Consider the following 67,905-nt stretch of genomic DNA (forward strand, 5'->3'; position numbering starts at 1 on the left):
TTTTAGAGAGTACAGCCCTACATGAAACGAGTATTTAGTATATTGTAACCTAAACCACAAACTCATGCGAATGGTACCATTTAAGCAAGCAATAATTGCTTTTTATTGACTTCGTCTTTCTTTCGTACTTTTTATCAACCATATTGGATCAGTTCGCAATTTCCCGAATTAAAATGTCGCTGTTGGCTAGCGCATTACACCAATTGTTTGCACAACGGATGAACATCAACTCTGCTAGGTGCTATGGGTCCGTATTCACCGACGTTATGGTGAAAGTCTAAATTATAAACACAAACTTAAGAAAATAAATCAATCGAAATAACATTTAACCCATAATAATGGTCACAAAACGATCACATCAACATTAGAAAACTTTACTTCATCAATGAAAATAGCATGTTAAAATGAATACATCTACATTGAACATTGAAACAAGTCTAACACGTCAAATGAAAAATATGCTACCATATTAATTGGTTCTTGTCCCAACGCTGTGTATCCCCAATGACAAAGTACTTTGGCAATTATAATTATAAATATCAACAATGTCATGCACAAATGTTACTACCTGCCAGTAAACAGTGAAATAAGCACTACTAGTACTATTCAGTGTAAGTGTTAATTATGGACATACATTTACTAGAAAAAATCAATCGAAATAATGCTAAACCCATGATAATGGTCACAAAACAATCAACATAAAGAGAACTTCATAATAGTTTGTCCGGACACGCTCCAAAACATGTACAGCTTCGTGAGCATCTGTTACAACAAATACACAACTGGCAAACACACACTTCACATGTGTCATCTTGACAACCATCGCCTTGGGCAGGAATAGGATTCATGTCTTTAGTTCTTAGCTCCTTCAGAACGGTACGTCTGACGCATTCCGTCCCATTCACCATGGTCTTCATAGCGTCATGGCAATCCGTTATGGACCGAGGGTACGCGAAAACTAGAGCAAGAGCGGGATCTCCATCGCTACCGGCTCTGCCAGTAAGACAGGATAGAGCGCGGTGCGCCCCAGTGGACCACGAGCCACACGTCCGGAATGTCGATCTACCATCACAGAAAATAAATGTCATTGTTGAGTATCAAGATTTACCTTTTTTTTAAATAAAAATACATACTCATGTTTTAACTTCGTACGATATACAAGTTTAATTTATATGGTATGAACGTGATTGAGCAAAATTGAATAAGAGAAACTTTATTAACTAAGTAAATAATAGTTTTATTGAGAAAAAAATGTCGAAGTGAGTTATAATCATTGTGAAAGTAACTTACTCCAAGCCCAAAGGCGACTGTTGCCACAACAACGCTTACTCTTCCGGCCCGGAAATCATTTAGAAATCCTCTCCTTCGTGGCGTCCGTTGTTGAAGATGTAAACATTTCAACAACGCGGTTGTAGCTACGGTGCTCCCCGTCGTAAGACGTGTCACCAAGTTGAATAACCAACCATGACCACACATGATATACACACCTGTACGACCTGAAATCGCAAAAGGAAGATCTTTTTGACATACATGTAATATAAGATTTTTTTTTATAGGAACACAGACATAGAAAAGCATAGTACAGTGTAGTTTACCCAATTACAAAGATCTTCACACTATTGTACATCATACATAAATTTTAAACAAACAAGCCAACATTCTGATTAAAACAGAATTGAATTGAATTAAAATTACACACTTGCAGAATATTATAGTCTTGACCAGTGTGGGTGTTGTCTGAAACTGTTGCAGCAACCACACCAGCTCTTCCTCAGCGTGATCAGTCGATTTTCTAACTGCCAGTCGAATATTCGGTCTGAAGATTTTATCATACAAATAGTATCATAATTTTAATAGTTATAGCGTTGTATTTAATTATCTGGGTACACTTTAACTAATTTAACTACTAACGCAAATATCTGACGTACACAGGGAGTTTAATTAAATTGTATGTTATTTATTTTTCAAAGATTACTACCAATTATTATCAAACTATTAGTTAATTAAGAAGCATGCGTTGTATTATAAATATGCGCACACGATCAGAAAACGTAAGTAGCTTCTTTAAATAGTTCCCAGATAATTTTAGGAATTGCCTTTCCACTAACATAGTGACTTACACCACCTGGGGATTAGGATGGAGTGACGAAGAATATACAGAAAACCAATCTTAGGACTTGTATTGCAAAATGTCGTTAACTTGAACACAAAATCTTAATTAGTCTTAATTAATAATGACAATGTTAAAGGCATGAGTTAAAAGCACACATGGAAGGCGACATGAAAAAAAATGCCGGGGGTGAAATGGAAGTGTTTTTTTTAAGCAACTTTCTTTTAAAAGCGTTCTCTTAGTCGCGAGAAGGGCACGCTAGGCGCGGGAAATGTTAACTGTCAAGTGAACATGACTCAGATCACAGCGCACGATTGGCTGACCCGTTACACAAAATTGGGCAACCTATTGGCACAATTCCCCCGATTGGCTGACCCGTTATGCAAAATGAGTCAACCAAAGGGCACAATTCCTATCCGCATTGCGTTTTTACATAACTTAGAACCAATTGCGATTCATAAAACCGTTTATTAGTGGATACAGTTTTATTTATACGACGTTTGCTGTTAATTGTAATTATATAAAACTTACTGCTAAGCATTTAATATTTGCTACGAGGATTGTGGTATTTTGTCTCATTTACCTGTCGGGTAATACGCCGACGGATAACGCATCGTCGGACAACAGCAGACCTTGGTGTATATTCTGCTGTACCTTCTCTGTTGCTGTAACAGTAACTGCAAGCAAGGGTACATCAGTTCTGTCAGGCTGCGCAGTTCCCCAATTTGTCGGAACTCTGGTCGGAAATCTTCGCCCCTAATAATGTTATACTGTAAATAAGTACAATTTATTTTTGTTTTGTAAAGTAGAATTCATGGAGTAATGGTACGGTAAACAAAGTTGACTTTTTTTCAACAGATGTTGACCGAATATCCGAATATTCGTTCGGAAGGATGACCAAATATTCGAATACCGAAATCGGTATTCGTTGCCATCCCTAATAAAAATATAAACAAACAAGCACATTTGTTAAATTGATACCACACGCCACATGCTTGCAACGCCAAATTCTGTAAACAACTACTGCTTTAGATTCATACATAATACACTTAAATAAAGGTTCAATCAAATCCAAAAAGCAGTTAAAATACCAATATTATAAACATGTATTTTTATGTAAAAAGTGGCCATAACTCCATTATTGACCAATTGTTTGAGTGACAATTTGACCTTTACCATCCTCTTATCAATATGTACACTCATTCCAAGTTTAAATGAAATCTGCACAAGCAGTTCCAAGATTTCGCTCCAGACACAATAGTGTGATTATTTTCAAGCAAAAAAGGCCATTACTCTGTTATTTGCAAATGAATTGCAACATCATTTTACACACATCATTCTATAATGATATATACACTTATATCAATTTCCATGAAATTGGTTCAAGCAATTCTGAGATATTGTTCCGGACAGACAATGCTAAAACTATATCCGTCCACCTATGGCGAGGGTAATAACATAAAGAAAAGAGAAACTATTTCTTAAACTTTTATTGATTATTATATCTTACAACAAAACATTACTGCAAGAATGTTAAGGGAACAAACTATAATAATAACATATTAGATCAACACCATGTATAAGAGAATATGCATAATTTAAAACCCAAACATAATAAAATATAACATTTAACTTCATCATGATTCAAGATGTGAAGATATTGATACTTTATTGCATTATTATGTAAATCATAACAAAATAATCATTAATCCTACAGCTAAATTATTTTATAGAACAAATACGACTCATAAAGAAAAGATAAGGTTTTCTCCACGGTTATTTTTAGATGAGGTTTATTCCACATTTATTTTTATAACATAGGGACTACTTTTTTTGGCCTTTCATCCCTGATTGCGTCATTCAGGTCATTGGGTACGCAGTTGTTTAACGAGTTAACAAGTGTGTGTGTTTACGATGGATTATTTAGAGGATAATACACGGCTGAGATGGGCCGAGCAGTGATAATCGGCCCGCAGGGGGCATAACCCTAGTTTGCAACATGGGGCCGATTATCATTGCCTGGCCCGGCTCAGCCGTGTATTAACGTCTAAAATATATATCTCACTTTTATACTAAATTATAGATTGGCTCAGGTTTTGAGTCATACTATAATACTATTTTGGTTCTTCACTAAAATTTATGAAGAACCAGCTTTCCGTACTTTTGTTTTCATTCAATTGATTACGCAATTTATGACGTATCTCGTGTGACGTAATTTAAATGACGAAAGTAGCTAGACGCGTTTGATTTAAGGACAACATAAATTCGGAATTGGAGGGTTTTTATTTCACAATTAAATATTTTTTAAGCATCCAAGGGTTATTGTGTGTGTTTACGTTGGATATAATATTATGAATGTGAATAACAGTGTTGGGATATAAAACTGGAATGAAACTGGTGAGATTGCATTTTTGATTTAGTTAAAATGTCGAATGTACTCGAATAACGCGATGTTTTGTTGAACAATTGATGGATTAAATTTAAAAAAAGTATCAGTGAATTTTTCTTTAACTGTTCGAAGGAAATCGATGTTGAGTTAAAAGGGTAATTTCTTTGATTAATAAGTCTTTACTTTGTCAGTCAATCAAAGAATGTCTATTCACAAAGAATTGTCTCAGCAGCTTGCATCCAGTGCGTTAAAATGGAAAAGATGGATGGCGATGAAGAAATGTGTCCAGAATTTTAACTCGTCATGGAAGCAAATTAAACTTTACGAAAATAAACATGGTTAGAAGATCTACACAACTTCACGTAGATTTCTACACATTTTGTAAATTTAAAAATGGCAGCCATTTTGTTTTCGGTATTTTACAGTGATGAAACCAGAATTGTAGTTTGAACACAAACGGCTGTGTTCTACTTGAATGTGTAACATTTGGAACGCTGATTAAATTTGAATCGAGGAGTAAAGCGATATTTTGTCTCCTTTCTCTTCTTTTGCGTGTAATTCTTAAGGACTATTTCGAGTTCCGTAAACGGGAAAGATCACAAATAATATTACTATGCAATGTTAGATTCAGCTATTTTAATGTGTTTTTACTTTTATTTTATAAATTAAAGTCTGCTATTTTTATTGCATCAGAAATAAATTAAATACAAAAAATATTGTAGGATAAATAGAATACTATGTTAGTGTGATTTTGTACTTAAATTTATCCCACTCGTCTCAGAAAGGCTTACAAGCCTCGGCAAGCCTCGCCATGTAAACCTTTCTTCACTCGTGGGATAAATTTAAGTACACAATAACACTAACATTATTAGTATTTATTTATATACAAAATGAAATCCAAATGTACTGTTTTATTAATCATTATTAAATTATAAATCTTATTGAAACTTCATCTTGTCATTATAAAGGCTACAGTGTATGTCTGAATTAGAGTCAATTGTGGTCAAAAACTAGAAAACCTAGTAATGTCTTCAACAATTGGTAACCAATTTTTAGCTCGACTATTATATATGAAATATATATAGTGGAGCTATCCTACTCGCCCCGGCGTCAGCGTGAGTTTCTGCGTTAGCGTTAGCGTCTGCGTTAGCGTGCAAATGTTAAAGTTTTCGCACTACCCCAAATATTTTCTTTGTCCCTTGACATATTGCTTTTATATTTTGCATACTTGTTTAACAACATCACCCCAACCTATAAACAAGAGCAGACAACTCTATCAAGCATTTTGTCATATTTATTGCCCCTTTTATACTTAGAATGCATATTATTGATAAAACTATGTTAAAGTTTGCGTACTACCCCAAATATTTCCTATATCCTTTGACATATTGCTTTTATATGTTACATACTTGTTTACCAACGTGACCCCAACCTATAAACAAGAGCAGACTACTGTATCAAGCATTTTGACATAATTATGGCCCCTTTAACACTTAGATAATTGAACATTTTGCTTAAATTGCCATAAGTTCTTTATTTATGATCACATTTTATTATTACTTTGACAAAACAACACTTACTTGAATACCACAATGGATTCCACCCAAACAATAAAGATTGTCTAATAAATGACCACACCCCACATTATACCCCCTCTCAACCCTCCCCCCCCCCCCCCAAAAAAAAATAAAATGATTTTTTCCTTTTTTATTTTTGAAAGATCGTCTAATAAATTATTGAATATGAACAATTTCCCCATGATGGCTTACGTTATACTGTCAAGCACTTGAATAGTTGAGCGCGCTGTCCTCTGACAGCTCTTGTTCAAATCTTATTTAATCGAGCTATACAAACATTTGAAAAAAACAACACTCAACTCAATAAAAGTTGGAACATTGTTTATCCTATGATTCATGATTTCAAAGTAGCGTTTGGTATTTAATAAAGAATATAAATACAATGTAGATACAGGTATAATTTTTGCAAAAACCTGCTTATCTTTTAGGTGCACTTTTTGCCTTAACAGGTGGTCTACTTAGTACATGTATGTAGTGAACAAAATGGATTTGTTTACAAACAATTTTACTTACAAAAATCAGATTCATTATCTCATTCATTTTTGTTTTTGTATATTCACAGTTGATGTTCTGGAGACAGATTGGTCAGTCAGTGAAAGATGTTCTGTGGGTATTGAGAATAAATGGAATTCTAGCCAGACACTGGACATCTACTTACCTGTTTCCTGTCCATGTGGAAGTGAGTGTAGTTGTTATAGTTTCTGTTGAGCAGCAGAATTAATAATTGAACTTAAATCAGATCCTGGAAATCTACTGACAAGATCCAGTGTCTAGGTGACATTGACTGGTTGGAATAGTAGTCTAGTGAGTAGTGGTACCAGAACTAAATCAAGATACTAGACATGTACGGACCTCCATCATGTCTTGGTGGAAGTGACTTAAGTTGGAATAGTAGTCTAGTGAGTAGTGGTACCAGGACTAAATCAAGACACTAGACATGTACGGACCTCCAGCATGTCTTGGTGGAAGTGACTTAAGTTGGAATAGTTGTCTAGTGAGCAGCAGGAATTGAACTTAAGTCAGCCACTGGACCTGTACTGACCTCCAACTTGTTGAGGTGGAAGTGACTGCGGCAGGGATAATTGTCAAGTCAAGAATAACAAGCCAAGTCTTGTCAGGTAAGATAACCTTGATATCAATAACAGTAACAGCCTCAATGGCATGCAGCCCAATCAAAGATTATGAACTGTGGTTTAAGTTCTAAGGTATGGGATATTGTGATCAGTCATTGTCTGCTGTCAAATGTGTGTTGCCTGTCCTTTCAAGTACCACTTTTGGCTTTTGACATCTTTCTTTAAACCACATGAAAATTTGGACATGTCTTTGCAGTCCTTACCCAATTGAGAAGAAATCCATATTTGATACTGTGTGTTGAAAATTTGTGTTGAACATTGAAGTTTAAGACAATTATTTTTTAATTCCAGATAATAGCAAGTTGTTCTAAGCAATTCATTATCAAGCCTGTTATTTATCACCAGTATTAATGTGGTCAAATTATTTTGAATGAGTATTTCATAAATTCCATATATTTACCTCAAACATCATGTTTATGACTTTAGTTCATTTCTAAAAGTATATTCAGTATGTATTTCAGTTTAATAAAGACATTAAGAACTTCTACAATTCCATGAAGTGAAATTAAGTAATAATTCCTGGACCAACAGAGAAGTTTGGTAAAAAAATTAATTTTGAGTTATCTCCCTTGGACTGGCATTACTCGTATATGTCAATCCATTTCCAAATGTAGCATGATCCAACAAGGGAGGTCACATTTGGGTTGTTTACCAAAAGTGGTTCTTTATTACTTCACTTTACATGAGTCTAACTAACTTTAAGAGCTCTTTTCTAGTTGGATTAAACAGTCTGAAATCACCCACTCCAGAAAGTCAAAACACTTATCTGACAGAACATTCAATTTCATGCTGCATGCAAGCTATTTACATCACAAAAATTGTAAACCAAAAAGATTGGAATATTTGTTTTCACTGTTATAGACAGTGTTCCTGATTGAAATCAACGTGCTATTGCTTGAAAATCATTTATTTATTGGTATACACAAGAAATGTCATTATGTGGTAGAATATTTGCAGAAATAAGAATTTTAAAAACATTTTGTGCCTGTCTACATTTTCTGATTGGTTTAGGAAGTTGCCGATCATATTTATATACACTGCATTGATAGACATAGGCCAAAGGACAGAATATCCTTCATAGTTCAAGTGTGTCGGCCTTGATATTGTCACTTTACTAAATGAGAAGCAAAATCATACATGTATCAACCCGTTATAGTCAGTAACATTAAATTATTTGGGTGCAGTCATTTGTTTTTTGTAAACCGCGACATGCTGTTTTTCAGAAAAATGACGATCGGTAATTTTCGTAACCATTGGACATTTCACATCACATAAATCTTTTCAACAGATCTTCGTAAGCAAAAAAAATAAATTATTCTTTATCAATCAAACAAAATTCAAAGGTTATTTTTTAACCTAGCTGTTTATTGACAAATTGGATATCTTAAAACGTAATGAAACACACAAGAGCTTTAACCCTTTGCATGCTGGGAAATTTGTCGTCTGCTAAAATGTCGTCTGCTGAATTTCTAAAATAAGCATTTTCTTCGATTTTTTTCAAAGAATACTATCATAATAGCAAACAGTTTGGATCCTGATGAGACGCCACACTCTGTGGTGTCTCATCTGGATCCAAACTGTTTGCAAAGGCCTTTAAAATTCGGTTCCCGCACTGAAAGGGTTAACACCTTACTGGTCAGGCCTGTAATGATTCAGTCTTTCTCTTTCAAGCTCGCATAAAGGCTTTAGAGCAATTTATGCCTCAGACACTTATTGTTATGGCCCCATAATTTTTTGTTTAATATTTACATATTTTCCACATTTTTACATCAAAAGCAACATGCCTCTTTGGTAAGCTCTCGATTCATTAATATCATCCTTTTAATCAGTGACATTTTAATATCTTAGCAACCGTTATGAAATTTGTCACCTGTTTATTGTTAATGGCCGTACCATGTTGTCGACACCAAGGGTTTCAAATAACCAGTGCTCAATGTCATTAAAATGCACTTTTGTGTCATACGGAATACATAAGTAGCGCTTGCTGGTGATATATTTGTCAATATTACACCTCAGAGATATTGGTCCTTCTATATCTATATGACCGGTTTCAGTCTGTAAAATGCGATCGAAAAACCTTAGAGTATATGGACCGGTCACTATTTTTTTGTATATGGACCTTCGGGGTTACACACCGCTATATGTGCACTGTGTTGACGCGTCATTGAACAGCATTGACACTATTTCAGCTTTAACAAGAGTACAAAAAAAAACTTAATTTAGAATAAACGACACGCTAACCTCAATGCCAACGTTAACGTTAATACAATGTTTAAAACAATAAAGTCGAAACGATATTCACTTCCATTTTCTATTCTTCCATCCCTTTATCGAAACTCATTTTAAATCACACTATTTTATTGTATTCCTATCGAAGTTTACATAATGTATGATAAACACACAATCCAAAATACGTTTTGCATTCGTTTGATGCCTTAAACAAATAACTAACTGTTAACAAAATAGCACGTCCGACATGTCCTAAACATCCAGAGCATTTAGCTCCAACTGGAATGTTTCGTCAAAGAAACTACGTCACACAATTTACGTCATCGTTTGCGCATTCAGTTGCATGAAAAATAAAACTACGGAAAGCCGGTTTAACACTGTACAGTGATACAGGGGATACTCTTCGGTGTAATATAAGAAATAGTAAACTCCACTTCAGTCCCAATGGCATTATAGTGACCAGCCAGACAGCCAAAACTGTATATGGACCTCAGCCTACGGCTTCGGTCCATATAGGGTTTGTGGCTGCCTGGCTGGTCACTATAATGCCATAGGGACCTCAGTGGGATTTACTATTTCTTAAATATCACACCTTCTGAATTCTTATTCAGTCCCATTATCAATCGTCCTATTAGAGCACGTTTCCGATAGTTTCTTGTGGTGAAAAATGATAAATCAAAATATCAAATTAAGCAGGATAAATTAGTTACATTCAAAAGGTCTTCATCTCTCTACAAAGTTTTATATTACTGAACCATAATTCAAACTTTTGAAGAACTTCAAGCTGACAAGGATGCTCAGCTTACAACTATCAATTAAAAACCTATTGCATCAAAAGCCAAAAGCTTAATTAAAAAAAGAAAAGAAATGTATATAGTTCTGTTATAAAAGTAGTTGATAAGAACAATAATTTGTCACCAGAAGTAGTCTTGGAATTGAAGCATGTAAGAAATTTGTTGATTTGTGTTCATACAAAAATGATGACACTTCAATAGAATTTTTGTTTTCTGTTAACCGTTTCCCCCATAAGAAGCAAAGTGAAAATGGATTTTGCAAACAGCATTAAACCAGAACAGCCTGCGAGGAACTCGCAGTCTGTTCAGGTTTTATGCTGTTTGCTGTTCATTAACTAAGGGTTGGAAATGTAGCCTTTAAGAAACTTGAATCTAGTAAGAAAGGTCTTCAATTAAATTTAACTTTCTATGGGACTACAAATGCGTCAAAATACGTATCTAAATGGTAAAGGGGCACTTTTTCAACTCATCTATAATTCAAAGTTGTGTCCACACAAAGTATTTTTCAGCATAGCTGTCTAATCCAGCTTTACATCTTAGCTGTCCTTTGTAAGCTAGGTAACAATCAACTTGAATATAAAATTCCAGAGTACTTTTAACCCTTTGCATGCTGGGAAATTTGTCGTCTGCTAAAATGTCGTCTGCTGAATTTCTCAAAATAGCATTTTTTTATATTTTTTTCAAAGAATACTATCAGAATAGCAAACAGTTTGGATCCTGATGAGACGCCACGTTCTGTGGCGTCTCATCTTGATCCAACCTGTTTGCAAAGGCCTTCAAAATTCGGTTCCAGCACTGAAAGAGTTAAGTAGTACCTGAGCCAACAAGGACCAATCAAGGGCAAGTTCTCTGTCCACGGAGCAAATCTTTTTCTACTTTTTGTTTTGTGAAATTATTCATACTGTTGATGTCTTTTTGGATTTTCAAATTATTTTAAGGGAGGAATACCAAAACCAACAACAACAAAAAAATAATTAGGTCGTACTATGTATAAGTACCAACTTCCCATGTAGTACTTACAGCAATACCAAGAAGTAACATCTTGTATCTAAATCAGTTTCCTGAAAATAAGATAGCTGTGATCTATAGATAGCTTGTGAATGGGAGAGATGGGGAAATGAACAGTTATTATCTCATGAAGCCAATTAACAATAGCTTGTTATGAGCTAACAGGAGGATAAATTGGGTAATCACTTGGCAGAAATGGAATGGGGAGAATACCTCCAATTTGGAGAAATAGGCAAATTATCATTCTGGTAGAAATGGCTTATTATCATTCTGTTAATAAATGGGAGCTTCTCTGTTTGCTGTGTAACCTAATTAGACAACCCTGTTAGAGACCGGTTGGAATGGTAATAATGCTATTAGTCACGTGTAACTTGCATTTTTTCCTCAGAATCATTCATCATTCTCATCAAAGGCACAGTTACCCAATTGTCACTGGTAATGGGTGTTGGTTGGGTATGATATGGTTTGCAAAAAAAACAACATATAACTAACTAAAAATGGTCTATATTGTTTCAACTTGATTTCCCTTTTAAAAGTATAATTTAAGTTGCTAGAACTATTAACCCATTTATGCCTAGCGTTTAGCAAAAAAGACCTTGGCAAACAGCGTAGACCCAGATGAGACGCCACATGATGGCATCATCATGCGGCGTCTCATCAGGGTCTGCCCTGTTTGCTTAAAGGAATTTCTCTAAGAAATATTTTAAATCTAGAAATAAATATACTAGACATCCCTAATTTTGGAAATAAATTGATCCAATTTAGAAGGATGGGAGAGTCCACTAGGCATAAATGGGTTAAACAAGCTTAATAACAGGCTTCCTGAAAAGTCCCAAAAGGTGCCTGTCAACAGGACAGGCTGCTGGAAAAGTTTGCCTGTCCGGACAAAAATTCACCTGTCCGAACAGCGTGAGTTTATTACTGAAGAATTTAGTAAAGTTTAACTCATATTTATTACAAACATTGCGCAGCCTGTGTCTCAGTACACTTGATAGAGTAAAACCAAAAACACTTTCTAATTAGACTCGGAACAAAATGACATAACAAGATTGGTGTTGCATTCTTTGTTTTGAAAGTCAACACAATCATCCGAATCACAATCTGTGTCGTCTTCATTAAGGCATTGCCTGCTTGGGATTTGTTTTTTTCTGGTGGTGACATCTCCTTTGCCTTCTTGGCTGTTATGGCGTGGCTGTGTGGGATTGATTTTTCATGGTCAATTATCGCTGATATCCTAAAATTACAACATCCGACAACGAATGGATTTGTTGACTTGCATCGCATTTGATCGTGTTTACATATGTCACAAAACATTTTGTTACTTGACTCTTCATAATGAAGCCAACTTCGGTCGGTCATCCACTTAGTTTGAAAAGTTCTGTTAACTCGCTTGGCTTCATAATCTTTCAATTTTTTTATTTTTTTTCTTCATCGGTAAGTTTTCTTTTATGGCCAGGTTGAGCACCATCGAAGTACGTTGGCAACGACATTTTGTTCATGTGTAGTTTTTTGTTACAACCTTTGTAAATGGATAGATAATAATAATCGGACCAATCAAATTGACGTTCTCAAAAAAACAAAACAAAGGGAGAGCACTCCTAAGAACTATAGTGACGCGATAGTGTTCTTAATTACAAAAAGGCTCGACACTAACGAAAAGAGTTATTCTAATTGGGTGTTATCATTCTTTTGGCTAGTATGACTTTTCGGTATTCAGTCATTTTTTTGCCTGTCACAAGGACCGGCGATAATAGAAACTTCGCCGGACCGTAAAGAATTTTGCCGGACAAGACCGGAGGACCGGCCTTTTCAGGAAGACTGTAATAATATCATGGTTGATACTGTGTCTGCTCAACAATCTGAAGGTTTCCACACATTGGAAAGATCTTCTCTATGTAAACCACCCTCGAAGAAAAAGGAAATTAAGGCATTTGCATAAGGTGTCATCCCAGATCAGCCTGTGCAGTCTGCAAAGGCAAATCAGGGACAACACTTTCCGCCATAACTGGCTTATTGCAAAGAAGATACTTAATTCAAACGTAAATAATATAAAGGTAAAGCTAGTGTCGTCCCTGATTAGCCTTTGTGGACTGTGCAATGAGGCTAATCTGGAACGACACTTTACAAACATGTGTTAAGCCCAGATTTCGTAGAATGTGTCTCATTTATACCACTTACTTATCCTCTTATCCTACCAAGGATTAAGCATTTTTGAAAAATAAAGCAAACAATTAATCTCAAGAAACTCAGGAGAGAAATTTGTGTTCTTATCCAATTCTTTAATAACATAACACCAAATATAAATATTTTTTATTTCGTTTATGAGCTTTTGGCTTTCGATGCATTAGAGTTTAAATAAATAGTTATAAGCTAAGCTTCTTTATCAAGTTTCCTAATAGTTAAAAAAACAACTGCTGAAACGCTGATCTTACACTAGGATTAGATTGAAGAAAAGTGCACCGAGAATGAACATTTAGATAGCACATGTTTAAGGGACTTCCTAATATACATAAGACAAATGTATTTAAAGTACAACTAGTGTATTATTTGAGTAACCCCATGTTCTTCGCTTCTCCTTCTGCTCCTATGTTTGTCACATAATCATTATACAATATAATTGACTAACATCAGCCCCATATACATCTCACATACACAAATGTAGTTTTTTCAAGGGCGTTTTGTTAGTAGGCATTTTCTTAAATGACTTTATGTTCAGGTACACAAAGTCAAGAACAATTAGAATTATATACTAACATACAAATGCATCAAATCATGCTTATGACATAATGCTTATGTCAACATAATAACAAGCTTTCTTTTTTAGCTCATCTATTTTTTGAAAAAAAATTATGAGCTATTGTCATCACCTTGGCGTCGGCGTCGGCGTCGGCGTCGGCGTTGGCGTCGGCGTCCGGTTAAGTTTTGCGTTTAGGTCCACTTTTCTCAGAAAGTATCAATGCTATTGCATTCAAACTTGGTACACTTACTTACTATCATGAGGGGACTAGGCAGGCAAAGTTAGATAACTCTGGCGTGCATTTTGACAGAATTATGTGCCCTTTTTATACTTAAAAAATGGAAAATTTTGGTTAAGTTTTGCGTTTAGTTCCACTTTTCTCAGTAAGTATCAATGCTATTGCATTCAAACTTGGTACACTTACTTACTATCATGAGGGGACTGGGCAGGCAAAGTTAGATAACTCTGGCATGCATTTTGACAGAATTATGTGCCCTTTTTATACTTAGAAAATTGACAATTTTGGTTAAGTTTTGTGTTTAGGTCCATTTTATTCCTTAAGCATCAAAGCTATTTCTTTCATACTTGCAACACTTACTAACTATCATAAGGGGACTGTGCAGGCAAAGTAATGTAACTCTGACTGGCATTTTGACAGAATTATGTGCCCTTTTTATACTTAGAAAATCGAAAATATGATTAAGTTTTGTGTTTAGGTCCACTTTATTCCTACAGTATCAAAGCTATTGCTTTCATACTTGCAAGATTTATGAACTATCATAAGGGGACGGTGCAGGCAAAGTTATGTAACTCTGACTGGCATTTGGACGGAATTATGGGCCCTTTATACTTAGAAAATTGAAAATTTGGTTAAGATTTATGTTTTGGTCACTTTACCCCTAAAGTATCATAGATACTGCTTTCATACTTGGAACACTCACAAACTATCATAAGGGTACAGTAAAAGGACAAGTTGCATAACTCTGGTTGTCATTGTTACGGAATTATGGCCCTTTTTTGACTTAGTAACTTTTAATATATGGTTAAATTTTGTGTTTCGATCCACTCGAAGTATCAAGGCTATTGCTTTCAAACTTCAAATACTTACATGCTATCATGAGGTTACTGTACCTGGCAACTTGAATTTTACTTTGACCTTTGAATGACCTTGACTCTCAAGGCCAAATTATTAAATTTTGCTAAAATTGCCATAACTTCTTTATTTATGATTAGATTTGATTGATACTTTGATGAAACTACTCTTACCTGACATACCACTATAGACTTCACCCAAACCATCCCCCGTGCCCTCCCCCCCCTCCCCCCCCTCCCCCCCCCCCCAATTTTTTTTAATTTTTTTTTTTTTTTTTTTTTTTTTTTTAAGATCATGTCACAAATGACCACCACAACCCTCACACTATAACCCCCACCCCACCCCCCCCCACCCCACCCCACCCCCCAAATTTTTTTTTTTAATTTTTTTTTTTTTTTTTTTTTAAGATCATCTCACAAATTATCACCACACCCTCACACTATACCCCCCCCCCCCCCCCCCCCCCCCCCCCCGATTTTTTTTTTTTTTTTTTTTTTTTTCGCTTTTTTGGAAGATAATGTAATAAATGTCCACAACCCCACACTATACACCCCTCTTCACTCCACTCCTCCCTCCTTTGTGATTGAAAATGAGAGTCCCTTCACCTTTAAAAAGAAAATAGATGAGCGGTCTGCACCCGCAAGGCGGTGCTCTTGTTTCAATACGCTATTATAACCAATTAGATTGGGGTTACAAAGACTAAAAGCCAATTTTATGACTTGGTATGCATTTAATTGATAAATGTAAAGGTCTCTAGGGAAAACCTGACTTCATGCATGTGGGTAAAATAATTGTCATAGATCAGACTGTTAAGTTTACACAGGTTAATTTGGAACAACACTTTCCACCTATACTAAATTTTCATTTAGAAACAAGATGTGTTAGTGAAACACTATGTCCCCCCATATATTTGACCTTTGACCTTGAAGGATGACCTTGACCTGTCACCACTCAAAATGTGCAGCTCCATGAGATACACATGTATGCTAAATATCAAGTTGCTATATTCAATATTGCAAAAGTTATGGCCAATGTTAAAGTTTGATGCAAACAAACCAACAGACAGACATGGAAAAAACAATATGTTTCCATGATAGACTGGGAAACATGAAAACATCAATTTGATGAAAAAAATCCATAAAAGCCGAAAGTGTCATCCTTGATTAAGATAAGCAGACAGGACCGGCTAACCTGGAACTTAAATTGAGTCGTGTTCTGAGAAAACTTGGCATAATGCATGTGCGCAAAGTGTCGTCCCAGATTAGCCTGTGCAGTCCGCAGGGACGACACTTTCCGCTTTTATTGTATTTTTAGTTTCAAGGAAGTCCCTCCTTACTGAAAAACAAGATTAGGTGGAAAGTGTTGTCCCTGATTAGCCTGTGCGGTCTGCACAGTCTTAGATCTGGGGCGACACTTTACTCACATGCATTATGCCCAGATTTCTCAGAACACGACTCAATTTATCACATGCATTTAGTCTGCTTATCAATTTAGTAACATTTGTTTCACATGTAATACAATACTCTTACTAAAGGCAGAAGGGTCAACCATAGACCCCTAACCCCTTAAATCCCTTGAAATTCCTTTGGTGCCCACTTTGGTATCTATCTGTTCAATGACTGTTAATGCATTAATTACATCCATTTGTGATCAAGTAATCCTATACCACAATAATCTACAGAACTGTCAATACTACTAATACCTCTGTCAACAAAATAATCAGGCCCTGATTAGATTCCAGATACTGATGGTTTGAACCATGATAAGAAAATCATAAAATTATTTACAAATACATGGGCGAAGATATGATTCAGTGCATCCTTTCAGATTGCAGGTAAGATTCTGCATTGCACTCACTAAATTTTCACATCTTTCAATATTCATTTGAGCCTTGAAATGGGAAAATGGGGCTTAATGCACTTTTGTAAAGTAAAACTGTCGTCCCAGATTAGCCTGTGCATTCAATCAGGGACGACACTTTCTGCCTTGAGTGGATTATCCATAAGAAGCAACTTCCTTTAAACAAATAATACCATAAAAGCTGCATGTTTTGTCCCTGATTAGCCTGTGCGGACTCATTAACAGGCTATAAATCTGAGGCAATGCGTTACACATGTACATTAAGCCCTATTTTCCCAAAGCACAGCTTATTTATTTCTGATTTTTTTTTTATATAGTTTTTCATATATGTGCAAAATGACATTGAGCATGGGATACTAATTTCAGTCTCCACACATGCAAGCCACATGATTTCTTATACAACAAGAACTGCAACTCCATATCTTCAAGAACATTTTCATACTGGAAAAGGGCTACGGGCAAAGGGCATTAACTCCATAAAACAATGCTTCTATTGCACAGAACTGTTCCTTAAAACTAGTTGAACCATGTATGAAGTTTGAAGTTGGTAACTTAACCCATTTATGCCTAGCGTCTACAAAAAAGGACTTGGCAAACATTGTAGACCCAGATGAGACGCTGCATGATGCGGCATCTCATCTGGGTCTGCGCTGTTTGCTTAAAGACAATTCTGTAAGATTTATTCGAAATAAAAAAAAAAATGCTAGACATCCCTAATTTTGAAAATAAATTGATCCAATGTTGAAGGATGGGAGAGTCCACTAGGCATAAATAGGTTAAATACATTCAAAATTATGCCCCAGACTAAAGTAAACAAGACACACTTGTGGTCAGACAAAGAGACCAGTTGATTAACCCATTTATGCCTAGGCGCCACTGGACTCTCCCATCCTTCTAAATTGGATCAATTTATTGCCAAAATTAGGGATGTCTAGTATATTTATTTCTATATTTAAAATATTTCTCACAGAAATTCCTTTAAGCAAACAGCGCAGACCCAGATGAGACGCCGCATCATGCGGCGTCTCGTCTGGGTTTACCCTGTTTGCCAAGGCCTTTTTTCTAGACGCTAGGCATTATGGGTTAAAGAATATCCATGATATGTGTGGTAAATGTTATTAACATCCCCTTGCATATTACATAAAACCATCCATGGCTTTAAATAAAGGTCGTCTATAAACAATATGGCAAATTAACAGTTTTTTGTTACAAAGGAAATTGTTATTCACTGGCTAGATCGTTAATAGATTTTAAAATAGTATTCAATACTGGTAAAATGTATGCCGAAAAAATATGCTTGCACTTAAAAAATAAATTTTGGCTTGATGTTTTGAAAAAGTATATATTGTATATTGAAAAGCTGCTAATATTGAATTGTGATGATATTCTGGATATGCCTCTTTTTTATAATCATAATTTTAAAATTAGCAATAGCTATATCTATATCAAATGTCTATATGAAAGAGGTATTCCCTTCGTGAGAGACATAATGGTAGAAAGAAACTGCTTTATTTCCAAAGAATCTTTGGATACACAAGTTGGATCAAACGTAAACTTTTTTATTGTACAAAGGATTAATAAACATAATAAAGAAATACATTGACAATTTTGAAGACCTGCCAAATTTTGACAAAAACACTCAAGGACCTATATTACCAACTTACATAAAAAAATAGTAGCCAGCCCTAAAGAAGAGAAACATATTTATAAAACATTTAGATTAAAAACAATGACATTCCAGCTTGTGATACTAACTGGAATTCAACATTTTTAAATATTGAATGGAAAAAAGTACATGCACTTGTATTCAATATAACTAAAGAAACTTATATCAGATGGCTCCAGTTCAGAATAGTCCACAGAATATTGGGGACAAAATCCCTTATGTTCAAAATGACAATTGTGGCTAATAATGTATGTACATTCTGTCATTTGAAAGTTGAAAATATAATGCTATCGTTCTGGTACTATCCACATACCCAGGAAATTATTGAATTTGTTGTTGATATTGCTCGTAGAAGTAGACCAAGCATACATATTCACATTACATGTCAGGATCAAGTACTTGGAATTATTAATCCAAAAATGAATGATTTAAATATAGTATGCCTAGAGCTTAAATGGTATATCTTTTATTGTCAAAGAAAAAAACCAGAATTCCTTCAAACTACGGACTTGTTATCAGTATGAAACAAACTTTTGAAATTTACAGAAATACAATTAGATCAGAAGAAGAATTAAAAATATGGTCTCTGGTTAAAATATTTACATGACATCTCATATAATGACATAACCAATCATAACTCATAATATAAATAATGCTTATAACATATATATTTGTTGTCATTGTTGTAAACTCTGAATTATCAGTTTTCCGTATACAATTCAATTCAGCACTTTCTGTTTTATTCTCATATGTGCAATATTTTATGTTAATTGATATACATACTTATATTCAACATTAATTTAGTTTGTATTGTATAATGTGATATGAATGTATGTTGAATGTACTACAATTATATTTATTATATTACATTTATGTACCCATCAAAATGCTGTACATGAAATACTTTGTGTTATGTTTTTTGTATGCCCCCCTTCGAAGAGAAGGGGGTATATTGTTTTGTACATGTCGGTAGGTCGGTAGGTCCGTCCACCAAATGGTTTCCGGATGATAACTCAAGAACGCTTATGCCTAGGATCATGAAACTTCAAAGGTACATTGCTCATGACTGGCAGATGACCCCTATTGATTTTGAGGTCACTAGGTCAAAGGTCAAGGTCACAGTGACTCCAAATAGTAAAACGGTTTCCGGATGATAACTCAAGAACGCTTACACCTAGGATCATGAAACTTCATAGGTACATTGAACATGACTCGCAGATTACCCCTATTGATTTTCAGGTCACTAGGTCAAAGGTCAAGGTTACAGTGACTCGAAACAGAAAAATGGTTTCTGGATGATAACTCAAGAACGCTTATGCCTAGGATCATGAAACTTCATAGGTACATTGATCATGACTGGCAAATGACCCCTATTGATGTTCAGTTCACTAGGTCAAAGGTCAAGGTCACAGTGACAAAAAACATATTCACACAATGGCTGCCACTACAACTGACAGCCCATATGAGGGGCATGCATGTTTTACAAACAGCCCTTGTTTTTGTTGTAAAATACTTGAAATATAACACAATTATAAAAAAAAAAAAGTTTTTTGTTACATATTATAACATAAATTTAAAATGCAAACCTAATATGCTGTCATAGCACTTAGGCCAAATTTACAAGCAAACACATTTTCTTTTGAAATTGTTTTGGAAAAGATCAAAATAGCAACTACTGTTCACAAGGTGCAAATTAACACAACAGGTATATCATTTTGATTAGACAGAACTGCAACAGTTTACTAATAGATTCATGTTGCAGAGTTCAATTGGCCATGTATTTACTAAACCTATTAACCCATTTATGCCTCAAGCGTCTAGAAAAAAGGCCTTGGCAAACAGTGTAGACCCAGATGAGATGCTGCATGATGTGGCGTCTCATCAGGGTCTGCGCTGTTTGCTTATAGGAATTTCTGTAAGGAATATTCTAAATATAGAAATAAATATACTAGACATCCCTAATTTTGAAAATAAATTGATCCAATTTAGAAGGATGGGAGAGTCCACTAGGCATAAATGGGTTAAGTTTCCTGTAAGGATCTTCAGACAATGTGCGGTCTGACCCTCTGCTCTCTGGAGTGCTTTATTTAAGCTTTCCTAATACAATGATTGAAACACTGATTAACACTATTACATAAAATGCAACTATCAAAAAGAACAAAAAATGAAGAAACAAACAAACATAATGCCTTTGATTCAACAGTAAACCTAAAAAAACAATATTATTTCAGTCAGTCTCAAAACAGTTACAAAAAACATCCATCATACTTATGCATAACAGCAGACCAACCATTCTAATAAAATTTGTTTTCTAATCTGAAGCCCAAGAATATTAGCGTCGCCATCTGTTGTTAATAATTCCTGTTCCATCATCAGTAACAGTGCAGGGGCCATACAAGTCCTCATTTTAATTTGCTCCAAGCTGATTATCAGTGAATTTAATTGATAAATTAATCGAGACTTGATGAAGATTGATTAAAATTCTATCAAACCAGTGTTCTTAGGGTTTACACGAGAGAACAGAGTGTGAAGGTCAAGGTCATTCTTTAGAGAAATAATAATGACTGATCAGTGCTGGGTGGGAACGAGCATGGTTAAGTAACCTAATAGCTCGGGTGGGCGTGTAAACCCTAAGAACACTGGTTTGATAGAATTTTAATCAATCTTCATCAAGTCTCGATTAATTTATCAATTCTATCAAACCAAGTGTTACTTAGGTTTTCCACGAGATTTTAGAGCTGCACTCAGTCATTATTAAAAAGGAGTATTAACCCCGCAATCAATTACGATTATAATCTGAATAAATATCACCATTATTTCATTATATGATAGCTATCATATATATAATAATGGTTATGTGTACAATACCTGTCCAACTAGTTACCACCTGTGGGTTGCAATATAGCCCTATTGTATGAGGACTCTGGAATAACTCTTTTGTAATATTGCTTGAAAGTCTTTGCAGAACTCCAGCCTGCCGCTTTTATGATGGTTCCTAACTGTAAACCACTTGCTCCTGCTGCCGATGTTGAAGCTGCTCTGCAGCTATGCGATTGAAACACAGCAGTGTCAATCCCGGATTTTTTCATTATAGCCTTTATCCATCGTGCAATTGTACTTTTTGTTACCCCTTTAAAAGGAGGCGTAGTTGATATGAATAACTTTTCATCACTTTCAGTTCGAAAAGTTTTTGTTCTTGAAATGTAGTCATTTATTGTTTTTACAACACATAACTTTTCGTTAACGGAATATTTATCTAAGACTAATGGCTCTAAATGTTTATTTGGTTTTGAATGTTTTAATGGACTTGAGAAGTAAAGGACAACTGTATCACCCTCAGTTTTTACATCTTGTAATTTTAATAGATGAATAGTTTGTCCTCTTTGTCCACTCAACAGCATAAGAAGAATAGCCAGTTTTTCAGACAATATCAGTAATGGCAATGTTTCATTAGATGACAATGACAGTATATAATTGAAAACTTTATTTACATCCCAAATAGTCCCATATTTTGGTAAATTTGGTCGTTTAGTGAACACTCCCCTCATAAATCGCTTAATTAAGGTTTCACTACCAATATCTCTATTGTGTAAGAGAGCACTAACTGAAGATATAGCTGACTTAGCAGTATTAATTGCGCTATAGCCTTTTCCATCTTCAAACATATTTGATAAAAATTTCAACACTATATGGGTAGGTGGATTAAACGGATCAATTTGTTCCTCACTAGAAAAAAAACAACCATCTTTTGAGATACGACCCATACTGCTGGCAAGTTGATTTTCTCCACGACTGCAAAATGATGTCTGTTGTAATTTCTGAAATTCCTCTATCTCTGAGACTCTGCCCGATAAGATGAAAGCTGCTAAACGCAGATTCCTGATTGGATGTTTCTTGTCTGTTTGTGCTGGAAGATGCAGACAGTTCATTGGGAGAATATAGGATTGGCCCGATATGTGATGCAGAAGAGTCGAAAACCATACTTGCGTTGACCAAATGGGTGCTATTAACACCACCCTGTATACTTGCTCTTTCACCACCTTTTGTATAGTTCTGCTTATGACACTGAAAGGAGGAAACATATACATATTTGCATAAATGTTCCAACTCATAGTGAAAGCATCTATCGCAATGGCACATTTATCTGGTTGGAAAGACACACATTTTGACTTTTGATTATTGAGTTTAGACGCAAACATGTCAATTTCAATAAATCCGAGTGTTTCTTCCAATTTATGAAATATTTCAGTCTTTAACATCCATTCCATATCATCGTTCAAATTTCTGGACAATCTGTCTGCTTCAAAGTTGTCCCCTCCCGGTACATGAGCAGCACTTATCCAAATGTGTTTATCTATAGCCCACAACCATAATTGTTTAGCAAGATTGTGTAATTTCTCTACTTTGCCCCCATAATTATTTATGTAAGCCACCGCAACGGAATTATCCATATATATCTTTGCATGCACTTTTCTCTCATTACAAAGTAACTTTTTCATAACCATTAACGCGCCTTTAAGTTCTAAGTAATTAATGTGTTCTTCTTTGTCAACCTCAGACCAGACTCCTTCAATAGTTGATCCATTAATATTATTTACTCCCCCCCCATCCTTTTTTACTAGCATCACTATGAATGATAACAAGCGGTTCTGGTAAAAAGATGGGTTTGTAACTGAGTTCTATATTTTTAATCCACCAGTCTAGAATCTCTTTCACATCCTCATTTATAGTCATTTTTGAATTAAAATTCCCAAAACATTTTTTCAGATTCTTGTCTCTCAAATGTTCCAAGTCTTTGTAATATAAAGCAGCGAATTGAACCCCTGGTTCACTAGCTACCATTTTTCCAATCAACTGGGAAAACTCACGAATAGTTACACTATATCGTTTCGACATAGTGATGCACATTTGTAATAGATTTTCCGCTCGATCGGGTGTAAGCTGAACTGTCATATTGATCGAGTCTAAAATAAAACCCAGAAAAGTTATTTTTTGTGTGGGTATGAAAACGGATTTTTCCGGGTGAACTGTAAATCCTAATTTATCAACTAATCTAATAGTGTCATGAATGTTTTCCAAACAATCTTGATAATTCTGACCTTTTAATAAACTATCATCAATATATGGAGTGTTGAAATGCCCAATCTTTCGAAGTGATGAATAAACAGGCTTTAAAACTTTGGTAAATACCCTCGGGCTGCAAGCCAGACCTTGAGGTAAAGTACAAAATTGATATCTTTTGTTATTCCAAATGAATCTCAAATATTTTCTATCAGATTCAGCTATAGGTATACTGAAATAAGCATCCTTTAAATCAATTGATCCAAAAAAGTCTCCTGGTTGAATGTTTGCTATAGCAGACTTCAGAGTTTCCATCTTGAAATGAATCTTTTCAACACAGTCATTGAATCTTTTAAGATTTAATATAACTCTTACAGTTCCATCTTTCTTTGATCTCATAAAAATATTGGAATAGTACTCATGTTTGTCAATTGTTTCAACTTTTTCAATTATCTTTTTGTCTAAAAAGTTAGAAATTTCATCATCTATTTGTTTTTGTTCCATTTGATTGAATTGTATTGGATTAGGCTTGAATGGCTGCCATGGGCTAAATGTAATTTCTAATTTGTAACCACAAATTGTTTGGAGAATCCAGTTGTCAGATGTGACTTTTTTCCATTCTGATGTAAAATGCCGTAATTTTCCACCTTGAAACATATCTGGTGTATTGTTTATAAACAAACGAGGACTTACATCTAATATGGTCTCTTTCCCCTGTAGGACTGAGTCGAGGATTTCCCCCGGTAACTCTGACCTCTGCTTTTCCCGTAATAACCTTGGTTTTTTGACTGGGATGGGCCGGCTTTGAACTGGTATGGATGAGAAGTCCCTCTGCCCCTTGGGGCAGGGCGCTGGTATAAAAAAGGGGTTGATGTGAATTTTTGAGATCTTTTCTCCTCCTTTTCAATTTCCTCCACTTTGGAGTCAATATTATCTCCAAAAAGGTTTGAAGTGACAGGAATATCCAAGTCACAAACCTTTCTGTACTTAGCAGGGACAGCTGTCTTGATAATAGATTTTCTCTTCCTATTGCATTGATAAATGCCATTCGTAAGAATTTTAAAAGTGTCCTTTATTAGCTGAGGCAGTTTTGTTTGGTCCCCTTTGTTTTTCAATATATCAAGACCCATTAAAGTAGGGATCATGGCTAACTTTATTTGTTTTTGAATATTTTGGAGAGCCAAATCCCCCTCTCTTTTGTCGCGAAGAGCAGTCCATAGTTCCTTATTGATTACAGGTACCTCTAAACGACGACAATTTTCGGGTACGAGGTACTTTGCCGACAATTCTTTAAATTGGTCCTCGGGCATTCCTTTATCTATGGCTTTATTAAATAATCCCGCGATTTTTTCGTCAATAGGCGGCCCGAAAACTTGGGAATCCTCGTACAATGAATTGAATTCCACCATGAAAGAATCAGCGTCATCTGTGCGGTCTTCATTTTCGGAGACTGACCCCTCCATTATGTCCGACAAACTATCTCCGATCACCGACCTTTCGGGCGATGATGATCTCTGAGCAGCCAAAGATGGTAGGGTTGACTCAGTACCCGTATGTTTGTCTAATTTTTGTTGCATTTTCGCAACAGTCAACACTAGATTTGACAGAAGTTCTGTCTGATCGCTATCGTACTTTCGTTTTTGACGTTCCATATTGTTTATTCGCTCCCACAATGCATTAGCGTTTCCGCTCTGCGCCAAGTCGCATTGCGCATCCTCGCCGAGTCGATTCTGATTTTCAGAAATCGTGCGGTCGATTTCAATTTCTTGGGGATTTCCCCCGAATTGAGTGTCAAAAGAATTTGTTTCTGAGGGCCTTTCCGGATTTCCCGGAGTTTCGTTGGCCTTTCCAGCACTTATTTTTGCTAGTTCACGCGTTCTTTTCAGAACACAATCGAAGTACGAATCGTTCTTTTGTACTTGCTTATCAGCCATTTCGGCTTCGATCTCTTTGTTCTTTCGATCAAAGAAATTAGCAATTTTTATCCAACGAATATCACAATAAATAACGGTTAATCCGCACTGTCAACACTTTATTATATCCGTCCAATTGTTCCCGTTTGTTTTACTGTTATTATTTTTGGTATTCCTGTACTTAAAAACTATTAATTAATTAATTATAAATTCAGATTTTTTCTCATGCAATGACCCTTCTATTCACTTTCTGTAATGACCTTGACCTTCACACTCTGTTCTCTCGTGGAAAACCTAAGTAACACTTGGTTTGATAGAATTGACCACAAGTGGGCCAGACAAAATGACATGCCTCTAGGCACATGGAACACATCATCTACAACCTTCTTGCACTGAGCTTGGTAACAGCCCTAGTGCTGAGCCCTGATAATTGAAAATTTACATCTCACACAGGAACTTTATGAAGAGGAAGATAATGCACTTTTCATGTCAAAAGATCCTACTGATAGACCCATACTGGCTGGGTATCTCATTAATTCACCAGGTGTTTATTTAAACTTGGCACGGATATACATGGTTCTAGCTACTAAACCTGGCTCTGGGAAAACGGGGCTTAAACCCTTTCAGTGCGGGGAACCGAATTTTGAAGGCCTTTGCAAACAGTTTGGATCCAGATGAGACGCCACAGAACGTGGGGTCTCATCAGGATCCAAACTGTTTGCTACTCTGATAGTATTCTTTGAAAAAAATCAAAGAAAATGCTAATTTTAGAAATTCAGCAGACGACATTTTTGCAGATGACAAATTTCCCAGCATGCAAAGGGTTAAACCTGGCTCTGGGAAAACAGGGCATCATGCTTGCCTATGTTCAAGATGGGTCAGTAATTAGCCTGTGCAGTCTACACAGGCAATTCAGGGACTACACTTTCCGTCTAGGGTGGGTTCTTGTTTAGAAGAGACTTCATTTAAAAGAAAAATACTATTAGAACGGAAAAGATTCTCCCAGATTAGCCTGTGCAGACTTCACAGGCTAATCTGGTACAATACTGTACTCAAATGCACTTCTTTTACAGAGCACAGCTTAATTCTTTGTTACAAGGTATAATGTTGTGCTAATGATTTTGCACATTATTTTTTTTGCACAATTTTGCTGATTATTATATAATGTTACTTCTTAAAAAGTTCTTCTGGTTTTGATGTTTACATAGAGCTATTATATGTTTTGTAAAATGTTGTGTTTATTCATTAAATAGGGTCAATTAATGTAGAAAATACTGTGATACTTATGTTCATAGATCTTTGTTCTTTTTCTTTTTGATCATCAAATGAAGTTAAATTATGCTTGTATATGCAATGATTAGACAGAATTTTTTTATTGCACATAAATTATAATCTTCCCAGTATGACAGTCTCCATTTTGGTTGTATTTAACAATTGATCAGACAACATGACTTCCCTTGAAAACAATATACAACTTTCTATATTTAACATGGTGACTAGAGATGATACAAGATCATTTAGCATGAAAACTGAGCAATATTTCATTTTCAAAGAGAAATTCACATCATTGATAAAGACTAAAGAGAAGCCCGCTTTTGTAGTCTGCTCTAATTCTTTAATGTGGTTGCTGGGTTTCACACTAATAAGATTTTAATTGCCATGGTGATAAGCAAATAGTTAAAATATAGGTCACATGCTAAATAGTCATGCCTCAGTTTTCATAATGTGGGCACCCCTTTGATCTCATGTTCTGAAAGTTATAATTATCTATTGTCGGAGGGGTTTAATTTTCTAAAAATGACTAGCTTACCAGCTTTATTATGAATGGGTTAATAACATGTAATTATATTTTATTCAATTCCTTTCATGGTATGTGGTAAAAATGTCGTGTAAGCAAAATAAATAATCTTCCTTTGCTTAGGTTTGCATCCCAACATCTAGGGGATTAACAAGTTATAGATAAATTATTGCTTCAAACATCATGTGTTGGATATAAAAACTCTTTCATGTCAGTTTGAAAAAAGATAGAGGTTTTTATCTGTAACAATATATTTTGGCTACTTAAAAAATGGGTACATATATAAAAATGATTTCAAGTTTGAACAATCCTTCCATGTGAGCCTTGCTGTAAGGGGCTTAATACATGTGTTTAAAGTGTCCTCCCAGAGGCAAAGGCTAAACAGATGAGACACTTTCCACATAAACTGGATTTTCGTTCAGAAAAGACTACCTACAAACAAAAATTTCAATAAAAGTGGAAAATATCGTCCCTGAATATCCTGTGCATACTGCACAGACTAATCTGTGAGGACACTTTACGCACATGCATTAAGCCCTGTTTTCTCAGAGTGAGGCTTATATATCCCAGCTGTTATGCATTGCTATTTTTCGTGTACACACATAATTAAATATTCGTTTGTTTTCTGCATTTTACTAAGACGTAATCATGATTAAAGATAATTATGGACTATCATGAGTTTTTTATGCCCCCCTTCGAAGAAAAGGGGGTATATAGCTTTGCACATGTCGGTATGTCGGTCTGTCTGTCGGTCGGTCCACCAGGTGGTTTCCGGATGATAACTCAAGAACGCTTGGGGCTATGATCATGAAACTTCATAGGTACATTGATCATGACTCGCAGATGACCCCTATTGATTTCGAGGTCACTAGGTCAAAGGTCAAGGTCACAGTGACCCGAAATAGTAAAAATGGTTTCCGGATGATAACTCAAGAACGCTTATTCCTAGGATCATGAAACTTGATAGGTAGATTGATCATGACTCGCAGATGACCCCTAATGATTTTCAGGTCACTAGGTCAAAGGTCAAGGTCACAGTGATCCGAAATAGTAAAATGGTTTCCGGATGATAACTCAAGAACGCTTATGGCTAGGATCATGAAACTTCATAGGTACATTGATCATGACTGTGAGATGACCCCTATTGATTTTCAAGTCACTAGGTCAAAGGTCACAGTGACATAAAAACATATTTACACAATGGCTGTCACTACAACGGAGAGCCCATATGGGGGGCATGCATGTTTTACAAACAGCCCTTGTTTTATATATAAAACATACACATGTTACTTTTATGTTAATGAATAAACACACACAATGCATAACTCGTCAACCAAACAACTCAAACAGACATTAGATTTGTTTATATTTCATCAAGTTTCCGAATTTACCTTGTTGATAAGTCCTTTTGTATGGTCAATTAATCTTGTTTTAATCAGACAGAACAGTAATCTGATAGTGCAAGGCCCACATGCATTCCATTTATTAGTGCTGCAACAATATACCGGTTTATCGGTATATATCGCAATACGCAATTCGCATATTGTATTGCGGTACGATTTTCATCATACCGGTACGAATATTTTACAAAAATTCATTCAAATTTCATCCAGAAAAGCCATTCGAAATAATGATGACAAGGTAAACAAAACAAAGCAGTGTAAAAAATAAATCCGTAAAAATAGCATTCTGAGATTATACAGAGTAGCGTTGTTACATCGGAGCATTCGTTCGATGCTTTTGAACAGATTATCGTTGAATTAATTGCACACAGCTGTAAATGTTTTGTTCTATTCTGAATTGAGCATTATTAAATTTGTATTCCGAACTTCGGATTTACGCTTCCAAATTTTAATGCTTATGCGACAATAAAAAATTATAGCGTCAAATAAAACGTGTTTTATCCTTTGTCTCAATAAAAAGCGCGCGAAAATTATACAGACATGTAGAACGTGGCATGGAAAGTATGGGTGTATTTTGTGTTGTATAAAAACGGGAACATCACGTCAGGTGAATTACGCGTGCTCAGTGGAAAAAAAAACGCCCCGCTTGGACGTTATTTCATCACATCTTTAAATAGTAACAAATGCCAAAATGTATTTGATACTTAAGAAAATTTGCGAATGTTTGTGTTTCTTGTTATTCTTCAGCACATTTATAGTAAATATATACCAGAATTTGCTTTAAAACTGGAAAATACGGGATTATCAGGTAATTGGCAAGTTATTATTTTGGCACAAGTAAGCAATATATTGCGATATATTGCAATACGGGTTTTTGAACTGACAATATATTGCAATACGGTTTTTGGCGTATTGTTACAGCACTACAATTTATGGTCATTTAAAACTGTAAACCTGGGCTCAATGATATAACAAACCTACGCTGACTGCACAGGCTAATCTGGCACAACATGTAACGCACATGCATTTAGCCCTGTTTTCCCACAGCAAGCATGTGAGTCCTGTCATTGGATTATTGCATGTACGTAAGGTGTCATCCCAGATACCACAGTGCAATCCAAACAGACGTATCAAAGATAACAATTAATACTGTGAAACAATTATCATTAATCGCCAAACATTGATTTTCGCATATTTCGTCAGTAGACCGATTGGTGGATTTAAGTTGCTTACCAATAATTATGTGTAGTGTTAAAACAAAAGGAAGACTGAAAGACATTAATATGCAACGTAATCCACGCACATATCCTGCACACAAATTGAGAAAAAATCAAAGTTGAGACAAATTTTGACCACAGTCTATTTGTTATACTAACGCGCGTAATACCCAGTCCGTACTTTATCTTGACTTTCTTCCTGCTGCTAAGGCTAGTATTCCATCTATCCGCATCCGTATCCGTATCCGCAAAATCATAATACGGACGCTATATTCCATTTATCCGCATACGTCGAGCGTATCTTTATTTTTGTATATGGATAAAACTAAGTATTATAATTGAGATAATTATTATGAAGGACAGGCCTGAATTTAAGTAGATATAAGGTACAAATCATCATTCTGTCTGTAAAAGAATACAAATGATAAATACCTGAAACATCTTCTTTAAGTGCCTTGGCCATGCTTTTCCAAACATTTGAAGTAAAATCAGAGTCCCGATATGCAGAACTGAGTTAGTTGTATAATTCCGGGTAATTTTTCACGAATTTGATAGTTTTTCAGTTGATTTTTGAGATGACAGCTACTCTCATCATGCTAAATGCCGTCCGTATCTTGTCCGCATCCGCATTAGAATGCTCACTTGAAGTCTAAATTAAATGCTCTTTGTCCTTTTTTTGCACATGCCCGGGCGGACAACTAGATAATAAAATAACTTGGCCGGACCCAACTTTTTCTTGCCAGGGGCAATAGGACAACAGTTAATGTTGAGCCCTGGAACTTATTTTAGGGGCGCCTTTTGCGCATGCGGATATACTGATGCGGATGAATGGAATAAAGTGCATTTCAATTTGTTCTAAACCTGAAATTTCTGCTGATAAGGTTTTTCAGTTTAAGAACTAACCTCTATGATTTTCAACATTAAATTGCTGTACACTTTATAACACAAAATTATTTTATTTATTGATAGTTTGTTAACATTGTATTGGGAAGCAACATTCTGCTAAAGATCTTGTTGGATGTGTTTTGGCATTTTTACTGATATTTATTACAAATCCCCAATAATCAAGTAGATATGCCCCTGTAAAGTGTATTTTCAATTTTATGATGTCCTGCGCTTGAGGTGGATTTATGTGAGGACCTGGAGTGTGTCCCAGCACGCCTACCTAATTTGCATACAAGACTTACATAATTTGGAACGAAATTTGAATTATAGCTGAAATTTCAAGCAATTTGATTGTTCTCAAAAGACATGCCCCTGTGATGTCTATGATTCCAATATAATTTTACCCAGGCGAAATGAAGGCCATATGACCATGGTCTACCATGGTAGACCATGGTTAAACCATGGTCATATGACCATGGTTTACCATGGTAGACCACGTTTTGTTAAATGGCACCACGGTCTTTGACCATGGTCATCATGACCATGGTCAACCATGGTCAACCATGGTCAAATACCATGGTTGACCATGGTCAAATACCATGGTTGACCATGGTCAAATACCATGGTTGACCATGGTCAAATACCACGGTTGACCATGGTCGACCATAGTCAAAGACCGTGGTGCCATTTAACAAAACGTGGTTGACCATGGTCTACCATGGTCATATGACCATGGTCATATGGCCTGTATTTCGCCTGGGCTTGCAGTCATTTACAGGCTATTTTAAACTTGAATAGGTCTTTACTTCTAGGTCCTTAAGTTTAACATGACATGCCCTTAACTCTTTTACATTCCATTCCAAATAATTTCCACACCAGTGCAAGTTATATCAAATAAAATTTGATGCACACACTGGAAATACCAAATAACTGAAAATGCAATGTGAACAAGAGATGTGTTTGTCAGAAACAAAATGCCCCCTACTGCGCCGCTTTGATTTTTTATTTGACCTTGAAGGATGACCTTAACCTTTAACCACTCAAACTGTGCAGCTCCATGAGATACACATGCAAGCCAAATATCAAGTTGCTATGATCAATACTGCAAAAGTTATGACCATTGTTTGAAATCTTAACGCAAAGTGTGACAGAATTTCAGACAGACTGACAGTGCGATCACCTTCGGGGGCATGAAAACTTATTCACCAATACAACTTCTTCAACAGTTTGTAAACATGGTAAAAATTGTGAAGGAAAACAACAAAAACAAAAAAAATAATATTATTCAATTCTGTTGAAGTTAAGTGAGTAAAAACAATGTACTTCATTAAAAAGGTCCTAAAACTGCTTTAGAGCTTGTTATTATTAAAATATGCAACAGATATTTAAAGGTGATACATAATAAATTATAAGCATTTTAATTAATAACAAAACATGCAATATTTTCATTTAAGATACAAGTTTATGATTGAAGATCACTAGCAACGCTCACACTGATAATCATGTCAAATACTCCCCTGCGAAATGTTGTTCTGCAGTTCACGAATAATTCGTGAACTGTTCATGAACTGTTCGTGAACCGAGTTCATGAATAGTTCACGAATAGTCAGGGAACAGAAAATGGGCCACGTCTGTGAAATGTTCTTGAAATTATAGTTCATGAACTGTTCATGAACACTATTGGCATGAAGTGTTCATGAAATATTCTTGAAACCTAATGGCATGAAGTGTTCATGAACTATTCTTGAACCCTTATGGCATGAAGTGTTCATGAACTATTCATGAACACCAATGGTATGAAGTGTTCTTGAACAGATCATGAACAACACAGTTCTTGAAAAGTTCTTTAGGGTTTTGCTGTTCATGAACAGTTCATGAACACTTTCCTTCCATTTTTCAATGGCCCATTTTCTGTTCACGGACTGTCAGTGAATAGTTCATGAACTATAATTCTTCATGAGTTCATGAACTGAGGTCTTACAAAGGTTATTATAAGTGTAAGCAAACATGAGAGACTACAAACAATGTCATCAGCCACAGACTGCCAGGCTTAGCACAAAGGCTAGTTTTCAAATTGTTTGTCAATGTCTTCAACACACTGCCATTTTCCTTTCTGGCGCATATTTGAGAATATTGAACACCATGCACTGTCTCTGGGTCCTTTCTGGTATGAGGTAAACTGTTCACATGTGCTCTAGGGAATAAAAATCATAAAAAGGTCTATAGTAAAGAGTTATTTACATTCAAACTATTATAAAAGCGAATCTATAATCAATATATATTGGGATCTGACAACAGGAAAAGGACTGAAATGTCTGGTTTTGTTAGGTTACTGCATGGTGATTGGTCTGATATTGTTCTGTAGGACATCTATCTGGGGTAAATTAAACAAGACAATAGTGATATTTAAAATTCATATGTATATCATAACATATTATATTGGCCCCAAAACTAAGATACTTCCCATAAGTCATTATTGTACATAATAACGAACAAATACAAATTTAATGTACAGTTACTTAGTGCAAGCCCAGTACCTTGAAGACAGAATACACTGCAGTCTGTTTGAAGCTTTTTCCAGCATTTGGTTGTGGATGCCCACTCAAGTTGAATTTTGCCATATTGGGGAAATTCATCACCCTGAAATTGGTCTGTTCATTACAATAAGTTACATAAAAAACTTAATTTATAAGCATCTGCATTGCATATGTTATGATTATCATAGCAGATTACTATTTATTGTAGTATTTGATTTCTTTCTATTTTAAAGAAAACTAACCAGATTTGTTCTGGAAGCGAATTATTTCCGTTAAATATCTATTTTATTTGGCATGGCAGTTATTTTATTAGATAATGAAGAGTTTGTACCACTTTAAAGCTTGTTTCATTATTGAACATAATGATATATATTTTGGAGACTGTTGCACTGTGTACCACAAATAAATACATAATTTCCAGTAAACTGTTACATTACAGACTTATGGTACGAAGTCCACAGGGTACGAACTCCTTAAAGATAATTCCATTTTATTCATATCTAAGTAAATGATATAGACACCTTTTAAATTATTCTAATCACATCAGTTTAAGAATTACTTAACTACCAACTTATCGCGCGGATTGTTTATCTAAATTTAAATTCCAAAGAACACAAGCAAAACTTCCAAACATAATGATAAATATGTAATACCACGAAAATATATGACTCATCATTGCAATAAAAATTTGCGAGTTACAACATGTTTCATCCTATACTTTACATAATATTCTTAAAGTGTTCACCTGTTTGTTTGTCACTTTTCCCCCAGTAGAACAGCGTATAGTAATCTCTGCAGACCACAATATTTGTTGACAAGAACGAATCACTGAACACGTTTAAATAAAAGAACGCCGTAAGGTCACTTCCGGTGTAGACCGGCATTTTCTGTCATCTATTTTCGCGACTTGTCAAAATGTCGATCCGTGACATAAACGGGCGTTTCCAGTAAGTTAAAGTGAAATAAACAGTAATTTAGACCACGACTACACTTCGGGAGTTTATATAAACGCAGAGAAACAATGTCCAGAGAAGAACGTAACCAGTGATCCTAGTTTGAAGGCTAATTCAGTAATTGAACTTTGTGTTTTGTTGGAGAAGTTACGGTTTTGAAAGACTGTGTTTAAGAGAAAGATTGATATAATTGTAATTGTTGATCATATTTATGTGACTGGAGTTAATGATAAAAGTCAACTATTGGACGGAAGTGCTGATAATTACAAAGAAAACTATTAGTGAAAATACTGTCGCGGTCGCTGGATTGTCGAATTCGGACGCTGATTGACAATTCAGATGGAAATGTAGGTTTTTCACTGATTTATGCGATTTTTAATGTATATCCCATTTTTCAATTAATAAATTAAATGTAGCATAAATGGTCAGTTTCGTATCCATTAGGAATAATACATGTATTTGGTATTAAATTTGGATGAAGAATGTTGTTTTTCCTTATTTATTAATCCAGTTTGAAAGTGTTCATCATATAAAATACTAGTAATGACATGCATTGTCACGAATGTCTGAATTAATAAAAGCAATGAATGACACTTACACACTATGGATTATATCACACTTACTATTAAACACGTCAGTTGGTACTCCTATACAAGTGCTTGTTTATTTGACCTCGGTTTAGACTACAATTGTTTTGTTAAATATTAAACATGAAGAAAATGTCAATTATAGTAAACTGTAGATGTCATTTCTTTCCAGAAAAAAGGCAAGGTGAGGAGGGAATTATCGGGGGCAGTAACTGTGTAAAACCGTCGAAAAGGCATGTCAGTAGCTCAGGATACTTCATGGCATAAACTGGGTTTCGGCAGTCTAAAATGTAAGTTAATTGTAACAAACACTTCATTTGAAGCAATAGATTGTCACTGAAGCAGAACTTTACATTTAATTTTATTAAAACAATTTAGGAATATATGTCTGTCTGACCGTCTGTCTGTCAGTTTATTTTTAACTTTTAAACTTGTTAAGATATCAACTCCAAACTTCATGCATAAATAGTGCACACACATTACTACATATGTACAATAGCTGCATTTTATATGGATTTAATTCCCCTGTTCAGTTGTCCTTGTTTTACTGTCCAAGTTAGTTGTCGGGGCGATATTTAGTTCTCCTTCAGCAATGGTTCTAGTTTTATTATAAAGTCAAATAATTTATTTCAGCACACACATTCTTGATGTCCAAGCAAAAGTATGGAGGGCAGATAGTGAAGTAGGTCATGTCTCATCGTATCTGTGAAACATATCTGTGAAACGTGCCAGTGGCGGCAAAGAAACCAGACCGGCCAGGTTGCAAGTGCACATGACTGTCCACAAGTTGAGGAGTGCAAAAACAATTTTCTTTTGCTAAAATGTTTTACTTTGTATAATGTTTTTGCATAAATTTTTGTAAGGCGTGCACTTTAGCCGTCACATCTTTTATTGACCCAAACTTGTTTTTAATGACCGACAGAAAAATGTTATACAGCCTTCGGTCAAGTAATCTTCATGTCGATAGATGGACTTCAGTATGTGGCTTGTATGCCAAACTTGAAAGGTCACAGTATTTTCAAGTAGTGTGTGCCATTTTCAGGACCATCATGGTCCCCTAGTTGGAAAGTCGAAGAATAATTAACATTATTGCATATTTTATGTAAATGAACATTTAACACCATGGGAATACTGAAATGAAAATAAAAGTAACTTTGCCGATCAGGGTCCATGTTTTAATTTACCATGGCCAACTATTTTCTGTCTTTTGTCACCATTGCCGACCATGGTTAACCATGGTCAACCACGGTCCATGTTTTTTGTGACCATGGTCAACCATGGTCTGTCTTTTGTCACCATTGCCGACCATGGTTAACCATGGTCACCATTGCCGACCATGGTCTCTGTTTTTTGTGACCATGGTCAACCATGGTCGACCATGTTCCTGATCATGTTCCACCATGGTTTTTGATGGTTGACAATCAAATACCATGGTCAACCATCAAAAACCATGGTGACCATGGTCTACCATGGTCATCGTTTCGCCTGGGTAGCCCCTGCTGTGACCTGGCACAGGGCATGTCAGAACTTATCTGAGTTATGAAACCCAAGAGCATGTGCATTAAAGCACTTAGGAATATAGGAGATAGGCGGAATATAATGCAAGGCTATAAATTACTAAATATGTTTAAACGATATTTAAAAATGCAATTTTTCAAGAATAACGCAGACAGACTTATTAATTATTCATTCTAAATACATATAAAAAGTATATTGTAACAATTAATTTCATCCTCTTCGCCTGTGGTCTCAAATGGCGTTTTGTAGCTAGCGGGCTTATCACAGGGTGGCTTGCCCTACGCCCAACCCTCCCCCTTTTTTTAGATGGGCTAAGGGCTGTCATTGACTTTTTTATGACTGGGAAAACAAAATGCCAAGGAATCAAGATCCAGTAAACCAAATTTATCAATAGGATAGCTGTTAGTAATGTCTTAAGCCAGTGTATAGAATTAATATCATTGTTAAGTCTTTACAAAATTGAACTCTTTATAATTGATCAAACAGCATCTATACCCATTTATTTATTGGGACCAAAACAATTGTTCTGTACTACAAAGAAGACGTGACATAACAAGTTACAAAGAGAAGCAAAATCTGTAGACATCAAAGTTAATGTAATTAAAACCCAATCAGTGCCCGTGAATATTATGTGTACAATAAATATGCCAGCAAGCTGTTGTGTTTAGTCAAGCGGACATATGCATCCCAGACGAAAATGCCATCAAAGGCAAAGGCCTTCAAAATTCGTTTTTTTAACATGTTTTTATTCAGTATAAAAAGTCAATGAACTCTGCATTGTTGCTGAATATACAATGCACTTGAAAATATGCTGATTGAAATTAAAAACAAAAAAACAACTTAAGCATCAGTATCTGTTCTTTCTGAGCAAAAGTGGCATTTATTGTTAGTGAAGAACATACATTTTCAAGAATAAACATCAGAATTATAAATGTTTTTAGAATGTGAGCATTTTATCCAGTAATCTCAAAGTACCAGTTTTTGGATAGAAATCCAATAGCATTATTACTTAGAAGTTTGCAATCCCTTGTTCTGAAATAAAAATCATTAACAAATATGCGGAGTAATTTATTTAAACAAACAGAAAATGCATTCTGAAACCCTTAATAGGAGTCCTGCAATCATTTGTAATCAATAACTTATGTTTTAAAAAATCATTGGTTCATGCTACCAATTGTAAAATATTGCAACCAATCCCTGAATAATGTAAATATGCCATGATGTTGGAATAACATATATCCCGATCAGACTAGAATATAAATATACCCATTGTCTGTTATAAAAAAATAGTAACATAGGTTACAACTCAAATTTCTCACTTTTTTATGTCCCCCACTATAGTAGTGGGGGACATATTGTTTTTGCCCTGTCTGTTGGTCCGTTGGTCTGTTGCTCTGTTAGTCTGTTGGTCTGTTTGCGCCAACTTTAACATTTTGCAATAACTTTTGCTATATTGAAGATAGCAACTTCATATTTGGCATGCATGTGTATCTCATGAAGCTGCACATTTTGAGTGGTGAAAGGTCAAGGTCATCCTTTAAGGTCAGAGGTCAAATATATGTGGCCAAAATCACTCATTTTATGAATACTTTTGCAATATTGAAGATAGCAACTTGATATTTGGCATGCATGTGTATCTCATGGAGCTGCACATTTTGAGTGGTGAAAGGTCAAGGTCATCCTTCAAGGTCAGAGGTCAAATATATGTGGCCCAAATCGCTTATTTTATAAATGCTTTCGCAATATTGAAGATAGCAACTTGATAATTGGCATGCATGTGCATCTCATGGAGCTGCACATTTTGAGTGGTGAAAGGTCAAGGTCAAGGTCATCCTTCAAGGTCAGAGGTCAAATATATGTGGCCCAAATTGCTTATTTTATGAATACTTTTGCAATATTGAAGATAGCAACTTGATACTTGGCATGCATTTGTATCTCATAGAGCTGCACATTTTGAGTGGTGAAAGGTCATCCTTCAAGGTCAGAGGTCAAGGTCATCCTTCACAAGGTCAAGGTCATCCTTCAAGGTCAAACATCATATAGGGGGACATTGTGTTTCACAAACACATCTTGTTTAAACTTATTATAATTTGTAAATTATCAACTGGTAGGAGAGAAAAATACATTTATGTTTGTTCTCCCTTTCTTCTGTTTGAATCACATTCTGAAGAAGTACATGTATTTGAACTTAAGTAAACTACTTTATAATTTTAACAAAGGAAATTAAAGCAAATTTTGTTGCAGAATTTAATTTTATTTTGTATACTGTCTTGCTATACCATTCGACCCTAACATATTGACTGATTATATTCATAAATGTAGCAATTTGTATGTTTCTTATTGGCTTTTGTGGTCTTGTGCTTCATTTAAATAAAAAAGCCTGTGTGGTAAGAGTGGTACAATAGACTGATCCCGGAAAAGCACGAGTTTAGAAAAACCCACTAATCACCCCGGTACAAACATTGCTGGTCCGTTATATCAACCAATGATAGCTTCCTTTAGATAATAACGATTGATACGGTGTGTGATTTTGAAAGGATTATAAATGGGTCATGTTTATTTGTACCAGCAGATTAGTGGGTTTTTCCAAAAAGTTGCTTTTTCCGGGATACATATATTGTGTAGTAAAACATAACACCCTAATGCCTGTGATGTTAATCAAGATTAAAGGTAGAGGTAAATATTACTCTAAGAGGGATTTGCAGGACTGTTATACACTTAGAAGCATGATGATGATCATACATTGTTTAACCCCTACGTAAATGATCTACGTAAATTGATGTGGGGGCGCTGCGTAAAACAACAATCAGGTCTTGTGTTCGCGGCATAATACTACTAAATAATGTAAACATGTTCGCCGCATAATACCAATACATGTAAATGAGACCAACGTGTTCACTGCATAAAACAACAATAAGGTCAATGTGTTTGCTGCATAATACAACTAAATCATGGCGATCCATCCCATGACAAAGAAATAAGTTTTTACAGTAATGTATGCAATTGATTTTGCGTTAATTTGCTGTTCTTGTTGATATCCGAGTTATTCAAATGGCAGCGTTATATGTTCCCTTTGATATATTGCTCAAGAGCTAGAAGGTTACAACATTGCAGGGCATAGACCTCATTTTTGAAAGTTAATACATGTTTATTATCCAAAAACTACTTCATTACATTTCTACTGTATTTATTGTTTTTAAAATAAAAAGAACAATTTTTAGCAATTATCTGATATGACTGTAAAGTGGTTTACTCTTTATCGTGTTTAATTTGGTTGTAGTTGTATGCATGAACTAGGATGTACATGATTGTAATACTTAGCTATCTATTCTCCACCGTCAACATTTAAGCATGCCCTTCCGTTTACCAAATCGGCCTGACGCTCCTCAGCAGTGGTTATTTCCGTTGATCACAATAATAATAACAAGTGACAGCAAAATGTGTCTAGTACTAAAATTAATATATTTATGAGAAGACCAAAAATATTGTGTATGCCCCTGCATTGACAGATTTGGGAGGTACATATTGATTGACCCATCCTTCCATCTCTACACGGTGAACACAAATCTTTCTTACTTGCATGGATTTTGTACTTGAACACTACCAACACACCCATATCAACCTTACTGCACGTTGCTGTTGACGCTCACCAAGTACTTTTGGTTAAGACTAATGCAGAGTCCAATCTCTTGTAGGCTGCAGAGTCCAATCTCTTGTAGGCTGCAGAGTCCAATCTCTTGTAGGCTAAGAGCTTATATAGGCTGAGAGCTTGTATAAGCTTTATTGCTGATAAATGTTGTTGTTGTTGTTTATCCCTTTTCCACTTAGATACGTATTTTGACGCATTTTTATTCCCTCAGAAAGTTAAATTTAAATAAAGACCTATCTTACTAGATGCAAGTTTAAAAGGCTTCATTTCCAACCCTTATATACTGATTCGCAGCAAACAGCATTCAACCTGAACAGCCTGCGAGTTACTAACAGGCTGTTCTGGTTTTATGCTGTTTTCACATAGCCATTTTTACATTGCTTTGAGTGGGAAAGAGTTAACTAAAATTGACGCATTCCATCTAACAACATTTTCGCTTTCTACAGAGCTTAAACACTAGGATGGATATTTTCTATGAACACTCTTAATAAACTAAAATCGCCTGCTTCATCTTGACTATGACATTGACCAACTTTGGGACTTAAACTCAGAAGGTCTTAATTTTGGTTACACCAAATTTACCCATCTTTAGTTTCTTCTTGAAATTAACCTCATTTTATACTTAGAATTTTTCACTCTGGCCTAGTTCTTGGTTAATTATACCCCACCAAACGAAGTTGAGCTTGTCTGTTGGTCAGTGTGTCGTTTGCTCCGTATTAAGTGTCCGCTCTCTGATTAAAGTTGTTTTCATCCGATCCTCACCAAACTTGATCAGATGTTATATCTTGGTGATGTCTAGGTCAATTCGAATATGGGTCATGCCGGGTCAAAAACTGGGGTTACGGGTTCACTTAGTACGTTTTAAACATTGAGCATGGGGTCCGCTCTCTAATTCAAGTAGTTTTCATCTGATCTTCACCACACTTAGTCAGAAGTTGTATGTAGATGATGTGTAGATCAAGTTCAAACATGGGCAATGCTGGGTAAAAAACTAGGTCACGGGGTCACTTAGTGCGTTTTAAACATTGAGCATGGTGTCCTCTGTATTTTTTTTTTGTTAAGACAACATGCAAAATATTCTGTTTCAATGCGTCATGTGGGGGTATTCGTCACGTCTGTGACAAAGCTCTAGTTATAATTGTCATTATTCAAGCTTGCCTTAAGTTTTATTTCAATTAGCTGTCCAGTCATTGTTTTTTGTCTGTCTGTTTGAGAGTAACCATCAATGATATATTTGATCTTGCATTAATTATGAGTATGAAGAGCTTTGTTTTATGCAAGGGCATTGTATTTTGACTATTGCTAGGATATCCTATATACCGGACTTCATTTTTAATTTGACATTGACCTCAAACTTAACAAGCACTTCTTTGGGGTCTAACTGTGATGCCACTTACCAAGTCAGATTATTGTAACGTTTAATAACAAGCAATAATGAGGAGAGTGTGACAACCACTTCTGGGGAATAAGTCACCATCTATGAGAAACAAAACGCACATCCAATACAGCAGTATAACACAAAACATAATGCTCATTGCTTAATAAAATTTTTATTTCCAGTAGATTTTTTTTATCAGATCAGGCATATAGATCTTTAATAATTAAATGCAACCACTTCTGTCATATCAAAATAGAAGACTTAAAAGCCTGTAAACAGATGCTCAACAGATACTAAGATTTTACAGTAAAACATTTATTTATTCTTTTGGGGTAATGATATATTTAAACATTTGGATTTCACAAAAAATGATATTTAAGAACATGTGTACATTTTTTAAAATAAATAATAATTATAAATAATATTACAAAAAAAAAGGTTTTGTGGAGTTGTGTGGAGTTGGTCTGCGTTAAAAAAAAAGACAGATAATAATTGACACAAATTGGTCTCAGCATGTTCAATAAATTATAACAGTATATGCTTCCGAAAGAACATATAACACAGGCAAGTGTTATATGGTGTACAACAAATGTCTATTGTAAATGACAATATTTAATCTTCCCATCATTTATATACATTATACAATATATTACATGTATTTTTCTGTTTGAGAGAAAAAAAAGAATGATCATAGCTAATGATGAAGATGATGATGTAGATGATGATGATGATAATGATGAGAAGAATGATAATGATGATAATGATGATGATGGTGATGGTGTTGTGGTGGTGGTGATGATGGTGATGATGATGATGATGATGTTGAAGATGATGAGGAGGAGGAGGAGGAAGAGGATAATGATGATCATGATGATGATGATGCTTCTGCTGCTGCTGCTGATGATGATGATGGTGATGGTGGTGGTGGTGGAGTCGATGATGACGATGATGATAATGATGATGATGATGATGATGATGATGATGATGGTGGTGGTGGTGGTGGTGATGATGATAATGAGGAGGAGGAGGATGATGATGATGATGATGATGATGATGATGATGATGATGATGATGATGATGATGATGGTGGTGGTGGTGGTGGTGGTGGTGGTGGTGGTGGTGGTGGTGGTGGTGGTGGTGGTGGTGGTGGTGGTGGTGGTGGTGATGATGATGATGATGATGATGATGATGATGATGATGATGATGATGATGACTGTGGTGGTGGTGGCGATGATGATGGTGATGATTGTCATGATTGTCATGATGGTGATGGTGATGATGACGATTATTATGAAATTAATACAGATATTATGATTATTATTTGACAATTGTGATTATGATAATGATAATGAAGAAAATGATGATAATGCACTGACTCTTGTTACTCATATTTATTTAATTTTTTTCTCAAAATCATGGCTTTAAGGTGCTGGGTAAATTTCTTTAGAAGTTTTTGATATAACCTTGCGAAAACCACCTGCTAAGTTTTTTTAGTTTCATGCAGTTTTAGATAAATGCCACAGAACCATTTGCGCTCTTGTGTTCTTTCTTGTATACCTCCAAGGCCAGTCAGGCCTTTGCCTGGATTAAAACAATCAAGAATTGAGTTTAATGATGCTTACCATTGCTAATCTTAAATCATGACAAGTTGGTACTTTATTTTATTTTCACTGTTAACCAAAATAACCTATCTCATGTGAACACATTGCATCCTATCAATGTTTGTGGTTCTGCTTTAAAATAAAATTTTGCAACACCAACATCTTTGATAAAAAAGTAACACTCTGGTCACAATGCACATGCTATATGTCTAGTCGTTAACATTAACTTATACAATTGACATTTTATCCAAAACTGTGTATTTTTTTAAGGCTAGGGACCAAGTACTGACTGTACAATACTGATCTATACATCGTATCTTACAAGCTGTTTCTTGTGAAAAGTTTGCTGTCTCATCATGTGTTTTAAAAGTCCAGCTTTAGACAGAACTTCACTAACAACACCCTACCAGCTCACTCGAAAATATGTATAATACGTGCCCAATAAACATAATTATGAATCTTTATCATGACATGGCAGTGATGGGGAAAGATTTGTACTTAATATCATTCAACATGTATTTCTATGAAGTCAGTCAAGAGCCACTTATTCAGAAAACGGATGCAATTTTTATGCCCCCCTTCAAAGAAGAGGGGGTATATTGCTTTGCTCATGTCGGTCTGTCTGTCGGTCGGTTGGTCGGTCCGTCCACCAGGTGGTTGTCAGACGATAACTCAAGAACGCTTGGGCCTAGGATCATGAAACTTCATAGGTACATTGATCATGACTTGCAGATGACCCCTATTGATTTTGAGGTCACTAGGTCAAAGGTCAAGGTCACAGTGACCCGAAATAGTAAAATGGTTTCCGGATGATAACTCAAGAATGCATACGCCTAGGATCATGAAACTTCATGGGTAGATTGATCATAACTCGCAGATGACCCCTATTGATTTTGAGGTCACTAGGTCAAAGGTCAAGGTCACGGTGACCCTAAATAGTAAAATGATTTTTGGATGATAACTCAAGAACGCTATTGCCTAGGATCATGACACTTCATAGGTACATTGATCGTGACTTGCAGATAACCCCTATTAATTTTCAGGTCACTAGGTCAAAGGTCAAGGTCACAGTGACAACAGTCGTATTCACACAATGGCTGCCAGTACAACGGACAGCCCATATGGGGGGCATGCATGTTTTACAAACAGCCCTTGTTATTAATTGCTATTCCTAGAAATCCACTATTTAAGTACTCACAGTCAACAAGGATGAATGTTGACCCTCTTGTTTTACTGAAGCTGTCTTATCCAGATGTTTTGGCCTAGATTTCTTACCATACTTGTATGCAGCAAGAAAATTGATGGCAGATATAATTGCCCTCATGTTCATATTCTTTGCACGTTTATGCTGTTTGCATCTGCCTTCAATGTCAACATTAGTAGATTTCACGCAAACAATCTGCCTTCCATGTAAACAAAAATAGATTTTACGCAAACATTTGACGATATCTGCAAGGCGCAGGATGTTAGTCCAAAATTAAAATTAAGGATGTTTGCGTATCTATGAATATTTGGAATATTGAAGTAATTGAACTATGGCCGTATACAGACGTATATATATATATATTTGATATAAAGTGATAATGCTGGAACAAGGCTTACTTAATTATTTAAATAAATAATTTTATAAAATTTCATAAATATTTGATAAAATATTTATTGCAGGACCTTTGCCCCATAAGCATTCAATTATGGTTGTCCGGGACAGAAAAACATTAATAACTGAAAAAGGAACCATACTGCACTAGATAAAACAATTGCACAAAAGAGAAGGGGGGGGGGGCTACGAAAAAATAACATTAAAGATTGAGGTTATTTTCACTGATGTTAATGTGGAGTGGTATTTCACTGTTGTAAATATGGGGTAATATTTCACTGATGTAAATTTGGGGTGGTATGCAGGGTTCTCAATAACTTTTGAGCCAACAGGCCAAAATGTGAAACCAACAGGCCTTCTAGTGGTGGTCAACCAGGCACTTAAATTTGAGCATTTTTGTGCATTTTATGAATTTTAGCTTTTTTAACTAACAAAAGATAAATGAAAAAGCTCTTTATTACTTTATTAAAATTTTCGATTTTAGATTGGGAATGTGGCAGAAATGGGGCCCTACAGGAATGGGCGGAAAAGGCATGATCGTCTGTGAACGGCCATGCACATTTTGCGCAACACTTCTAGTTTGAAACGTTACTTAATTAAAACTAACTTTCACAACAACAAAAACTTTACATTTACGCAACAAATATGGGGTGGTGTTTCACTGATGTAAATATGGGGTGGTGTTTCACTGATGTAAATATGGGGTGGTGTTTCACTGATGTAAATATGGGGTGGTATTTCACTGATGTTAATATGGGGTGGTATTTCGCTGATGTAAATATGGGGTGGTATTTCACTGATGTTAATATGGGGTGGTATTTTACTGATGTAAATATGGGGTGGTACTTCATTAGTGTAAATATCGGATGATAATTCACTGATGTACATGTAAATATGAGGTGGTATTAAGGGCCCAGAAGACAATTAACCAATCATATTTGTCCTGCTATGGTATCAGTGTGTTTTTTTTGTTCAAATTTGGGTCGGTATAGGGGCCCATTCCATATTTTAAGAAGAATATATATTTTCTCAAATGGGACCAACAAATTCCCAATTGAAAGTTTTCAAAAAAGTTTTTTTTATTATAAGGATACAAATTTTAATTATCTCCAAATCCAGCTCTTTAAGTTGAACCTTATACAATATTATATTGCAATACTTTTATTATCCGTTATAAAGTATTTGTTAGCATGAAATTAACAAGATTAATTACACAATTTTAGTACATAAGACGTGATACTTCTCAAATCAAAGTGAACCAGCCCCATTCTCAAAATAGTAAACAAAAACACTGGGTATATTTAGAACAAACATCTTGTCGGTTATAATTGTATTGACAGTTGTCTCATTTAAAGACATTTACTTGTAAAATGTATTTTTAGCGAGGCTGTTTTCGGAGAAAACCCGAGCTATTGTCATAGCCAGCACGTCCGACGTCCGGGTGTTAAGATATCAATGAGGAGAATTCATAAACCAATTACCATACACTTAATTATTATTTATGAGTATACCTTTATATCAAAGGATTTGCACCCATCCACAACTCAATTTATGTTTCGGGGGATATGAATTCAACGAATGTACTGGTTCTTTTTTTACACACCTGAGTACAAAATGCGGTGAGCTATGGTAGTAGCTGGCCCAGCGGCGTGTCGTCTGTTGTCATTTGTAAGAGGTCAGTTGTCAATTAGCTCCAAACCGCCAAGCGTATTTTCATCAAAAAGCACAGATTTCATAGTTGTTATGTCACATCATCAGTGGTCGTTTATAGTATTTTGTTCAAATCTAACCCAGCGACTACTTTAACTACCTGCTTTGACCAGCGCGCTTTCTCTGTCAGTACGATCTCAGACCAGAAAGTGGTTGACGATTGTCCGTGCTTACTAAAGGAAGAGGTGGAGGAGAGAGTGCGTAGTCTGAAGGCAGGGAAATCTCCAGGAGTGGACAACTTCTTTTCTGAGCTGATTAAGCACTGAAGAGAAGCCTTATGTTTAAATGATATTAAAGAAAGGAATTTTGATGTGTGGAGTGTTGCCAAAATTATGGCCTTGTGTCTGTTTTTTGCCACTAAAGAATATATATTCTCAAAATGTGTTTTATTATTTCCTCTTTTACTTCTGTGTGAATCTTTCCATAACTTTCATAGTTTAAGTACATCAGTAAAGAACGGAATTTTGACAGCCACCAATTTGTGCTGAGTTATGGCCCTTTGTGTTTTTAGCCAGGTTTTCCGAAGGAAAAAACTGGTTATTAGATTGGGGATGTCGGCGGGCGGGCTGGTGGGCCGGCGGGCGGAACAAGCTTGTTGGGGCCATAACTTTGTCGTTCATTGTCAAATTTTAAAATAATTTGGCACATTTGTTCACCATCATTAGACAGTGTGTCACGCGAATGAATTACGTCAATATCTCCAAGGTCAAGGTCACAATTTGAGTTTGAAGGTCAAAAATGGCCATAAATGAGCTTGTCTGGGCCATAACTATGTCATTCATTGTGACATTTTAAAATCATTTGGCACATTTGTTCACCATTATTGGACACTGGTTATTAGATTGGCGATGTCGGCGGGCGGGCTGGTGGGCTGGCGGGCGGCACAAGCTTGTCCGGGCCATAACTTTGTCGTTCATTGTCAGATTTTAAAATCATTTGGCACATTTGTTCACCATCATTAGATGGTATGTCGCGCGATAGAATTACGTCGATATCTCCAAGGTCAAGGTCACAATTTGAGTTTGAAGGTCAAAAATGGCCATAAATGAGCTTGTCCGGGCCATAACTTTGTAGTTCATTGTCAGATTTAAAAAGAATTTGGCACATTTGTTCACCATCATAAGGCGGTGTGTCGCGCGAAAGAATTATGTCGATATCTCCAAGGTCAAGGTCACAATTTGAGTTTGAAGGTCAAAATTGGCCATAAATGAGCTTGTCTGGGCCATTACTTTGTGATTCATTGTGAGATTTTAAAATCATATGGCTCATTTGTTCACCATTGGATGGTGTGTTGCGCGAAAGAATTACTTCAATATCTCCAAGGTCAAGGTCGCCACAACTAAAAATATATTGATTTTGAAACAACTATGTAACTATGAACAATCAGTAACAATGCACATTTTGATTTTGAGTTGTCTCTCTTTATCAGACTTTTTATGCTCCCGGTAGGGTGGCATATAGCAGTTTAACTGTCCGTCAGTATGTCAGTATGTGTGTATGTCAGTCTGTCTGTCCATCCGAAAAAAAAAATCAAGTTTAACGATGGCCATTACTTTTGCATTATTGAAGATAGAAACTTGATATTTGGCATGCATGTGTATCTCATGAAGCTGCACATTTTGAGTGGTGGAAGTTAAAGGTCAAGTTCATCCTTCAAGGTCAAAGGTCAAATAAATAATAATTTCAAAGCAGCGTTCTTATGAAGCTGCACATGTTGAGTTGTGGAAGTTCAAGGTCAAGGTCATCCTTCAAGGTCAAAGGTAAAAAATAAAATTAAAAAATAAATAAATTCAAAGCGGCGTTCTCATGAAGCTGCACATTTTGAGTGTTGGAAGCTCAAGGTCATTCTTCAAGGTCAAAGTTCAAAAAAATAAATATGTTTTTTAACTCAGCTTTTCTTTAAATGCTGGCAAATTTCACTTAACAGCCTTAGAAAGATCATATTTAAGTGATCTTAAAGGGAGTCATTTTTTGTGCAATCAACTATTGCAAAATTATGTCTGTCATTTTTCATGTGTTGAGATATATATATATGTGCGCTTCATAAAATTATGACTGTTTGTAGTATTTTGCTCAAGTATTAAGTATATTAAGAAGATTTTTTGGTTATAATTTATATTTGATTAAATTTGACTGTGTCCATGGGGGATGAGTGTCTGTGACATATCTAGTTCTGTATGATATGGACTGAAAGTGGCACATACATATTAACATTTGTTCTCTTTTTTTGTGTAAGAATTTTTTTATTATACCCCCATTAACATTGGTAATGGGAGCTATATAGGAGTCACTTTGTTGGTCTTTCGGTTGGTCTGTCGGTCGGTTGGTCTGTCGCTCTGTTGGTCTGTACCGAAACTTCATCCGATCTTCACCAAACTTGGTCACAATTTGTATGTAGATGATGTCTAGGTCATGTTTGAATATGGGTCATGCCAAGTCAAAAACTAGGTCGCGGGGACACTTAGTGAGTTTTAAACAGAAAGTTTAACCGGACCAAAACTTTGATATTTATCGTTAGACTTTATAATTACTTGGTACGTTTGTTCACCCTAATGGGACGGTGTGTCTTGTGAAAAAAGTACGTCGATATCTCCAAGGTTAAGGTCACCCCTGGAGTTCAAAGGTCAAATGCTTTTCTGGGCCATAACTTTATCATTTATTGTGAGATTTTAAAATCATTTGGCAAATTTGTTCACCATCATTGGACGGTGTGTCGCGCGAAAGAATTATGTCGATATATCCAAAATCAAGGTCACACTTTGAGTTAAAAGATAAAAAAAATGGCCTTAAATGAGCTTGTCAAGGCAATAACTATGTCGTTCATATGTCGTTCATTGTAAGATTTTAAAATCATTTGGCACAGTTACTCATCATCAACAGACGCTGCGTGTCATGCAAAAGAACTAGGTCAATATCTCAAATGTAAAAAATAGTCACAAAATGAGCTTGTCCGGGCCATAACTATGTCATTCATTGTGAGATTTTAAAATAATTCAACACATTTATTCACCATCATTTGACAGTGTGTCGCGCGAAAGAATTACGTCGATATCTCAAAGGTCAAGGTCACACTTGGAGTTCAAAGTTCAAAAATGGCCATAAATGAGCTTGTCCGGGCCATAACTATGTCGTTCATTGTGAGATTTAAAAATCATTTGGCACATTTGTTCACCATCATTGGAAGGTGTGTCGCAAGAAAAAAATTACGTCAATATTGTCAAGGTCAAGGTCACACTTTGAGTTCAAAGGTCAAAATGGCCATAAATGAGCTTGTCCAGGCCATAACTATGTCATTCATTGTGAGATTTTAAAATCATTCGGCACATTTGTTCACCATCATTGGACGGTGTGGCGGGCGAAAAAAGTATGTCGATATCTCCAAGGTCAAGGTCACACTTTGAGTTCGAAGGTAAAAAATTGCCATAAATGAGCTTGTCTGGGCCATAACTATGTGGTTTATTTTAGATTTTAAAATGACTCTGTAAATTAATTTTGTTCACAGTCATTGGACGGCGTGTCATGTGAAAGAATTCAAGAGTTCAAAGGTCAAAATGGCTTTAAATGATAATTGCATAATAATTCTTCCAAATTGCCATAAATTAGATTCTTTTGTTTTGTGAAGACAGCATGCAAAATAGTCTGTGTCAATGCGGCACATGAGGGTATACGTCATGTCTGTGACAAAGCTCTAGTTTTGTTTGCAGATTTCAGTCTGAAATCCAACTTTTCTTTTACAACATTTATGCTTGAAATTGTTCAATCTATAAAAAAAACACTTTTAGTAGGAAATTTTGTTATTGCCTCTTTCAAAAAGCACTTTTGATATTTAAACCTTCAGACTGGAGGAGGATATATGGTACATTGTCCTTTAGTGGTTCAATACAGAGTCAAGAATACACACTTCAGCCACTAGTTCATAACAATCAGTGTTCTCCGTAACAAGGAAGATTTTAGGCGGGCTAGTCTATTAATGATGACAAATTTTAAACTGAAACTGAAAGACACACTCAATTAACAATGCTTTCATTGTTACTTCTTACTTGGAAAAGTATTTTTAGTATTACTAAGCATTGGTTCAAGAGGTTTGTATTTAGAAGATTCAATCTGCACTCTTATTATGCAATTTCAAACAAGCCCCACAATAAACTTTGCAAACAAATTGTAATTGACGGACATGTATATGTTAACATAAAATATATCAATGTGCTATGTTTTCTCCTAGATCATCTATGACAGTATAGTACTTGCATATAACTGCATATACAATTATTGTTATCATTTATGTCAATGGTTTTCATACCTAGATACAATAAATAATGTCCCTTTTGCCTTATAATAATGTCTTGAGCAAACGTTTTGGTTCAAATTGAAGTCATAAGTGAATTTTAACGAGTTAAAATTTCACTGCAATTTACATTATAATTTCACCATTGGTAATAGGGCCTATATAGGAGTCACTTTGTCTGTCGGTCTGTCTGTCGGTCTGTCTGTCTGTCCAGAAATTTTGTCCGGACCATAACTAAGTCATTTATTGTTAGATTTTAAAATGACTTGGTACATTTGTTCACCATCATGGGACGGTGTGGTGCGCGAAAGAATTACGTCAATATGCCCAAGGCCAAGGTCATACTTGGGGTTCAAAAGTCAAATGCTTGTCCTGGCCATTACTTTGTTGTTCATTGTGGGATTTTAAAATAATTTGCCATAGGTGTTCACCATCAGCGGACGGTGTGTCCGAGAAAGAATTACGTCGATATCTTAAAGGTCAAGGTCACACAGTTTGAGCTCAAAGGTAAAAGATGGCCATAAATGAGCTTGCCTGGGCAATTACTATGCCGTTCATTGTGAGATTTTAAAATCATTTGGCACATTTGTTCACCATCATTGGACGGTGTGTCGCACGAAAGAATTGTGTGGATATCTCCAAGGCCAAGGTCAGTATACTTTTAGTTCAAAGGTCAAAAATGGCCATAAATGATCTTGTCCGAGCCATAACTATATTAATGTTTTTTTCAAAGTCATTGGACGGCGTGTCATGTGAAAGAATTCAAGAATTAAAAGTTCAAAATGGCCATAAATGATAATGGCATAATAATTCTTAAAAATTGCCATAAATTAGGTTCTCTTGTTTTGTGAAGACAGCATGCAAATTAGTCTGTGTCAATGCAGCATGTGGAGGTATACGTCAGGTCTGTGACAAAGCTCTAGTTAATTTTGTTCTAATTGGTCCCCTACCGGTTTCACCGGAGGGGACTTATGGTTTTGTATTCGTCCGTCCGTCACACTTTCCTGGATCCTGCAATAACTCTAAAAGTTCTTAGTATTTTTTCATGAAACTTGGAACATGGATAGATGGCAATATGGACATTATGCACGTCATTTCATTTTGTTCCTACGTCAAAATTTGTGGTTGCTATGGCAACAAATAGACTAGAAATACTGCTGAAAATGGTGTTTTTTTCTGGATCCTGCGATAACTCTAAAAGTTCTTAATATATTTTTCATAAAACTTGGAATATGGATAGATGGCAATATGGACATTATGCACGTCATTTCATTTTGTTCCTACGTAAAAAATTCCAGTTGCTATGGCAACAAATAGACTAGAAATACTGCTTAAAATGGTGTTTTTTTCTGGATCCTGTGCGATAACTCTAAAAGTTTTTCATATTTTTTCATGAAACTTGGAATATGGATAGATGGCAATATGGACATTATGCACGTCACTTTATTTTGTTCCTACGACAAAAATTGTGGTTGCTATGGTAACAAATAGACTAGATATACTGCTGAAAATCGTGTTTTTTTCTGGATCCTCCGATAACATTAAAAGTTCTTAATATTTTTTCATGAAACTTGAAACATGGATAGATGGCAACATGGACATTATGCACGTCTTTTCAATTTGTTCTTACGTCAAAAATTCTGGTTGCTATGGCAACAAATAAAAAAAATATTCTGACAATGGTGGAATTTCTGACAATGGTGGAGCCGGTAGGGGACTTTTATTGCTTGGCAATAGTCTTGTTAATTATCCTTCTACAAACACCCGCTACCTATTTTCTGTAGACATAGACTAAAATCCAAGGATGTTTTGCGATAAATCATGTGGTTTTACTGCAATAAATCATGGAGTTATTCTGCAATCAAAACCTATACATATTGATGGGCTTTTTCACTTCTTTGAGTGTGACCTGCATGGGTCAGCCATCTCACAATTTTGATGCAAGAGTTTTACAAATCGAATATATTCACAATATGTCACAAAAAACAGCCTTTTTACTTTTTTACTTTTAAGCTTTACACTGTCAAAAGCATACATTTGACATTCAAAAGTACAATATGTGTTGCTGTTTTTTGTTTGCATATCTGATTTTGCAAATTGTGTTTCCCACTCAGATGACGTGTTATGCTTATTTAAATGCAAAAGGCGGAGTGATATAGCTTTGTCATTGTCCGTGCGTCAGTCATCAGTCTGCCTATCAGTCCGTCCATCTGTCTGTCTGTCCCTAACGTTTAGGGCTATATCTCAGACACTATATAAGTTTCAACATGAAACTTCAAAGGTGTTTAGATATTAATGAGGATAAGGCGGGGGATATCAATTCAACGAAATTGCTTTTTGTTAAGAATTGAAAATTATAAAATTGGTGAAACCACTGTTATGACGTAAGATTGGCTTATAAACCACAGTTACAACACCATTGCATTTGGCCATAAGTAAATTGTATAGTCAAACTTGAGATCCCTTATTTAAGTGCTTTTTCACAGATTTGTGCATGTATTTAAGTTTGTCACTTAATGCTTTATATTGATACATGTAAACATTGGATCTAAAAAGCTCCAGGAAAAAAGCAAAAATTCAATTATAAACATTAAATAGTATCTCTCAACTGGAACCACTGGCCCCTGGAGTAAAAGTCTACCTCTTATACCAATCGGCCATCTGTGCTAATACAATCAGGGATGCACATGTATTTTTATACTTTATATAGGCAATCGTCATAGTTTCAAAAAATATAACCATAACAACAGAACACTCCAAATTATTGAATTGTTTTGCATTGCAACACTTTATAATTATCAGATTTTTAAATCCTCAGAAGATGCATATATAGTGGATATTTTAGATAATGATAAATGTTCAGTAGTACTGTTTCCTAACAAATATCATAACTGTAAAGAAAATTTACGAATCTGAAACAACTTTGGTAAATTTAGTCAATTTACCAAAACATGAAAAGGCCCCTTTAAAAAAGTCAGTGTAGATTCACTTTAAAGAAATCACATAAGATTAAAGCATGCACTTTTACAACGGAAATAGCTTGAATAAGAAAGACCATGTGGTGCAAGTGAAAACACATGAGTAATGTGGTGATGACCGATAGCCAGACAAGTGCAGCAAACTGGAGTTGATTTGTAGTCTTATCCATTTATAAGTTTAAATATTGTTTGAATCTTTCTTTCCAAATTGATTTAATTGCATTTTCGTGAAATGCGTTAAAATTTCAGACATTGTAGGGAATCCTGCAGGCATGTGACATTGAACAATTGTTATTGACAAAGAGTTTCAACTTGGAAAAAAATATATTGCTAACATTTCTCACAAGAGAACACAAATCAATGTATTACAAATGTGTCAAACCAAGCAATAGGCATAACATAGAGAACAATTTAATGTTTGTCAAAAGTATTGACTATGGATCATTGACGATACAGTTAACCTGTCAGAATAATGTTGCTCATATGATATATGATTTTATTTTTTGAACGCACAAGTGCCCAGCCAAAGAAAATATGATAATAGTGTACTATATCTATGCATAGAAACATTATTTTACAATTTCTACAAGTATTTTGATTTTGCATAAATAAATGTGTTTTCATGACAACTCCACACCCAAACTGCAACAAAAAATGTCCGAGATGATAGTAGCCAAATGCAGATTGACGACGAACATGACGAAGCTATTTGTACAAGTCCTATGATACTTGAGACTGTTGATAACAAAGTCTATGCACCGAGCAATGGTGCTCATGAAACACTGGAAACAGTGGGACAAGTTGAAGATGGTGTAGGCACATTCATTAAAATACCATTCTTCAATTGGTACAATTCACAACTTGATTTTCCCAATTGGGAGATTTCGCGACTCATTTGTAGCTCACCTGAGCACAACGTGCTCATGGTGAGCTTTTGTGATTGCATTTTGTCCGTCGTCCGTTGTCCGTTGTGCGGCGTCAACATTTGCCTTGTTAACTCTCTAGAGTCCACATTTATTGTCCAATCTTCATGAAATTTGGTCAGAAGATTGGTTTCAATGATATCTTGGATGAGTTAGAAAATGGTTACGATTGCTTGAAAAACATGGCTGCCAAGGGGCGGGGCATTTTTCCTTATATGGCTATATATGGCTATAGTAAAATCTTGTTAACACTCTAGAGGCCACATTTACTGTCCGATCTTCATGAAACTTGGTCAGAAAATTCATCCCGATAATATCTTGGACGAGTTTAAAAATAATGCCGGTTGGTTGAAAAACATGGCTGCCAGGGGGCGGGGCATTTTTCCTTATATGGCTATAGTAAAACCTTGTTAACACTCTAGAGGCCACATTTATTTTCTGATATTCGTGAAACTTGGTCAGAAGATTTGTCCCAATAGTATCTTGTTATCTCAGGTGAGCGACTTTGGGCCTTTCAGGCCCTCTTGTTTCCCAATCTGATGAGTTCACGACGCGAAAAATTCCCAAGGGCATGTGTACCGGACGCGTTCCCAATTGGGTGAAAAAAATCACTAAAAGTAGATCACAGTTACAGTACAGATCTAGTAAAGCAAACTCCGACATTAACATAAGGCAAATTAAAACATATTCCAAGCGAATTCATGCACATAATTTCACTATAGAAATAAAACTGTTTATTTTATGCTTTTCGGTGGTTTATAGAGAAATATCAGTGAATTAAAACTGATAATTTCACTGTTTCAAACAATGAAAATTATCAGTGAAAATTATCGATAATTTTCACTGTTTATGTTAAATGACGTCATTTTTTTGACGAAATGACGTCATTTTCCAAGCGAAATTCTTTAGTTAAACCCTTTAACAATGTATATAAACTGTGAAAAAAAAAGCATAAAATAAAAAGAAAATTTGTTGGGTTCGGTGGATTATCGATTTTAATTCACTCGTGATCATATAAAATATATATTTTCTATGATCACTCGTGAATTAAAATCGATAATCCACCGAATCCAACAAATATCCTCTATTTAACTGAAAAATATTTAGGTATCGGTAAAATTTGGGTCAATGGATATAAAAACTGGTCAACAGGTTAAAGGTTACGCAAAAATTGTTGAAACTGTAGAAGCTACCCTTATGATTCATTGGTCCGAATTTGTATCATCGCAATATCACAAAAACTGTCAATTCTAAGTTAAGTATATTAAAAACTTAGGTTACCATTTTAATTCTTAAAAAAAGCTTATAGACACTATAAATTCTATATTTGTTTAACTTAGTCAAATTAAACTTGGTCTGAATGGTTAACGGTCACATGGTTTATGTAGATTTTATAAATATCAACATACTATGCACCATCAGTGCCCCCAACATGCAAAGCCAATAGGTTTATTATTTTTTATGTTGACTAACATCCTTAATGTTAGTTATGATCCTAGTCTAGATTACATTCCACACTCCATGGACCACATCCTTCTAAACACTTAGACAGACCAAAAACTACTTATACATGTTATATTCTGAACGGGCTTGTCACTTAGGTTTTGTTAATTTATGTCTAATGTTGTAAATGCATATTCTCTACAACAGCGGTTTAAATTTGAATGCAGTTGTATAAGCTGGTCACAAAAAGAGGTTCACACAATTTGTATAACAAAATGACTGTTAAATATTCTTTGCTTTAGTATATTACTTGCATCTTGTATTTTGGTCTTCTAAAAATAGTTTTAGCTAATGTGGTTATTGGCCTGTCAGCTAACCGACTGAAGGGATCGACTTATTTTTCGTGGGAATGTTACGAGTCAGCTATGTTGTGGGAACGGCTTACTTAGTGAAGGGAAAAATCAATATAGAAAACAGAGGAGTGCAAAACTAAATAAAAGAGGAGTGCAGTACATTGTTTAATGCAATGCTCCTTGATTTAATGCACTGCTCTTTTTTCATTGCATTTTAGTTTTGCATCCCTCTTTTTTTCTCGCGTTCTGTCGACTTAGTAAGTCATTCCCACGACATAGCTAACTTGTTCCATCGAGTTATTATGTCGTGGGAACGAGATAGAAAAGGAGGATTGCATTTAAAACAAAAGAGGAGTAAATGTCACCCTATGGCAACGTACATCAGAGATCTAGATAATATATTTTTTAAACCTCAATCAAGTGTCTTTATATCATGCCACTTGAAATAAAAGAGATCCCAGTGGACACAGTTTTATATACCATTTATTGACGCAATATATTTAAAATGTGCTGAAATCATTATGTTATTGATAGTATACTACAGCATTTTTCTATCATGTATAATACCAGAAAAATGAACTTGTTCTGTAATTATATTTCCGCTAGGTTATGTTTTTGTAATGTTCTTGGTGTTGCTAACCCTTTCCCAAATAAGAAGCAAAGTGGAAATGGCTTTTGCAACCATCATACAACCTGAACAGCCTGTGAGTAACTCGCATGCTCTTCAGGTTTTATGCTGTTTGCTGCTTATTAGTGGCTCATGGTTGGAAATGAATCCTTTAAAACTTAAAACTAGTAAGAAATGTATTGTATTTAATTAAACTTTCAAAGGGACTTCAAATGAGTCAAAATGTGTATCTAAGTGGTGAAGGGTTAAACTACATTCGGCAGCAATCATCTATACACAACATGTAATACCTTTTAACGTAATATATTATTTGATAAAATTTTAACTTGCTGACTGACATGAAAATTACGTGTACGTATTTTAATATTTTCATCAATAGTAACTTTGCATAAAACAGGGATCCTACATTATGAAGTTAACATTGACTTATCAATGCCAATTTGAAGTTTAAAACACCGAAATTGTAAAATATATAGAAGCTTTTAGTTGAATTTGCTATGATAACAGTTGTAAGAATTTAATATTCATCCTCTACATATACACCATCTACGTACTGCAGCAGGGTGCTATGATAACAATTGTAAGAATTTAATATTCATCCTCTACATATACACCATCTACGTACTGCAGCAGGAAGATTTTAATACTAAGTCATGTCAGCACACTTTAACTGCTGCTTGAAAACCATTAGTGTTCTTTTTAACAAGGAAGATTATTGACAGCTGGTCGGTTGATTGTGAGAAGTGTTCAATCCTAGCTAAGTGATGTCGGAAACATATATAGAATGAACAATACCCTCTTTGCACTTGACAAAGTATTTTGCTTTTATCAAATAAAAACCCCTGTTTAGTCAACAAGTTTCTTTTCAGAAGATTAAATGTGTACGCTTTTTATTGTATTATTATAGTGAAACAGCCTCTTTACTAATATGTTGAATAAAAACCCTGTTCACAGTGCTCTGTTAATTCATACACATATGCACCTATAGCTTAATATGTTCTTCTTAGCTAACCCTAACACAATGTGTTGACTGTGTGCTTTTGTGATGAAATTTTGCCCAATGTTAAACATGCATTGTCCGTTGTCAAAATTGTACATGGTTAACACACTAGAGATTATTTTTGGTTCCAATATTCATGAAATTTTTTCAGAACATTGGTTTAAATAATAAATTGGTCCATTACAAAACTTCGTCCAAAAACTATATTGCTAGGTCAAATTAAATGAGAAGTTTCTGAACATTCTAGCAGTAACATTTTTACCAAATTTTCATGAAACATGCTCAGAACCCTTTTTCTAATGGTATAGCTGCTGAGTTTGTAAACGGTTCAGGTCTACTGAAAAATATTGGTGCTATTGGGCTAAGACGTATTCTTTATGTGGATGTTATGAAGCTTTGTGAACAACTTAGAAGCCTTTTTTTCCAAATCATCATAACGCTTATCAAAACAGTTATTATCATGATATTTTAGCTGAATTCAACAGAGTTTCTGTCCATTCCATAATACAACTCCATGTGAAAGTAATAGGGAGAAAGTATATCAAAGTTTTTTTTGGTCAGTCAGTTTGTCAGAAGTTTTGTCAAGGTATGTTTTCAAAAGGACACCTTTATATTTCTCAAGTTATCAAATTACATTTTTAATACATAATTGATATATCATCGGAGACTTTTATGTTCAAATGCCTGTATCCTGTGTTCTGTTTCTGATGGAACTGCTTGTCCACAACCTGCTCAGTCTGGCCAACGCTGTAGCAGTTCTTATTAGGACCTCAGCGGAATTGGTCCATCCTTGGACAGGATTGCGCCCAAGTATTTTGAAACTGTTCACTTCTTATAGCTTCTTGCTGTTCATGGTGATGTCTGCAATGGTGTTGGTTGACCTCCATCCCATATACTCATGCTGTTTCATAGTCTGTTGGTGTGATCTTGAAGTTCACTGCTGGTGCCACCCATGAGGTAAATGTCACCAGCGAATCTCAAGTTGGAGATGGGTCTTCCACCGATGAAGGTAGAGGTGTGTTGGTCATGGAGAGTCGCCTCTATTATCTTCTCAAAGAAAAGGTTGAACAGGACGGGAGAAAGCAGACATCCCTGACGGATGCTCACTGATGTCCTGACTCCTGAAGAGGCCCTCCCTGCTGTCCATTGAGAAGAACTGTAAGGTATTTCATTGATTCATAGCCAGTGTGTCTAGTTTAAATATTGATGGATATTCTTCTGTCACTGTCACTCTTAACTATCAGTTTCTTAAAATATTAGTTTTAACAGCAATTTTCATACCAGTTTAGTGTAAATTTCTTGATTGTTCGATTAATAAATTATGCTGTTTTGAACTGTTTACTGGTTTAAATATTTTATTTTCGATTACTGTGTAAAAGTGTTGTGATTGGTCATAATAGTTCAGTGTTCTTTTGTTTATTTTCAATGTCCACTGACCAAGTTATTTGACCGAGTTCTTCTTGGGATACAGCACTTATTCTAGATCATTAAAATTTTGTTCCCTAAAAAAAGAGTTGATCTTTTTCGCAAGTGCCTTATTCATCTGCTTGCTTAAATGTTATGATTGTGTTCAGTCTGTTAATATTTAAGGCCTTTCACTGTTAATGATTTAATTAGTAAACTCAAATTGCTTGCCTTATGTTTTATGAATATGAAGAATGAGTGTCTCTTTAATTATTGTTCTCCAATCTTCATACATACAGTGTAACTTTAAATAGATAATCGTTGTTAAGAGCTGGTTTTTCAAAGGAAAACACTGGTTATTAGATTGGCGAATGTCGGCGGGTTGGCGGGCTGGAGGACGGGTGGAACAAGATTGTCCCGGCCATAACTTTGTCGATCATTGTGAGATTTTAAAATCATTTGGCACATTTGTTTACCATCATTAGACGGTGTGTCGCGCGAAAGAATTACATCAATATTTCCAAGGTCAGGGTCACACTTTGAGTTCAAAGGTCAAAAATGGCCATTAATGGGCTTGTCCAGGCCAAAGCTATGTCATTTATTGTGAGATTTAAAATCATTTGGCACATTTGTTCACCATGTGACGGTGTGTCGCACGAAAGAATTACGTCAATATCTCCAAGGTCAAAATCGCCACGACAAAAAATAGATTTATTTTGAAATATATGGGATTAATTATAAGCAATCAGTTCAGTTTGAGTTGTCTCCCTTTATCATACTTTTTTTCACATTGAAAACCTGGTTTTGTGACAATTTTGTCCCTTGTTGTATTGTAGTTTTATTTGAAGAAATATAACATTTTAAATTTAAACTGCAAATCTGGGGGAAGTTTCATTTATTGCAAGTCTATATGAGTTTTTGTAAGTATTATAAACATTGTAACAAAAGAAGTCATTGTCTTTTATGATTTTCTTTTTAATTCAGTAATATGGTTCAAATGATGTCTTCACAACACAAGGAGCAGGTGTCTGATAATGTTCTTAAACTATTTTATCACGTGCTATACCCTGTTTCCAATGTTATACAACCATTACATATTTTTTTTTATTACACATGTGTAATACAACATTTTTAAGCGTTTTCATTTGCTTAGTTTTCGTTTATGAAACCAATCGACTTTTGTTATTTTGCTTTGTAAAAGCCGAGGCATTCCAAATGACGTCAGGAAATGTAAACAATATTCGAGATTTATCATTATGTTTGCGTAAATATTTATTTAATTTGCTCATTTAAAAGCATGTGATAAGACTGATCTGACACTCGTTGTCATATCATACCACATTTTATTAAACTCGTCAGGAAATTCGTTAGTAAGCTCGCCAAAGGCTTGCTTTCTAACAAAATTCCTGAACTCGTTTAATAAAATATGGTATGATATGACAACTCGTGCCAGATCCTATATAACTAAAAAATTCAAATAAGAAATAGATTACACATGGTAGGAAATTAATCGTGGTAAAAGGTGAAAATTCTAAAAAGAGCAATATCTCTTTATCCCGTATGTTTTAGAACTGTCTGCAAAAACGTCGTAAAATCCAGTTATTGTTTGGAAATTAGTTAAAGAGTCAGCTTGTTTAATAAATCCTATATTGCTTGTATTCATAACAATCCTTTAATAAACCAACATTATCTTTGCACCCCAAACATATAGATTTGTTTAAAATTGAAAAAGTTATTTTTGGAAAAATATTTAGCACCATGGCCATCAGCCTTAAATAATGTAATGTATTGTATAATAAGACTTGAAAACAGTATTGTTAATGGGGAAATTATATGCTTCTTTATAGTGTTATTTTTACAGAATGTTAATGTTTTTGTTGAGATTGATTATAGCAGTAGACGAAGCATAATATTCAGTACCTATTCATATTCAATGTAAGGAAATAATACTTGGTATTACAAATCCAACAAGATGTGTTTGTGAAACACTATGTCCCCCCCCCCCCCCCTCTATTAGACCTTTGACCTTGAAGGTTTCTCTTGACCTTTTACCACTCAAAATGTGCAGCTCTATGAACTACACATGCATACCAAATATCAAGTTGCTATCTTCAATATTGCAAAAGTTATGGCAAGTGTTAAAGTTTGACGCAAACAAACAAACTGACAGGGCAAACACAATATATAAAGACTGGGGGAAATATACATTAATGATCTAAACACATTGTGGCTAGAGATTGACGGTATATATTTTATTGTCAGAGGAAATTTAAAAGACCTACACAGTATAGATTTGTAAATAGTATTAAACACAGATTTGACATACCGGTATACACAATACAATTAAAGCAGATGAACAAGTACGGGTCTGGTCAGTTTGTTAAAATATTTACTTATGTCTCCCATAATGATATGAACACTGTATTATGTGAATTGGGAATAAGACATCAATTTGGGAATAAATTGTGTTTTATCAAAAGTGCATAATATGCAGTTTTATATGTTGCATTTATCTAGTTTTACAAATTATAATTAAAACATATACTTGCATATATAATAACATTATTTTAATTGATTTTACTTAAAAACTGGATTTTTTATGAATTAAAAAAAAATCCTCATGAAATGAAACTGTGTCCATGCCACGCATGGACACGGTTTAAAAATACACTTTAAATGATACAAATTCAATCACTGTTAATGAAAAAGTCATGGAAAATTTCTTATTAAGCTTAAATTATAGATAATATATTACAAAAATATATGAAATGAATAGTTTTGTTTGAGAAAATAACCAAAATGATGTCCATTCCCAGTTTGATGTCTTATTCCCAATTCACATAATAAAGTGTTTATAACAAATCATCACATATTAGATAATTTAATTCAGCATGTTCTAATTACTTTTCTTACATGCAACATTTTATTTATAAATGCTATACATACTTATGTTCAAACTTAATTTAATTTGTATGTAAATTTAATTTGTATGTAAAAAGGTAGTTTTTTGTACAATTCTTGAAATAAAAATTAGATTTTTACAATAATTTTAGTAGACCATTATATTTATGAACCAATCAAGAAGCTGCACATGAAATACTCTGTATATAAAATACCAAACTAATATATAAAATACATATTACTATATGCAATGCTCGTATGTATGTAATGTTCTAAAGAGAAAACAAAATTTCAAAAACATTAAAAAATAACTTTCATGTTCATCTTGTTGCAAAATAAACTCCATTATTGAGATTCAAATGTAGAAAGTTAATAATAGTAAAGTGAAAATTCCTGAGCTCCAACCGGGGATTGAACCACGGTCTTCTAAGTGGTAACCAGAAACTCTAGCTGCGTCGCTTATAAGCAGCTAGCTAAACAGCAAGGCTGTTGGAAATTGCTTAATTTAAGTACAATATAAAATATATATTTTACAACACTTTATTTCACTCCTTTACTAATTTCATCATTGTTGACGGTTAAAGTGTATCTCGAAAGTGAATGAAAATATGACCAAAAAAGTTACCTGTACTTGCACATTGGTATATACTCATTCCAAATCACAGGTGGCGTGTGAATTAATGATATTAATTAGTGAAACATCATTTTGAAAAAATAATAATCAAATTATAACGAAATGTCAACTTCTCTGAAAAGAATATGTCACTATCAAATACATATATCGTTATGATTTCGTTATTTTTCATTCAAACTGTGTTCCAAACAAGATGCTTATTTGTTGAAATGATAATTGTATGTCCCAATTTGTGTTATAATTCATCCTGATCTAAGACAAACAATGTTTTAAAGTTCTGGATGGGGTTGTAGAAATTAACGCTGATTTGTTCATGCTGTAGTAAAACTCTTTGTTGAGGTAAATTCTCATTTTGAAGATTCTTTAGGTCGACAAAGTTTGGCATGATACCGTCTGGTAAGTGGTCTGAAAAAACCTGTCTATAAAACATTGGAATATAATTCTTCTGGCTATTTGCTCTTTCCCAGTCTGTTTTTGTATAATTACTATATTAGTCCCTTGGTAATTTTTTTTTTATAGAAAATGTACTGACTCTGCTTATAAAATTGTGCCATTCAAAGATGCAGCAGTAGTATTTTCCTAGTGTTTATATTGAAACCAGAAGTAGGTATACCGTCCCGCACGAACGACAACTCTGTCAAGACGGAATTATGAAAATCCGGAATTACTCAATTGCAACAAATTAACCAACTTTATTCATTGAAATTTAGAAACCTTATATTATGATCCTGCTTATAAATTCATGTTGGGTTGGTGGCTGAATTCATGGTAAATTTAAAGAGTATTACTGTTAATACGCAAATGATTTTCATTCTATAAATTTAGATCGATGTATGCTTTTATAGTGGCACTGTGGATTGCACTTGGTGTTGGTCTGGTCAAAGCTCAAGTCAATTTTACTGATGTAGAAATATTTGTTCCTCTGAATAACTTAAATCATGTGCAATCTGTACAATCCATTTAAGATCAACATTTTGGTAATGTCGTCATAGTGATAATAATAGCTTTTGAACTAATTGCACGTTTACAGATAGTAAAAAAAATCAATATTACTAATAGATTTTTACTTGCATATAACTGAAGTAGGGGCTAGAGTTATTGGTGTGAAATAGTGATTTTATTGAATATGCAAGTTCAAATGAAGTGTCATAATTTCAATATTGAGGAACACTTAAGTTATTTAAAAAGTGTTTGGCAAAGAGTTGGTCAAACGTGGTCCATCTTTGATAATAATGAGGTTCTCAAGTACATGTTTAGCTCACCTGAGCACAAGCTCACCTTGTGATTGCCTTGTCTGTTGTGTGTTTGGCGTCGTGCGGCGTAAATATTTGCCTTGTTTACACTCTAGAGGTAACATTTATTGTCCAATCTCCATGAAATTTGGTAAGAAGATTTGTCCTAATGATAACTTGGGCAAATTCGATAATGTTTCTGGTTGGTTGAAAAACATGGCAGCCATTGGGCTGGGCATTTTACCTTAAGTGGCTTTATTAAAAGCTTGGTAACACTCTGGAGGCCACATTAATTGTCCTATCTTTATGAATCTTGGTCAGAAGAATAGTCCCAATCATATCTTGGACGAGTTCGAAAATGGTTCTGGTTGGTTGAAAAATATGGCCACCAGGGTTGGGGCATTTTTCATAATACATGTATGGCCGTAGTAAAAACTTGTTAACACTCCAAACGTCACATTTATTGTCCAATCTTCATGAAACTTATCAGAATATTTGATATCCTGGATGAGTTAGAAAGATGGTTTTGGTTGGCATTTTTCCTAATGTGGCTATATATTTCTTTCGTAAAACCTTGATAACACTGTAAAGGTCACATTTATTGTCTGATCTTCATGAAACTTTGTCAGAATTTTTTTCGCAATTATATCTTGGTCAAGTTCCAAAATGGTTCCGGTTTGTTAAAAAACATGGCTGCCAGTGGGCAGCACATTTTTCCTTATAATTATGGTTTTGGTAAAAACTTGTTTACACTCTGAAAGTCACATTTATTGTCCAATCTTCATGAAACTTGGTCAGATTTGTTTTAATGATATCTTGGATGAGTTTGAAAATGGTTCTGGTCTGTTGAAAAACATGGCCACAAGGGGGGCTTGCAATTTATCCTTATATGGCTATATTAAAATCTTGTTAGCACTATTAAAGTTACATTTATAGTTCACTCTTCATGAAATTGGGCTGGACAGAACATGTCAGTTCCTTTGTATCTGAGGTGAGCGAATTTGGGCTTTTCAGACCATCTTGTTTGTTATAATCTGTGGATTTTCAATATGTTTGAGTATTTTAAATAAGAAGTATGTGACCGATAATGATTAGTTTTTAAAATTATATTGATAACATGAACTATTAATCCATTATTGGTCCTTAATTGTTATCGTAATTAGTGTAACTAATTAACTATTGTTTTACTAAGTTGCTTTTCAAATTAATTGAATTTATGTCACTTTCAAATGACTTTGCAACTTTAAATTGAAATTTAAAAAGATATTATATCATACAAAAAGCAGCCATTAATGTTTAAGTGCATGTATAGTTCTTCAATAGGTCTTTCATACAAAGCATCGGTGCTTTTTTGATCCTGTCATTGAGAATTAAAGAAACGTACTTGTTGAGAGCCGTTACGCCTTGAATATTTTAAACATTATATCTCTCCCCAGCGAATTCCGTTCAGATAAATGGCCATGCAAGCTCAATATAAGATATATTATACCTATTAAAAGGTTACTAAAATGAAAATAAATTTCAAATATAAAATAATTGACCAGTCGCCAAATACGCGATTGCACCGCCCACTGAGTTGTGTTTTCATAAAACGCTTTATCCATTACTCCGACAGTCTTTGTTTGTTGTACACTGTGGCCGCAATAAACGAAATCTGATTGAGTATTGCTTGAGTTTGATTGACAGCTGGCGAATGGTCAATTGTGTGTATGATGCCCCCAATAGAGTGGCATATGGCAGTCTCACTGTTCACCGTCAGTCAGTCTGTCTGTCAGTCTGTCTGTCTGGAATCGGTTTTAAACTATTTCAGACACTGACCTAAGTTTTGGTGTACTAGTCTACCTATTTACTTACCATGGAGTTTTCTAGCCGTTTTTGCAAAAGAAATCTGGTTAAATAGAGTTTTGTTTTTATCGAGAAAAGTTGCAATTTTGGGGATTTTTTGTATCAACAAAAATGACCATTTCGGGATTTTTTCATCATCAAATATTGACACAACATTTATTTCCCGGGCCATTGTGGGACAACATTTTATAGATTTTATTTATATATCATGTAGGATGTTTAAAAAATTAAATTGAGATATAGAGTCTAATAATCATAAGACACATATTTCTAAGTGTCTAAGGGGGGGAGTGGGGAATTGGGATTTTTTTTTAAATATCGGGTTTGGATTGGGTCCGTTTGCTTTGGGATCGGGTCTGTTTAAGGCCTATTTTACATTGCAGGAAAACCCATAATTGACTTACAGATCAACTTTGAGTTTCGTTCTTGAACATAGATTTTTGACGAAGTAACATGACTTGGACTTGAAACTTTTCTCTATAATAGATCTAGCTGCTGCGCAGTTTCAAAGTGCAGTAGAAGGCATTGTGTTTCACAAACGTAGTTCGTGTTTTTAAAATTTACTGATTTATAATTTGAACGGGCAAAAAAATTCAGCAAATCCATATTGTAATATATTTGAATAATGTTAACCGGTATTGCGATAGGTATTTGATACACTGAGAGCAATTTGAAACAAGCAAATTTGTTGATTTGATATCCTCCACCATAACTAAAAAGTGTTTGACCGGCTGACAAATGGGCTGACAGCAGACGGACGGACTGATGGATGGACAAACAGTGCCAAAATTATATCCTTCTGCCTTTTGCGAGGGATAACAAGTGAATTTGTTGAATTGATATCCACGGCTATAACTAAAAGGTTTGTGACACACGGATGGAGGGACTGACAGACTGACAACGTCAAAACTATATCCCTCTGCCATTGGTGGGGGATAAAATTTGTATGAAAAACTAGAACACTGATGGTAAACATCTTGAACATAATATATCATAATATTAGTTGTTGTCTAACGGTAACGTTTTTTTAATGTATAATTTGCTGTACAAACTGAATTATTAAATGTATGAAAGTAAATTTGCTTATTTAAAAGTAATTTATACTATTTTTAGTTTGATATGTACTGTAAACTTCACATTTGCATATCAATCAGGTCCCCATTTCAAATGCCGAACTTACAAAAACACAACTTTCCAGGAGGGCTATTTTTTCATTTTCGTAACAATATTCAAAAAGCAGCAGTTAAAAATTATTCGGCTTCGCATTTTACAATAATATTCAGCTTCCCATTTTTTAGTATCAGCTTTGAATGTTTTCATAATTTTATTTCCACAATCACAGTTCAGCATTTTATCATATGGCCAGTTTGGCGTGTTTTGATTGGTTAGGTGGTTCACCGTTTTCTGGGCATGTGCGCACTGATTTCCTGCCCTACACAGTGCAAAAATCACGATATGTCAAAAAAATGTAGGTTCAGCATTTTGATATACCACCTGAATAACTGTTTATGAAATGGAATACTCTTTATCAGATAATAATATCAGTTCACAAGCTATAGCTTCAATGGATTTTGATGTCCTATTTAAAATCAAGTTCAAATAATAATGATTTATTAGTAATTCTGCTATATAGGATTTCATAACGAGGCTGAATGTGTAACTGTCTTTTCCTTTGCTAATGCAAATTTTAGAGAAGACGAGTTACCCATTATCTTAACATCGATAATTGCTCAAAACAAAGATATACAATAGCCATATAATATTAATTATATAAGTGTACCTAAGTACAATTATCAAAAGTATCAAATCAATTTGACAAGAACAAGGTGTTGAGAGTGGGATTTAAATCACTTTGGTCAAAACAATAGACACTATG

At 35.0% G+C, this 67,905-nt stretch overlaps 3 long non-coding RNA genes across 3 annotated transcripts; 1 reads left to right on the forward strand and 2 right to left on the reverse strand.

Moving 5' to 3' along the window:
- Positions 1-734: 734 nt before the first annotated feature.
- LOC127874995 (uncharacterized) lies at positions 735-1,418 on the reverse strand. Its single transcript, XR_008047208.1, has 2 exons — positions 1,291-1,418; positions 735-1,062 (listed from the first exon to the last, which is right to left on the reverse strand). It is a non-coding gene; the product is annotated as an uncharacterized LOC127874995 (long non-coding RNA).
- Positions 1,419-32,275: 30,857 nt separating this feature from the next.
- Positions 32,276-33,516, reverse strand: LOC127875000 (uncharacterized). Its single transcript, XR_008047211.1, has 2 exons — positions 33,411-33,516; positions 32,276-33,067 (listed from the first exon to the last, which is right to left on the reverse strand). It is a non-coding gene; the product is annotated as an uncharacterized LOC127875000 (long non-coding RNA).
- Positions 33,517-34,194: 678 nt separating this feature from the next.
- LOC127874968 (uncharacterized) lies at positions 34,195-36,109 on the forward strand. Its single transcript, XR_008047198.1, has 3 exons — positions 34,195-34,710; positions 35,123-35,240; positions 35,584-36,109. It is a non-coding gene; the product is annotated as an uncharacterized LOC127874968 (long non-coding RNA).
- The last annotated feature ends 31,796 nt before the right edge of the window (positions 36,110-67,905 follow it).

This window comes from Dreissena polymorpha, chromosome 1 (genome assembly GCF_020536995.1).
Source record: "Dreissena polymorpha isolate Duluth1 chromosome 1, UMN_Dpol_1.0, whole genome shotgun sequence".
Taxonomy (NCBI): Eukaryota; Metazoa; Mollusca; class Bivalvia; order Myida; family Dreissenidae; genus Dreissena; species Dreissena polymorpha.